General features: G+C 35.0%; 4 protein-coding genes and 1 pseudogene across 30 annotated transcripts in view; 1 reads left to right on the forward strand and 4 right to left on the reverse strand.

The window, feature by feature from the left end:
- The window catches only part of LOC147396759 (uncharacterized), a 6,419-nt gene extending 276 nt beyond the window's left edge, over positions 1 to 6,143 (forward strand). The window contains exons 1-7 of one of the 2 annotated variants that reach the window (XM_086451871.1): positions 1 to 366; positions 4,178 to 4,232; positions 4,326 to 4,598; positions 4,679 to 5,410; positions 5,557 to 5,613; positions 5,701 to 5,870; positions 5,956 to 6,143. The exon at positions 1 to 366 is cut by the window's left edge and continues 276 nt beyond it. In XM_086451871.1, the coding sequence (XP_086307997.1) occupies positions 4,216 to 4,232; positions 4,326 to 4,598; positions 4,679 to 5,402 (1,014 nt within the window). In that variant the 5' untranslated portion in view covers positions 1 to 366; positions 4,178 to 4,215 and the 3' untranslated portion in view covers positions 5,403 to 5,410; positions 5,557 to 5,613; positions 5,701 to 5,870; positions 5,956 to 6,143. Of the gene's footprint in view, positions 367 to 3,799; positions 4,233 to 4,325; positions 4,599 to 4,678; positions 5,411 to 5,556; positions 5,614 to 5,700; positions 5,871 to 5,955 lie in introns of those variants that run through there. The other variant, XM_086451870.1, reaches the window with a different exon arrangement.
- Positions 6,144 to 30,278: 24,135 nt separating this feature from the next.
- Positions 30,279 to 44,745, reverse strand: LOC147396760 (putative galactinol--sucrose galactosyltransferase 2). 13 transcript variants are annotated; one of them, XM_086451876.1, is made up of 8 exons: positions 44,344 to 44,745; positions 42,964 to 43,015; positions 42,792 to 42,824; positions 42,456 to 42,646; positions 40,017 to 40,164; positions 39,463 to 39,912; positions 39,190 to 39,312; positions 30,279 to 31,348 (listed from the first exon to the last, which is right to left on the reverse strand). In XM_086451876.1, exons 4-6 carry the CDS (start codon positions 42,575 to 42,577, stop codon positions 39,817 to 39,819), a joined length of 366 nt encoding a protein of 121 aa, XP_086308002.1. In that variant the 5' UTR covers positions 42,578 to 42,646; positions 42,792 to 42,824; positions 42,964 to 43,015; positions 44,344 to 44,745; the 3' UTR covers positions 30,279 to 31,348; positions 39,190 to 39,312; positions 39,463 to 39,816. The 13 variants fall into 13 exon arrangements, 8 of the variants coding, with proteins under 8 accessions (XP_086308002.1, XP_086308007.1, XP_086308004.1 ...); XR_015180964.1 differs by lacking the exons at positions 42,792 to 42,824; positions 42,964 to 43,015 and adding an exon at positions 40,612 to 40,676 and having other exon boundaries at positions 40,017 to 40,065; positions 42,465 to 42,646; XR_015180962.1 differs by lacking the exons at positions 42,792 to 42,824; positions 42,964 to 43,015 and adding an exon at positions 40,612 to 41,399 and having other exon boundaries at positions 40,017 to 40,065; positions 42,465 to 42,646.
- Positions 44,746 to 46,366: 1,621 nt separating this feature from the next.
- LOC147396761 (uncharacterized) lies at positions 46,367 to 52,799 on the reverse strand. Of its 13 annotated transcripts, none has more exons than XM_086451893.1 (8): positions 52,107 to 52,799; positions 48,904 to 48,986; positions 48,737 to 48,767; positions 47,970 to 48,121; positions 47,789 to 47,852; positions 47,312 to 47,586; positions 47,122 to 47,237; positions 46,372 to 46,749 (listed from the first exon to the last, which is right to left on the reverse strand). In XM_086451893.1, exons 4-8 carry the CDS (start codon positions 48,026 to 48,028, stop codon positions 46,730 to 46,732), a joined length of 534 nt encoding a protein of 177 aa, XP_086308019.1. In that variant the 5' UTR covers positions 48,029 to 48,121; positions 48,737 to 48,767; positions 48,904 to 48,986; positions 52,107 to 52,799; the 3' UTR covers positions 46,372 to 46,729. The 13 variants fall into 13 exon arrangements, with proteins under 13 accessions (XP_086308020.1, XP_086308019.1, XP_086308017.1 ...); XM_086451891.1 differs by having other exon boundaries at positions 47,970 to 48,173; XM_086451890.1 differs by lacking the exon at positions 52,107 to 52,799 and adding an exon at positions 50,980 to 51,651.
- A 2,074-nt stretch (positions 52,800 to 54,873) lies between these two features.
- On the reverse strand, positions 54,874 to 57,012 carry LOC147396762 (putative serine/threonine-protein kinase PIX13; annotated as a pseudogene). Its single transcript, XR_015180337.1, has 4 exons — positions 56,343 to 57,012; positions 55,983 to 56,122; positions 55,767 to 55,890; positions 54,874 to 55,308 (listed from the first exon to the last, which is right to left on the reverse strand). The product of XR_015180337.1 is annotated as a putative serine/threonine-protein kinase PIX13 (transcript).
- Positions 57,013 to 62,568: 5,556 nt separating this feature from the next.
- LOC147396763 (uncharacterized) lies at positions 62,569 to 64,142 on the reverse strand. The gene has a single exon (XM_086449471.1). The coding sequence runs from the start codon at positions 64,070 to 64,072 to the stop codon at positions 62,840 to 62,842; it is 1,233 nt and encodes a 410-aa protein (XP_086305597.1). The 5' UTR covers positions 64,073 to 64,142; the 3' UTR covers positions 62,569 to 62,839.
- Positions 64,143 to 72,089: the final 7,947 nt, after the last annotated feature.

Genomic DNA, 72,089 nt, shown 5'->3' on the forward strand with positions numbered 1-72,089 from the left:
TCGATCGAATCTCTCTGTGTCTCAGTCACCGGTTTTTCTTCGATCGAATCTCTCTGTCTCTCACTCACCGGTTTTGTTCGATCGAATCTCTCTCTTCCACTCACTTGTTTTCGTTCGATCGATTCTCTCTCGTTCACTCACAATAGATTTCGTTCGATCGACTCTCTTTCACTCACAGAATCGATCTGATTTTGAACATTAATTCTTCGCTCGATCTCTCACTCACAGGATCTCGGCTTTTGAAGAAAAATAGCTAGGGTTTCCAGACGCAATCAGATTTCAAAATCATTGATCTAGGGCTTCGATCTCTCACTCGATTCTCACAAATTACCAGCGTCATCTTTAGCAGATTTGAAGAAGAAAGAGGTACGGATTCGCCATCTCAAATTATTTCTTACGTTTGAATGCATTTAGGTTTTTAATTGATATTATGTTGGAAAATAACCTTATTTGAATCGCCTATTCTTGATTTATAATTGTAGCAATTCATATCATGTTCACAGAACTAAGATCCACCAACAAATCCCTAGCCACGATTGAGTTTTTTTAACACTATTGTGACTAAACAACTAGAAGTTAATTTAAAACTAATATTTGAAAGAATTTAGTAGTTCTAATGTGTTCATTTCTGGGGGAATGTTTTGGAAAGCTTGTAAAATGAGACTAGCTGGGGAAGTATCCAATTTAAGCAGTAGGTAGATGATCTACTCTTGTTGAAATTATTTGTTTAGTCTAGTATGTCCACATTGCCAAATTATTTGTTGAAATTGGGAAATCTACTCTTGTTAAGATTGGTGTTTCACATCTTAATAAAATTATAATATACGAACTCCTTCCATTTTAACAATCAAACTCTGGTTCTATGGGCAACATCTTCCCCAATCTCTAAATCCTTTTTGTGTAATAGTCTTACAGCTAATAGTAAAGTTATAAGAAAACAAAAAATGAGACTTGCACGGAGTGTTAGGGTATAGAGTAAGAGTACCCCATAAGGGATGTCATAATGGATCACCAGACTTAAAGAAATAGAAAAATGAGGTATATATTGTGAAGAGCGTGACGGAGGGTCCAAACTTCAAACAGGTCTGCCTTTACATTGTTACATTACGTGAAGAATGCGAAGAGTTAAGATGAACTAAAATCCCATAAGAATACTCTTCCTAGCTATCTATCCTTTCATATTGTGGATATGTTCCACTAATTCCTTCTTATAACATTACTTGGCTATCATCAATCTGGACCGTCAGCAAGTGAGTGAATGATATGGTTAAAGTCTTCATAGGTCATGGTGGTGCCTAATCAGTGATAGAATCAAAGGTTTATATAGCATTCTTGAAAATGTAGGAATAGCCTCAATATTTGTGAAACTAGGGTAATGGTGATTGAGATGGTTAGTTCATGTGCAATGAAGACTGATGACAACACCAAGGAGAAGGATTATGCAGATTAAAAGTTCTAAATGAGAGAAAAGATTACCAAAATGACATGCGTTGAGGTAGTGAGAGCATATATAAAGGCATCTGCATTAACCTAAGGCGTTTCTCTAGATATAATTGAATGGAAGAACATGATTTTGTTAGTTGATTAACCTTTATAGTATACTATTCAATCCCATTTTCTTTCCTGACGGAGTGTAGCATGAAGTGTCTGCCCGTAGTTATTGCTCAATCAACTAGTCTTCTCTCTTCACCTCATTAATGGTCCAAATGCATTTCTTCCTTAGGTGCTGCTGCTACCTTGCATTTGTGAGATGAGAACTGCAATTCCTAGACACACATGTTATTGGCATGAGAATATGTAAAGCATGATCCATACATTTATGGATTTATCTTGTGGAGGTTCTAGTATTGAATGATGTTAATTGTTTGGGTTTGAACTGGATTAGATTGGGTCAGTCCTTAATTGATTTGAAGACAGTTGGATTGGATATGAATCTGATTCGGTTGTCAAAACTTTGATCCAAATCTGATCCCATAATAATTTGACTATAAACTACATAATCAGTCTATAGATTTTGTACTTTGATTCCTAACCATTGTTCAAACTTTCATGCTGTTTCTGTATGTTGTGGCGGAATTGAAATAAACCATTCATTCATTCTGAAACATTGAATGTTTCAATGTTTCTTTTGGAACAAGACTTGTGAAAATTTTGGTAGTAGAAAATTGCCAATATCCAATTTAGAAAAAATTAATTATTTTACAATTTATTTTCAAAATTTTACTGGTATTGTAATTAAATTATCTTTCTATACCTTTTTGGTAAGATTCTCCATACAGAAATAGTGTTGGATCATTGTCACCCTGACAAAAACCGAGATCAACAATAATTTTTCGGAATTTTATAACGTTAAGCTTTGTCAGTTTGTTTGAGATGACACATTTGAGGGAAAATATTAGGGAGAAGAAGGCTTCATTTTAAACTGTAGTAGAAGCAAAGACAACCTAGGACCGGTTGATTGTTAGTTGATCAAAACAGGGAATACTCGACATTTTTTTTTCTTGCAGTCAATGAATGTTTTTTTTTAATTTTTATTTTCCTTTTATATAAATGTTGGTTAATGAGACTAGATCATGAATGCTTTACTGGACATTCCTTCTCCTAGGGATTGTTCAGCTGTCTCTAAATATTTGGGGAGAAGATTTTGATGATGATGGCAGTGTCTTACTAGAAATTTGAGACCATGTCTAGGTCAGATGGCACTGCATCAGCCTTGACGTCACCAAAATATACCAATTATTTTTTTTTTGCCTACAATACCTTTATAAAAAAGTAATGGAGCATTTGTTTCATCATTACCTAAATATCTATTTCTGCTCGAATATGTATCACTTTCTGGTTCATATATTTCCAATTTAGTTAGTTCACATGTGTTAGCTGTTAGATCACATGAGGTATATTTCAAATGGATCCAGACCTTAATAATGAACCTTATTCGGTCCACTTTGATTTCAATCTAAGCCACATCTACGACTGTAACTGGATTGGATCAAACATCGGCGTAAGCCACTCCATTTTAGTCAACTTTTCTTTTGGAATTTTCTCACTCACCGATCACTTTTGCTCATTTAATACACATGGCTTTCAAAACAGCAAATCTCTGTTCAAAATAGTAGGTTCGTCACCCAGCATCACATATCATACTTTGGCCCACCATCATACCCATCCTAACCATTGAAATAGTGGACCCTACCCAGAAAATCATATATATGAAAATGAGCCCATTCTTACTGTCCATGTTTCCCACACCAAAGAAAAAAGATAGTGCCCATGTTAAGCTCATCTGCTGATCCAAGATTCAAGATTTGGATGTCACATGTAAACAGTGGTGTCTAAAGGGTTGAAAATGAAGATCCTTGTTCATTGCAGACTCAATTATTTTCCCTTCCTCTATATATAATTCACTAAATTATAAATATTCTTAGAATAATTTCATACATAGTTAGCTAACTCCTTAAAATCCCACGAATTACGGACAAATCTAGCCTTAGTTTCAAGGAAAAAAAAGGTGACAAATTGTGGACAATACATGTGAAATCACATCAATGACTTGAGAATTGCAGATTTGAAACAAAATGTGGGATCAAATCTGGTTCATGGCCATGGAATTAATGGAAGTTGGTTCAATCTCACCCACTTATGAACCTAGTTAAATGCTATACCAACTTGATCAAATTTTACAAGTGGGCTGAATCTGTCATGGTAGTCCATACTGGGAACTTGGTTGAATCCTTTTATAATAAGGCTGGTTTTGTATTTTAATTTAATGGCAAGTTGATACATCCGGAAGCTCCTTACGTACTATCTCGACGGGAAAAAGAGTTAATTTGTAAGACTTTGTATAATTTGAAGGTTCCTATGGGGTATAGTGCAAACTGGAAACATAACGTGAGCTTAGAGGATAACGAGTTAAAAAATTTGAAGTCTCATGATTATCACATTCTTATGCAACAATTATTACCAGTGTTGCTGATGCATGCATTCAAGACACATAAAGCTTTGCGTGTTGCTATTCGGCAGTTATCGGTATTCTTTAATGTCTTGTGTTCGAAAGAGATCATCCGTGAAGAACTTTCGAATATGAAAGAACACATTGTGGAAACATTATGTGTATTCGAAAAGTATTTTCCGCCATCATTTTTTGTTTCTATGACACACCTTGTTGTGCATTTGGCAGAAGAAGCCCAAGTTTGTGGACCTGTTAGATATCGATGGATGTATCCCTTTGAAAGGTAAATAAAAAGTTTTATATTATGTACTTGTTTCTATATTGTATTAATAAGTTTAATATCAAGATCTAATATTCAATGACACACGCATCTCAGGATGATGAAAACATACAAACGATATGTACTAAATCATACATATCCAGAGGGATCTATTACTGAGTGTTTTCTCATGGACGAGGCAATGATGTACGCCATGAATTATATGTCCAATGATAGAAAAGGATGCCCAATGATAGTAATGGATGCTGGTAGCGAAGGACCCTATCCTATTGATAAAAAAGGAAAGGTTTGCATTCTTGAAAATGTTCAATACCAACAAACACGTAAATGGGTACTCCGCCAGTCACCTGAAAATGCTGAGTGGGAAAGGTATGTAAATTTGATTTTCCTATACACTTGAGCATTATGTTAAAGATTATATAACACATTCACGTTACTTTCGTGTATAGGAAATATACTACTTATATTCAGAGCCACACATTCGACAGTCAAATTCGGAGAGGAAATTTACGACAAGAAAAGGCAATGGATTACATTCCTTGGCTTAGACAACAATTACAAAATGAACCAAGTTGTCCCTTAAAAAGACTTGTTGATGGGCCGAAGTTTGAAGCTATTTCATATAGTGCATATTCAGTAAATGGATATATTTTTTGTACAGCAGATTCAGAAATGAATAAAACAACACAAAACAGTGGGGTCTCTATGAAAGCCATAACTAGTTTTAGGTCAAGTGTTAGGGATACTAATATGGTGAATGAAGAAGTCACTTACTATGGCATTGTGAAACAGATTCTAGATCTTGATTATCATGACTTTAGAGTTACAGTATTCTATTGTGACTGGGTGCGCATAGAAGATGCAAATGGATATACAGTTGATCCAGAAACAAATTTGATTTATGTTAATTTGAAAAGATTGATGAAAAATACAAGAGAAACTGATGAGCCATTTATTCTTGCTTCTCAAGCAACTCAAATATTCTATTGCAAAGATCATAGTAGACCTATGGATGATTGGCATGTTGTCTTGGAAGTTCCGAAGAGATTGAATAGAGACGTGGACTCTTATGAAGATCCCTTTGTATTTGAGAAAAGAATGAATGAAGATGTTTTAACTACAACATTACGAGATGATATCATAGAAGACGATAATATGGAAAATGATGATTGACAACGCTTGTAAGTCATTTTGTTTCCTGGTTAGACATTTTGTTTCCTGGTTAGTCATTTTGTTTATTTTTAATTCTAAAAAATCAATTTTATAGGCATGTTAATCTTAATTATAAGTGTATATAATTTCTTATAATTGTTGTATTTGTTGACAGGTACTATGTCAAGCGATAGATCATCTGCATCCACTTCTTATGGGTTTACTTCTCAGAGTATGTTATTATTGATTTATGATATTAACATATTTTGTATTTCTTATTAGATGTCTGATTTTGTAAATTATCGACTATTTGTAACAGGTGCAGGTATTCCTGTGAGATTTAGTATAGATGGGCAACCTATTGGGGAGAACTCAAACAAATTGTGTACATCCATTGGACGTGCTGTGAAGACTTATGTATCGCCGATTTATATCAAGTGGAGCAATGTGCCCAATGATCTTAAAAATCAAATATGGGAAATTATAAAAGTGAGTTCTTTTGTCTATTTATTATGTTATTTATTTGTTATGTATATTTTAACTGTTAATTTAAAATAATTTGTCTTCCTTGCAGAATATATATACTGTTTCAGATGAGAATAGAGAATGGGTCCTTAAAAAGGCCAATCTCTTATGGAAAGATTGGAAAAGTAACCTTCGTTGTGAGGTATATGATAAATATAATACGGATGCAGAAAGAAAAGTTCATATACCTCCATACGTGAAGAAAGAAGATTGGGAAATATTCGTTGATGAGTGTTCGAGGCCTGACGTGCAAAATGGCGATTGGGGAGACGTTGAAAGGTTGAAGAAGATGATGAAGAGGAGCTTGAGAAGAAATAATGGGTGCAGTTGCATAGAGATTAGATAACAAGTGCAGAGAGCATTATCTCCCTAATTTCTTCCATAGGAATCTGAACTCAACCTATTATGGAACCATTTTCATTAAGTGATAGCCAAACTATTACAATCGAGGGGAAGTCATTGTTGTATCCCCTTAATTTGTTGTGACATTGTAGGGTCTTCTATTGGATCTCGCATTCTTTTTAATAAAAAAATTATTACATTGAAATGAATAATAGAAATGATGATGCAGCCTCAATTTGCACTATTTAGATATTGAATAATTTTTTATTTAAAAAAAAAAAAAAAAAAATCGTATTGCAAAAAAAGCAACGGTTAAAGACCGTCGTTTTAGCCGACTGTCAAAGACAGTCGTTATTTTCGTCGTTTTTACCGACTGTCAACGACAGTCGTTTGTACCGTCGTTTTTCCCGACTGTCAAAGACAGTCGTTTTTACCGTCGCTTTTTCCGACTGTCAAGGACAGTCGTTTTTTTCCGACTGTCAAGGACAGTCGTTTTTCAAAAACCACTCCTTTTTAAACGACTTTTTTTCCGACTGCAGGGGCAGTCGTTTTTTTCAAAAACGACTGTCTTGGACAGTCGGTTTTGACGCATTATGACGTAGTGTATATATATAGGAGGGCTGTCATCAATTTTTTTCAGGAGGGCGTCATTCCAAAATCTGTCAATGCCACGTCTATTGCCTTGATTCCTAAGGTTAAGGTACCTTTGTCTTTTTCAGATTTTAGGCCTATTAGCTTATGCAATTTTTTATATAAAATTTTATCTAAAATCTTGGCCACCGAATTAGGAGAGATCCTTCCTTCCTTAATATCTCCTGAACAAGGTGCTTTTGTAAAAGGTAGGAATATTTATGATAACATTGTACTGGCTCATGAAGTGATGATATTAATCTGAAAGCTAGAGGGAATAATCTCGCGATGAAGATCGATATGAAGAAAACTTATGACAGGCTTGAATGACCGTTCTTAAGGGCAGTTCTTTCCAAGATGGGGTTTTCGGGAGAATTTCTAAAGTTGATCAATGGGTGCTGCAGAGTGTTTCTTATTTAGTGCTAGTCCATGGGAGGTCATATGGATTTTTTGGAGGTAGTCGTGGTCTAAGACAAGGAGACCCATTATCTCCTAGCCTCTTCATTCTTGCGGAGGAGGCACTAAGTGTGGGGTTGAATCAATTAGCACAATCATGAAAAATGGAGAGATTTGCAGTTTCAAAAAAATGAGTAGCTCCAAGTCATCTCTTATTTGCAGACGATTTGATTATATTCTCTAAAGCTACTACAAAGTCTCTTAAAGCTATAAAAGATTTTCTGGAATCTTATGAAAAGGCTTCGTGTCAGCAAGTCAGCTTAGAAAAGAGCTGTTTATTTGTGGCTAATCATGTAGAAGGAAGGAGAATAGATCTTGTTAAGACAATCTTGGGCTTTCCTCAGGGCTCTTTACCAACCAATTACTTGGGTGTTCCGTTATTTACTGGAAGAGTTACTAGAGAAATGTGTAGGGGCTTGGTCTCCAAGATTTCGAGGAAGATGATGGGTTGGAAGTCCAATCTTCTAACTGCGGGTGGTCGTTTAACCTTGCTCTCACATGTTCTCACATCCATTCCAGTATACCATATCTCAATTCTACCCATTCCAAAGTATATTTCAGATTCTTTGGAGTCGTGCTTTGCTAAATTCTTTTGGGGTAGTATTGAGGGGAGGAGGAAAAACCATCTTGTGGCCTGGCATAAAGTGTGCAAACCTAAGCTAGAAGGTGGGCTAGGTATTAAAACTCTTGCTGAGGTTCATAAAACGGGTTTAATGAAAATATGCTGGAGACTGACAAACAAGAAAGGGTTGTGGATAGACTACCTCAAGCAGAAGTACGTCAAGGATGGAAATTGGTGGAATCCGTAAAAAACAAGGGGTTCGAAGATTTGGAGAACTATTCAAAATCTTTTTCAACCAACAATAAGCCTTTCAAAAAGGTTGATTGAAGACGGTGCAATGACTTCCCTTTTTCTTCATAACTGGAGAGGATCGGTTCCGTTGATAGACCAATACCCGGATGAAAATAAAAATATTACGGTGAAGGAGGTATGGAGCCAAGAGGGCTGAAATGTAACTAAACTTAGAGATCTAATTCAGGACGGCAATGCCGTGGAAGAGATTCTTGCTTCAAACATTCATCAAAGTAGTTATGATAGAACAGTCTGGATGGCGACAAAATCTGGCTTGTTTTCATCACGCTCGGCATGGGAATCATTGAGAGAAAGGGGTAATGCATCCCAAATCTGCAAGGCAATCTGGAAGGCTCAATTACCTACCAAGATGAAGACTTTGTCGTGGAAGATCTATCATAAAGCGTGCCCGGTGGATTGAAATCGAAAAAAATGGGATTTTTCCCTGGCTTCAAGATGTCCATGCTGTGAAGATGAGGAGGAATCTATTGAACACCTATTCTTTCAATGTTCTCTTTCAATTAAGGTGTGGAATTTTTTTAGTTGCCATTTCCTAGAAGAGCAATTCAACATGATGTCGCCTAGATTACTTCTTAAATGGGGTCTATCGAGAAAATCGCAATTTGGAAGTGTCAAAGGAATGATTCCATGGGTAGTTTGCTGGAACATTGGATAGCAAGAAATAGTTACATCTTTGAAAAAAATAAGCTCTCTGTCAAGGGAGTTATAAATAGATGTCTGAAATGGTTAAAGGAACTCGAGGAGCATCTAGTTATTAACCTTCCTTCTCAGATGATGAACTCAGAAAGCTTCAAGGCATTGGTATACATAGGAGATCGAATCCTTGTAGGCGTATAGTCAAAGTTTGCTGGAAAAAACCACCTCCAGGATGGTTTAAATTAAATACAGATGGTGCGGCTAAGGGTAATCCAGGTCTTTCAGGAGGAGGCACTATTCTTCGTGATGAACATGGAGAACTTGTGGCAGCAAGGCATTGGTTTTTTGGAGAAGCGACAAATAATATAGCTGAAATCCATGCGTTGGTGGCTGCATTGGAGAGCTTTGATTTAATTGATAAAAAAATCGTTATTGAAATGGACTCAGCTATTATAGTGACGGGTCTTGCAAATCAGGTCGTCTCTTGGAATCTAGATCAATGGGTGAATAAAGCTCGGACAATGCTATCGAAAATTGAAGTTATAGTAACTCATGTTTGGAGAGAGGCAATGATGTTGCAGACGCCCTTGCAGCTATAGCAGTTCATAGTCAACAATCATTGTTGTTCATACGAGAAATAGATTTACCTCTAATTATAAAAAAGGCTTATATAGGAGATAAGCTCGATCTGCCTCAATTCCGACTTGTAAATCGTTAAGGTCTGCCCTCTGTACAAACTTTTACTTATATAATATAATTCACCTTGCTTGCTTAGCAAATATATATATGGATTAGGATCCGTGTACGCACTTATCTACTCATATATCTACAACGTGTTTTGTCCTATGCAAGCTAAAAGTTTCTGATTGAGCTGATTTTTGGTGAAGATGATCTCTATGACGAGGAGATCATCCCCACCAAAAATCAGCTAATTCTAAAACTTCTAACCCCGTATTTATGAGTTGAAGAATCATGGACAGTCCATTTTTTGTAAATCACTTTTGACAAGGTTAAAAATTTCGGATTGAGCTGATTTTTGGTGAGGATGATCTCCTCATCATAGAAATTATCCTCACCAAAAATCAGCTCAATCCGAAACTTTTAGCCACTAGGAAAAAACACGTTGTAGATATATGAGTTGATATGTGTGTATACGGAACCCAACCCTATATCTATATGTATGTTACAATGCCGACCGTGTATGAGCTAGGAGTCAGTGTTCAGCAGAGAAGAAGCTGGGTTCAATGGGATTTGAAGTTAGCTCATCTAACCTTAATAAGTACTTTGGTATGTTTGGCACCTTGCATTGTTTTAGTTAAGATTACAGCAGAGAAATTAATTAATACTGGGAAACGAAGTTTTTCAGGATTTGAATGTGTGAGAGTGTCATTAACAAAAAATTTAACTGTAATTTCTTGCTCAGAATTAGTGTATCATTCTCATCCCATTGTGAATGAGGCATTGCGATCAAGCCATACTAAAAATCTTTTATTTTATTTTTATTGTCTTCCTAGTTAGATTAAGAATTTCACAACCTTTTTCGAGGGCAAATGCTGAACTGGCTTCCTTTAACATTGTGCTGATGTGGTAGTGCTAAGAGAACCATAGATTTTTCTCATTTTTTTAATTGAATAATGATTTTCTGACTCCCCCACGTGGTATACTCAAAATACTCTCTTAATGTGGCATGTGCTAGCTAGAACAATAGATTTTTTTGCCTTGGGATACGCAATTCCACATATTTATGCAGATGTGTATCTAATCAAGGTCTAGAAAGTTGTTTCTAAGACCCTATTTATAGAGACTTTAAGGTTGAAGAATACATAAAATCCCTAATTATTACTGTTTTTGAATAAATTATGAATTTTCAAACTTAATTATGGTTATTTACATGTAATAGGTCAAAGTCGTGAAATGCAAAAAGATAAACCAAGATAATTAAAGATGCACATTACAATTCACGATTTAAGATAAGACCACTGATCGAAAACCAAAGTTAACGGGCCCATAGGCACCACAGCGTAGTGAACATCTTGGGTGTGTGGTGACATCAATGAGCTCCATCTCGAGATTCGTGTAATGTTGAGATGATGTGATTTGTAATGTAATACATTAGGTTTTAGAGTCCTTGTAAAACACGAAATTGTTCTGAATTCTAACGGAACCCTAATCTGGCCTTTATCAATAAGAGACCAGAAAAAACATATAGATCTCTTCTCTTATTATCTCTTATATTTTTTCTAGGTTTTTAGATTTACTTTCTATTCAAGCTTTGTAAACAGAAGGAGTATTCTGCCAGATTCAAACTAAGATTAATAAAAGGATCGATCATCACTTTTCTTCCTTATTCTCTTCTCTTCTTATCTTTATTTTACTTTTATTATTCTTGATATGATCTGTGACTAGACTTACATTAATGTATCCCTTCCTTCTTTCTTTCATTTCAAACATTTTGTAACCAATTTTGTTGTGAGTTGTAGTTCTAATTAACGACTTGGGGTCTTTTGAATACACTAACAATGTCATGGAAATTTATCAAAATCTTATCATGATTTTAGGTTTGTCAAACTAATCAAAAACTTATTAGCTTATTTTTAATTTTCCATGGGAACTGATATTTTATTTTTCCAACTTCACTAGATTCTTCTTACTTCTTGTATAGGGTTAAATCAGTATGATATTTGGACCCTACACGTGTTTCGAACTTAATTATGGTTATTTACATGTAATAGGTCAAAGTCGTGAGATTCAAAAAGATAAACCAAGATAATTAAAGATGCGCATTACAATTCATGATTTAAGATAAGACCACTGACCGAAAACCAAACTTAACAGGCCCATAGGCACCGTAGCGTAGTGAGCATCTTGGGTGGCACAGTGACATCAATGAGCTCCATCTCGAGATTCGTGTAATGTTGAGATGATGTGATTTGTAATGTAATACATTAGGTTTTAGAGTCCTTGTAAAACACGAAATTGTTCTGAATTCTAACGGAACCCTAATCTGGCCTTTATAAATAAGAGACTAGAAAAAACATATATATCTCTTCTCTTATTATCTCTTATATTTTTTCTAGGTTTTTAGATTTACTTTCTATTCAAGCTTTGTAAACAGAAGGAGTATTTTGCCAAGTTCAAACTAAGATTAATAAAAGGATCGATCATCACTTTTCTTCCTTATTCTCTTCTCTTCTTATCTTTATTTTACTTTTATTATTCTTGATATGATTTGTGACTAGACTTCCATTAGAGAGGTTCATGAAGCCTAAGCAAGAACATCTTAGATAATTATTTGTTTCAATTATGCTTCAATGTTATATTGTAATACCAATTTCTTAAGTAGTGATCATTTGATAGAATGTTTATTCTCATGATTTTGATAGTTTAATCTTACATAAGTTCAAGTTAAAGTATATTTTGTTAGAGATTTGATATTTAACATTTGATTTCGTCTTATTAAATATCATCACAGAATTTAGATTAATAGATATCATCTCCTGATCCAATACATTAGCTTTGTTAATTGGATTGAGATAATAAGTAAATAAATAAATGGATGAGGTGACTTGTTTTGGTGGATTTTACTAATTTAATTATTTACTTTATGATTTTCATTCCTATTTACCTTAGATTAGTTTTATTTCAGTTTTCTTTAATACTTCAAACCGCAATTGTTTTTAAGTCGAAAAATTGCTAAATAAACGTTATCTTTGTGGATCGACCCCTTACTTGCCAAGGTTTTTTTTTTTTTTTTGCTTTTATATTTTTATTAATAATCTCCACTGAACAAATTGGCGCCGTTTCCAAGGAGAACGGTTTGATTCAATTTCTTTTTAACAAATTTTACTAGGTTTTCTATCGAATCCTAATTTTATTTTTAATATTTTTATTCTAATTCTCAGTCTGTTAGAAGAATACAAAACAAATTTTTTTTTCAAAAATAATGAAATTTTATCGCAGCGCCTATAGTGCTTTGGATGGCTCGATGAATCTTTGAGATATGTGAATATTCTTTTTTGCAGAAAATTCCTACACTGATTTTGAATCAAATGAAATATTTGAATTGCAAATTTTTTATTTTGGATTTGTCTAGTATTTTAGGAGGAGGAATTAATACGAAACTTTGATTGAAGCTTTATTTAGTTATCCAGATCAAATTCTTCAATAAGAAGGAGCATTACTTTTTATTTATTTCTCTTTCCAAAATCAGACTTATAGTAGGTTTTTACTTTAGTTTCAAATTTTTTTAAATATATCCGAGAAGGCTCGGAGTGTAATAATTTTAGGGAAAGACAACAGTGGGACGCAACTGTCTCAGCCCCTCTGGTTTGTATATTGTTTGATGTTGGTGGCCTGAGTCGACTCAACTACTTCATCTCTCATTTAAAATGGGAGGTAAAACTCAACCCCCATGAACTAGGCCGGTCGATTATCTGTATCGAATAATCAAATATTCTTCAAAATTTTCGGATGTTGGATTCGAATCCTTAATAGATACGGATTTGGGTATCAAAATATCCACTCCCATAATAGCATATCCGAATCCATTTAGATATAATTATTATATAATATTATATTAAATCCATCGGATTTGAAGACATATATCATAAAATAATAATAATAATTCGGATTCGGATTTGGATGTTCTTGCATTCAATCTGATTTATATCCATTGACAGCGCTAATAGAAGGCCAACTTTTTCATTTTGGTATTTTCCTCTGTGCAATCAAATGGAGGAAAATTCATTTTCTCAAGGAATTCGTTTGCCCTTCAATCATGTACTGATCATAGGAGTTCTCATGACAAAGTAGCTTAAGAGAAGTTCTGGCGGGAGTGGATCCTCTGTACTAATTTGTACTTGTAGGCGCGTGTAGTGGATTTAGACAGTCGAAATAGTGCCACATCAAGATAAAAAACGAATCTGTGCTTAAAAAAATTGAAGTTCTGGACCGTCCATTTTCGAAGCATATGATTAGACTCGAGAATTATTTTTTTTTTCAATTTTTCTTTTTTGAATCTGGTCTACAACATGATCCTTTCACGTTGGAGTGTTGGATTTTCTATTCAACTTGTCAACGACTACCATTTAAAGTTCACTACAGGAAACTACAGGAAAGAAGTACTACAGAGGATCTCCTCCCAGTTATGGACTTGGTACCATTTTTAATTTTTATAACCTAAGCACGTTCAGTTTGATGGGTTAAAATGAGTCGGTGATGTAGTTGCTTATTAGCTACAGCTTAAATGTGGGGTAGGATTCATTGGGGTTGAAAGATCTCACGTTTAACATATAAATATTATTGTGCAAATTTATAATATAGTTAAATAGTTGGGCATCGTGGTGGTTGTTTTTTCTTGTTTTTCTTTAAATGTTGAAGGCTTACAATTACATGCTTGCTTGCATGTTTTTAAATCTTACATGTTTTCCAACTTTCTAGACATTGGTTTAGAAATTTCCACCTTCTAAGTTCAAATTTAAAATACAATTTTTTCTTTTGCAAAAGTCAAAAAAATAAAAAATAAAAGGGACAGTCTGAGTTGACCATTTTGTTAAAACATTATACTTAAGAGTTGTGTTGGGGTGACACAAAGGGGGACACTGATGACACAATGACGTGGTGAGTCACACATAAACGTAAATGTTTTTCCGTGAGATACGAGTAAAAAGCATATATAGTTATGTGCGCCCCACCACGTCATTTGTGTCACCCCTGGCATTCTGTTTGTGTCACTCCAGCATTAGTGTTACATGAGCATACCCCTGACATTACATGCAGGGATGGAAGACCCAGAAAGTCCTCCCAAGGAGGCGGATCTAACAAAGCTTGGGAATCTCTTCTACAGGTACAGATTTTAGAAATCTTATATTCTAAAGCATAAGCAGCCAAATTAACCAAAAACAGTGGACTTTTCTTCTTTCCACACTTTCTTTTTGATGATAATATTTTAGAAGCCCTCTAGTTAAAATGAAGGTGTCAAACTAAATAAAGACTTTCTTATTTCCCCCAACAGCGCCCAAAAACTTAACCCTAATAGAGATAAGTTGTATGCATTATAATAATGTGCATGAAATACACCATATCAATGCTATGGTGTATCTCATCACATATATGAGATTTGCATCTATTAGGTTCAATTAGGTATATTAGAATATTGGAATGATCGATTGTCTTTCTGTATTGGTGGATGCTTCAATCTATATAAATCCAATGACCAAATATAATCATCATCCAAGAATTCTCAATAAAAATCAGATTTTTTCATGGTATCGAAGCTCAAGCTCCACTGAATACATCGATCTTGGTGTGTCATTTTTTCATGATGGCGGTGGCGCCATCACCTAACTTAAATCATTTTGTTCTCTTTATAGTATTTACTTTTCTTTTTCAATAAAAATCTCACATTCTTTATGTTTCTACAAATCTCTCTACTTCACAAGTTAATGCCTCACAATCTCAATTTTTATTTTTTTTAAGATCTCTTCAATGAGTTCTTATATTTAAATCACACAATCCATATTTTTACGCTTTTGGGAGAGATCATGACAAACCTGATCTGGTGGGCCACGAGCTCTGATAGACTCAAAAATGAGAGGAATGCGATAGTAATGGATTTCACAGACAAGAAATGATCATCATCAAGCATGATTGGACCTTGCGACGATTCATCTTCAACTTCGTCATGAGATCAACGGCTAATATTTTATGCAATCGATTGCATAGTCTTTATCTAAAGGACCATGCGATTGCGAGAGAGTAATAGAGATAAGATGTATGTATGCATTATTATATTGTGCATGAGATATACCTTACCAATGCTATGGTGTATTTCATCACATATCTTGAAGATATTAGATTTGCATCAATTAAGTATATTAGAATATTGGAATGATTCATTGCCTTTCTGTATTGGTGGATGTTTCAATCTATACAAACCCAATGACCAAATGTAATCATCATCCAAGAATTCTCAGCAAAAATCAAACTTCTTCAAACCCTTGTAGCAATGTCTTGCAATCAACCTGAGCCAAAGAATCAGCAATGTGTATATGAGATTGAATTTCATTGACTCAAGGACCACCTATTTATACGGAACACAAGTAACAAATTTTAAAAATTCTTTGGGGCAATAGTAGCGATTTTTTTTTCTGCCTTTGTTTTTAGTCATAGTAGATTATAGATCCTTACAATATTTAAAAAATCTTGTGGGGGCAATATTTGCAATAACTATAAACATAGTAGACATGGATCTAGGATTTGATCTTGAACAAACAATATAGTAATCGAATCGAACAAACAATAATTGTAAAATACTTGGATTCGCTTTTCGATTATCCGTGGAGAATACGTTAATCTTGATCTGCAAAGAACATGTGCACTACCCCAACTCTGCCTACACTTTGGTGATGGGAACCTCTATCTTAATAATAGAATAATCTGTGTGTAGAGAGGGGGGGAACGGCCACCTATTTATAATAGAGGATACTAGATTTTCTATTCATCGTAGAATTCTAGTATTAGGTGAATACCACTTAAGTTTTGATAGGATGTTCACTTACCCATCATATTTGATGCTGGTAACCAATGCCAGACCACTAACATGGTTTCCAATTTTATCCTTAATGTTTTGAACAAATTACAATCTAGTATTTATATAAAATTTGTATATGTGAAAAGGCCACAAAATAATTTTAATTACGAAAATAATAATAATAATAATAATAATAATTCCAACAGGCAAGTCCCCCATTGCCCCCACTGTAAATCCAGCCTTGGATGTGGATGTATAGAACAAAATTTTAAGAATCCTGAAAAAAAAAACAAATTAAAAGAATATATGTTTATCTCAGTTGATCAACACAGCTTAAATTTGGAGTTCAATGACTGTCCATTTTTGAAGCCTCAGTTTGGACTCTAAATGATCCTTCCCGTAACCATATTGTGTTACCATCGCGATGTTAATACTATGAAATTACGACTCATTTTTCTACGATGGACCACTGCAAAAAATTGGTTACTAGTATTAGCCTAGACAAGTTCATACGCTTGTGAAAGTGATTACCCAAGAAGCTGGTTCTACATGTATGAGCACAAATCTTGTTTTATAGAACTTCAATGAACAAATAAACCAAATAAACAAACATCAGCATAAGAGTCTTGTAGTAAGAAATCTTTTTATTAAGAAACAAGTAGGCAACATAAATATGATGGCCGATCCCTTTATTTCACTTTTTAATCAATTTTATCAATAACCAAATTGTACAAATACACTACATGATCACAAATTGCGAGGCATCCCTTGCTGAACTCCTTTATTTCCAAATCCATTCTTTATTTCAGAATCGAGTGAGTAGAACAATGCGGTTGACTGACAGGTTGACTGACAACATCCAATTTTTCTGTTCTGCGAACTGCAAGGGACAAAATGTAAAAGACAACAATAAAGAAAGGAGACAATCATAATCACATTTCATCCAAGGGAGATACTTAGATGAAATAAATAATAGTTATGTCTAGTATCCCTTAGGAGGTGGAGGAGGAGATGTATAGTAATATGGTGGAGGAGGTGATGGGGATGGAGGAGGAGGTGATTTGTAATAGTAAGGAGGAGGGGGTGATTTTGTTGGAGGAGGAGGAGATTTGTACTGGTAAGGAGGTGGCGGTGATGGAGATGGAGGAGGAGGTGATTTGTAATAATATGGAGGAGGTGGTGATGGTGATGGAGGTGGAGGAGACTTGTAGTAATATGGTGGAGGAGGTGATGATGAGGGGGGTGGAGGTGATTTATAGTAATATGGAGGAGGAGGTGATGGAGACGGAGGAGGTGGTGACTTGTAGTAGTAAGGAGGTGGTGGTGAGGGTGATGGTGGAGGTGGGGACTTGTAGTAATATGGAGGAGGAGGTGACAGTGATGGTGGAGGTGGGGATTTGTAGTAGTAAGGAGGTGGTGGCGATGATGATGGTGGGGGCGGGGACTTGTAAAAGTATGGAGGAGGTGGCGATGGTGATGGAGGAGGTGGAGATTTGTAGTAGTAGGGAGGAGGTGGAGATGGTGAAGGTGGAGGTGGAGACTTGTAATAATAGGGAGGAGGTGGCGAGGGTGACGGTGGTGGTGGTGACTTGTAAATGTAAGGAGGTGGTGGTGATGGTGATGGTGGGGGCGGGGACTTGTAATAGTATGGAGGAGGTGGCAATGGTGATGGTGGAGGTGGAGATTTATAATAGTAGGGAAGAGGTGGAGCTGGCGAAGGTGGGGGTGGGGACTTGTAATAATAGGGAGGAGGTGGCGATAGTGATGGTGGTGGTGGTGAGTTGTAAATGTAAGGAGGTGGCGGCGATGGAGAAGGTGGTGGGGGAGACTTATAATAATAGGGAGGAGGTGGCGACGGTGACGGTGGTGGTGGTGACTTGTAAATGTAAGGAGGTGGCGGCGATGGAGAAGGTGGTGGTGGAGATTTATAATAATAGGGAGGAGGTGGCGACGGTGACGGTGGTGGTGGTGACTTGTAAATGTAAGGAGGTGGCGGCGATGGAGAAGGTGGAGGCGGAGACTTGTAATAATAGGGAGGAGTTGGTGACGGTGATGGTGGTGGTGGTGACTTGTAAATGTAAGGAGGTGGTGGCGATGGAGAAGGTGGTGGTGGAGACTTATAGTAGTAAGGAGGAGGTGGGGATGGAGATGGTGGGGGTGGAGACTTGTAATGATACGGTGGAGGTGGTGATGGAGATGGAGGGGGTGGAGATTTGTAGTAATATGGTGGAGGTGGTGATTTGTAGTAATAGGTAGGAGGCGGCGGCGACTTTTGGTGATAATGATGGTCGTATGTCGGGGGTGGTGGCAGTGGAGACTTGTAATAATACTTATGAGGAGGCGGTGACGATGGTAGTGGTGGTGATTTGTAATAATAAGGCTTATTATCTGCCACTACAGTGGTGGCTAACAGGCAAAATGCCAAAGCGAAAACAAGAGAAAGCCCTAGCCAAGCCATGTCAGGCCACTTCCAATGGTTGCCCGGTCTATCACGACCACAACTCTCTCAGATCAAAGAGACAACTATATAGACTTAGTTGCTTGTGAATTGAATTTGAGAGGGTTCTAAACCCTTTATATAGTGAACCCTTCAATTTCCACTCTTTAAACTATTGGATGTTGCCTTCCAATAACTCTCCCACCGCATTGATTTTTTCCATATTAATTAGACAAAGAACAAGTCAATGGATTTGATATTAGGGGGAGTAGGTTGGGATATGGCTGGCCGATCACGTTTTTTATTAAAATTAATGTGGTTTACTGCGATCAGTTCCAGCATCATGAGGCTTCTCAAGTTTCTATTCCTTGATGAAGTCCATGGTCCATTGATGTTACAGCTGCAATCATAATTGTATTCTATTATTTGTTTCTAGCATGGACCCTCTAATACCAACATTATAAGATAAACCTATTTTAGCACTTAATTATATATTTTTCAGCATTTGAACTTTGCTTTGGTAGATATCTTGAATCCAGTTGGGGATCGATCATAGGCGTGAACTTAACAGTTTTCACAAAATTGGAGAGTAACGAATGGCAGAACCCTAGACCCATAATTTCAAATTGTATCAACCATGGCTATTTTGTATATCAGGAGCACGCGCCACACATACACACCGAAATGAACTCATGTTCACTCACAATGCCGATTATGTAAATCCAAAATCCAATGATTGAGATTTATCATAGAGATATGTCATATATTCTCAAAATACATCTTTTATCTCAACCATTGTATTTTATATTTACACAGTTGGAATTGTGAGTAAGCATATGAATTCCTTTTTAATGAGCCTATTGATTCTAGCCCATTACGTGAAAATTGGAAAATTCGACTGGCCAGGGCCTAATAATTTTAGAAATCAAATTTCGACAGCCCATGGCCGTTGAAAATTTTATCTTTCCCAGATTCGACGGCTATGAGCCGTCGAATTTCTCTCATCCTTCATTAATTTGACGGTCTCAATCTGTCAACATCTTGGTCCGTCAACTTTTTTGAAATTTGACATCCTTGGACGGTCAAATATGGGCTTTTTTCAAGTTGTGACCCTATATACATAATAGGCTTACTAGGCAAATAAGGAATTAGCTTGTGGTTGGAAGAGATGAAAATGGGTTCGAAGTGATTTGAATCTAAGTCGTGGGATCAACATTCTTCAAGCCTTAATAACTTGACAACTTTCATTTGAGTATAGACATGTAATTGTAGGTTGTTTTAAAGTTGCCAAAGAGAAATTATTACGGGGAAACTAGTGTTTTAAGATTTAAATGTCTCAACGAGGTAATAAGAAAAATTCAAATTATAATTTCTTTCTTAAAGTTAGTGAACAATTCTCATCTCATTAGTGAGCGGAGGAACTGAGACCAAGCCACATTAAAAATCTTCTAGTGTTCATTCATCTTTCTTTTATTTTAATTGTGTTTTTGATTATATATTGAATTTCAGAAATTTTTTTTTTCAATATTGAACCATATCTTTAGTTGAACACGTCAAATTGTGTGTACATGAAATCGCCTTGACCTTTTTTTCATTAAAAAGTGTAGGGGTCCGATTGGTAAATTGGGGATTTTTTCAGAATCGAGAGTCGTCACTTAGTTTAGGTCTAGGAAACAAGAATAACTCTAAATGGATTTGGATTGGTCCACCAATAAGATAAATGAGTAAAGGATTAGATTATGGATTTTCGAAAGGTGTTAGGCACCGAACCCGCTTGATCAAGATGATCGATCTCTACTACAATAAAAAACTATCCTATGGTCAACATACAAAGACTAAAGTCAAACTAGGGTCCCATCATCATCAATCTATATCGGAGTTGCTAAACAAATCTTACGGCTAAGATTCTCCAATTATATAAATTATTCATCAAATTTTACACAAAAGGGTAGATTTATTAAAAAGCCTTAATTATCCCATGATCTAAAGTCAATTAACAATCCACACATACAAATATTTTCTAAATCAACAACAATGAGAATTTGTAAATATTTACTAAATTAGAAAATTAGGATGTGAAATTTCCCAAATGGTAGCTTGTGAAGTTCCTAAATTAGAAATTTACAAACTTATGAATTTTCTAAAATAGAAAATTTCAAAAATACAGAATTTCTGAATTATAAAATCTTAAATTTTCATGAACAATAAATTTCTAAATAGGAAAATGCAAACTTCTAAATTGGAAAATCACAAAAATAAAACTTCTAAATTAGATATTTATGAATATGAACTTTTCCAAGATAGAAAATCATGGATCTCTTGAAATATAAATTTCCAAAAGAGCAATGATGAATATGAAATATATTAAATTAAGAAATTATGAGCACATGGCAACTCAACAGGTCGCAAAATTCAATATCGCACAAAATGATAAATATGAAATTATGAATATACATGAACCTCGAAATCAGCAAAAATCAAAATCAAATAAAATCATCAAATTATGAACATGACAACAAATTTACTAATTAGAGACTCGAACATGTTAAATTTCTAAGTTGGGAATCTCATAAATATATAGCAAATTAGTGAATCGATAACTCATACACAGAATTCTTGAATCAAAACACTATAAATACGTGGCAAATCAGCGAATCACAAATGTACATGAATGTAAAATTTAAAATCAAAGAATTAGGAACAATGGCTAATCCACAAATCATTAACTTATACATATATGCAAAATATGTGAGTCCAAAAGAATTGAGGAACACGTGGCAAATCAGCGGATAAAAAATTTATGCATATATATATATATATGGGTCAGGTTCAAGGGACATATGAGAAAACATATGTAAAAACAATGTAACATTAATAAATTTTCAAAATATGGGTTAGAAATTTCGGATTGAGCTGATTTTTTGTGAGGATGATCTCTATGATGAGAAGATCATTCAAAAAAAAAAAAAAAAATCAGTCCAATCTGAAACTTCTAACCCCATTAAAAGTGATTTAGAATGTGGACCATCGATTTTTTGCCAATTTTTTATAATAATGTGTAAATCACTTTTGATGGATTTAGAAGTTTCTAAGTGAGCTAATTTTTTGTGAGGATGATCTTTTCATCATTGTGACCATCATTGCAAAAATCAGCTCAATCCAAAACCTCTAACCCATATTTTGAAAAACCATTGTTTTTTCATATGTTTTTACATATGGCCCTTGAACCACCCCCTATATATATATATATATATATATATATATATATATATATATATATATATATATATATGGGTCAAGTTCAAGAGACATAGGAGAAAACATATGTAAAAACAATGTAACTTTAATAAATTTTCAAAATATGGGTTAGAAGTTTCGGATTGAGCTGATTTTTTGTGAGGATGATCTCTATGATGGGAAGATCATTCGAAAAAAAAGAAATCAGTCCAATCTGAAACTTCTAACCCCATTAAAAGTGATTTAGAATGTGGACCGTTGATTTTTTGTCAATTTTTGTCAATAACTTGTAAATCACTTTTGAGGGGATTTAGAAGTTTCTGATTGAGCTGATTTTTTGTAAGGATGATCTTCTCATCATAGTGACCATCCTCGCAAAAAATCAACTCAATCCAAAACCTCTAACCCATATTTTGAAAAACCATTGTTTTTTCATATGTTTTTACATATGGCCCTTGAACCACCCCCTATATATATATATATGGGAAATGTTCAGCAACAAACATTTTGACAAACATTTTGACAAAACATTTTTCAAAACATGGGTTAGAGGTTTTGGAATGGGCTGATTTTTGGTGAGGATGATCTCTAGGGTGAGGAGATCATCATCACCAAAAATCAGCCCATTCCAAAACTTCTAACCCCATCAAAAATGGTTTACAAAAAATGGACGGTCCACGATTTTTCAACTTGTAAACTGGGGCTAGAAGTTTTTGAATGGGCTGATTTTTCGTGAGGATGATCTCCTCACCGTAGAGATCATCCTCACCAAAACTCAGCCCATTCCAAAACCTCTAACTCATGTTTTGAAAAATGTTTTGCCAAAATGATTGTTGCTGAACGGGACCCTATATATATATGTCACTCTTGAATCTAATAATTTAGAACATGTGATAACCCTTAAGAACACGTTACTGAATGTTGGACAATCGACACAAAATACACAACAAGAAGAGGAGGAAAAAAATAAAAAGAAAGAAAAAAAAAATACGAATAAAAATAAATAACGTTAAAAAATCAGACTTACCTCTGAATCGAATGATAACTACTTTTTCTTCCTTCAGATGCAACTCAAATCGATGAAGAAAAAACCGTTGAACGAAGACTTGACTACTGTTGTGTTCAAGAGAATAGGAACATAGGTCGATGGTTGCGGATGTGCTCAAGAGAAGAGGAAAGTAGACTAACGATGGCTGGTGGCCGTGCTGTTGGGTAGTTTAAGAGAAAAAGTTCATAATGAAGGAATGACAACTGGTCTGGGAGCTGATTAGAGAAGAAGAAAACAAAGCAATAGCTATGGCGTGGGTTGAAGGAGAAGAGAAAGAATTGCAGAACCGGGGGTACTGTTATGAGATGAGATGGAAGAGAGAAACGAGATGACTGGGGCTGTTATGGGCGTTGAAAAGAGAGAGGAAGGCCGAAAGACGCTACTGGTTTGGGGAATGCTGCTCAGAGAAGATGAATTAGGTTAGTCTTTCCTTCCCTCTTTTCTTCTTGTTCTTCTTATTTTTCTTTTTTGCTTGTTGCTGTCTAGAAAATAGAGAGGGACGGTGAAGGAGTTGGCTGTTGTGTGGCAATCAAAAGCAGATAAAAAATGATGGAGACCTAGCTACTGCTATGTGGGGCGTTGAGAAGGAGAATAAATATGCTATGGTTGTTGTGGCTAGGGTGTTCAAGAAAAAGGGTGGTTGGGTCGGTTTGGGACTCGGTGAAAATGGAATGAAGCAGAGAGGGGCTGCTGTGAAAAAGACACGGCAACTATGCTGTTGTTAAAAGGTTTGTAGAGAGAGAGCAGCCAAAAAAAACCCAGCAGAGTGAGACATAGGGAGTTGCCTGTGCAGAGAGAGACATGAAGAAACTGAGATAGAAAAGTGGGGGGAGAAGATCCTCTGTTACAGAGAGACGTTCTCTCCTTTCTAAAACGCGGCAGAGCCCTTCCACTCTTTCTAAAGAGGTCTAGAGGAACCTTTATAAAGAAAAGCGTTTCTATCTTTATTTTTCTTCTTTCCTATTCTTTTTTTTATTCAAGTTTTTTTCCTTTGTTTTCCTTCTAAGAGAATGGGAGTACCGATCCCATCCTACTTGTACCTTGATAGTCCTCTATCGATTAAATCGTGATCGATCGATTTTATTTTTATTTTTTTGATTTTGAATTTGTTTTGATTTGAATCTTATAAATCCATTTTGGTTTGGAATTTGTATTAGTAAATTAATTTTTAGTTTTAATTTGATTGGTTGATTGGATTTAATTTTAAATTTGATTTAGTTTATTGGATTTTAATTTTAACATCCATTGGTTGATTGAATTTTAATTTTAAAATTGATTTATTGATTAACTTTAATTTGAATTTGAATTTGGTTTTGATTTTAATTTGAATTTTTAATTGGTTGATTAATTTTTAATTTTAATTTAAATTGTTTAATTTTTAATTTGATTTTGATTTGAATTTTAATTGTTTGATTTTTAATTTGAGTTTGATTTTAAATTTAAATTTTATTTTCATTAGATTGGATTTCTAATTTTATTTCGAATTTCAATTTTTATATTTTTTTAACATGTTTTCCTAAGAATCATGGTCTCTAGGTCAAAGTCGGGCATTGATTGGCATTTCGATCATTTTTGTGATTTATTATAAATTTCTCTAGTTTTTTTTATTTGGGTCTCATTAGACTTGAAATCATATTCTGAGTGCAATGGCGATACTTTCGAGATTTTTTGGAGGTCCGAAATTAATAAAGGGTATTTTTGTCATTTTATTGATTATTACAGATTTTTACTAATTTTAAAGTGAGGTTTCTTTCAGTCCCAACGTGATTATTTCTAAGTTTTCAGGTCATATTTTCCTAGGATAACGAGGTTTCTAAGTTATCGAACTATGTAGCGAACATAAGCATACGTACTTCCTTACTAAATCGGGTGTAAGGTGCAGCAATCCTAACCGTGCGTAAATTTTTATGTCGAGTCGCAATGAGTAGGGGAGATGAAAGGATTAAAAATGAAAAAATTGATAATAGTAATCACAAGCCATCGAGTTCTTTACACTTATCATTAGGAATTCATTGCAACCGAGTGACGAATTGTCAAATTAAGCAAATGAAAAAATGAAGTGTCTATAGTATGATATATGGGGGTATGTTCACAAGATGATACAGCTAAGATGTATCATGTATTATTTCACAAATAGAATTCTTCAACATTAATATGGGGAGGCTATACCCATATATTCAAACTAGTGTTCAAGATTTTGATTTCCCACGTCAATGCTTTGGATTTAAATTCGAACAAATTAGGGGGTATTCCTAAATTCGAAGAAATTCCATTGTAATTTGAAGGGCTAAGCCCATCCACTAATTGTTTTTAGAAGCATATCAAAAGTCCTGGGTTAGGGATGTATAATAATGTTAATTAAATTGAAGATAGCTTTGTCCTTATAACTACTAGAAGGTGGCATGTGCAAATGCACATGTATCAAAAGGGTTAACTTGTAATTAAACCTTTGATAAAAAGAAGGATATTTTTGTAATTTTGAAAACTAACCAATGTTATTTTTTGGGGTCATTAGCTGCAATATATATATATAACCAAAATGACCTTTGATTATATTAAGTTTAGAAGTAAATGTGAGGGTTTTTGTGGGATCCAAAATTTGGAGTCGGACCACTTCTACTCCGCCTTCTCTTATTATAATAGTAAAAATAAGCTGATTATTTCACTTGACCTAGAAATTTATAAATCATTGTTAATTTTTTATTTTTAAATTTGCCCATTATATTTTCTATTTGATCGGCACCTTTGTGTCCTACAAATTATTAGGTAATCCAAAATTTGGAGAAATTCAATAGTAATTTGAAGGGCTAAACAAATCCACTGACTGGTCTGATAATCTTGAGTTAGTTTGCCTTGTAATGATAAATTCCAAATTTGTTTATTTATTTATGATGGGGTATGCCTCTAATGTTGTGTAGATTTTGGAAAATGAACTTGGATTAAATATTTTATTAACCACTTTTGATGGGGTTAGAAGTTTTGGAATGTGTTGATTTTGATTTTTTTTTTTTTTTTTTTTGAGGATGTTTTCCTCACCGTAGAGATCCTCTTCACAAAAAATCAGGCCATTATGAAACTTTTAACCCTTACAAGACAAAATTTTGGTTGTTGAACCAACCCATTAAATAAAGTGCTAAATAACAAAATTAAAGACTCTTAAATTATTAGAATTGCTAAAGACTCTTAAGTAACAAAACTACTAAAAATGTCCTAACTTGTAGGGAATCCTAACATCATGTTACAACTGTAATCATAATTGTCTTCTTTTATTTGTTTGCATTTTGAATTCTTAAGTTCACCATCATGATCAGGGTGGGCTTAGAAAGTTGAATCTAGGGCCCTATTTGTAGAGACTTTACGGGTGAAAAATACATAAAATCCCTTAAATTGACAAAATATGTTGATAGACCATAATTATTATTGTTCTTTTAATAAATTTTGTATTTTCGAATTAATTATGGTTATTTATATGTAATAAGTCAAATCGTGAGAGCCAAAAAGATAAACCAGGATGAATGAAGATGTGCAATGCAATCCAGGACCCAAGACAAAGTTACAGACCAAAATGCAGGTCCATTGGGTCCATAAGCTCTGCGACACATTAAACCCCTAGGGTGACGTGGTGACATCAGCAAGATGTACCTCGAGATTTGTACACTAGTAAATAGGTGTGATTTGTAATCTAACAAGTTAGGGTTTAGAATCCTTGTAAAATACGAAAGTGTTTCGAATTCTAACGGAACTCTAATTTGGTCTTTATGAATAAGAGACTAGACCAAAGTTAAATCTCATCTCATCTCATCTTCTCTAGTTCTCTTTTATTTTTAGGTTTTTGGTTTTTAGGTTTACTTTCTTTGAAAAGCTTTGTAAATAAAAGAAGTACTTTGTTAGATTCAATTCAAGATTAATAAAAAGATATTCATTCTCTTCCCTAATCTCCTATTCTTTTATTTCTATTTTGTTTTTATCATGATTGATATGGTTTGTGGCTAGATCTACGTTAGAGAGGTCGATGAAGCCTAAACAAGATTATCTTACATAGTTATTTGTTTTGATTGTGCTTGAATGTTTTATTATGATACAAATTTCTTAAGTAGTAATCATTGAATAAAATAATTAGTCTCATGATTTTTATAGTTTAACTTAGATATATTCAAGTTAAACTATGCTTGGTTAAAGATTCAATATTTTGTCTTTGATTTCGTCTTATTAAATATTATTATAGAATTTTGGGATTAATATTTGGATTAATATATTTCATCTTCCAATCCAATAGCAATAGCTTTGTTAATTGGATCAAAATAATAAGAAACAAATAAATTGATAAGGTGAATTGTTTTGGTGGATTTGACTGATCTAATTCTTATATTGTGAATCACATTCTTGTTTATTTTAGATTAGTTTTAATTTAGTTTTCTTAAATACTTTGAATCTGATTGATTAAGTCAAAAGAAATTGCTGGATCAACGTTGTTTATGTGGATCGATCCTTGTTTGCCAAGGTTTTATATATTTTTGTTATATTATTTTTATTGACAATCTACACAACGAACACATCACAAACATGAGTTGCATTTCATTTAATTATATTTTAAAGCTTTTATTCTTGGTTTTTTTTTTTTTTTTTGATTGATAAGCTGGGGTTAAAGGGACCCCACCCTGAAAACACTACTGTCGAGTGTAAATACAAGTTGAATCTTCCTCAATAATTCTCAAAAAATTTTGAGGAACATTAGACATTTCTTCATCAACGAAAAAATCATTTGAAAAAGTGCCCTGTTTCTCTAAAAAATCCGCTGCTTGATTTGTTTCTCACCAAACAAATTCAAAAAACACAATCCGTAAAAAAGAAAATCTCCATTCTGCAATTTCCAGCAACTTTTCATCATATTTCCATGATGGAATGATTTCTTTTTTTATGCATTTGATTGAATATAATGAATCTGAAGAAATCAAAAGTCGGTTCAATCCCCATGATCTAGCAAACGTCATCACCTCTAATATTGCTTGAAGTTCATTTGAATAATATCATCTGTTGCAATATTACTCCAGCCTGCAAAAAGCATTGACCCAATGCTATTTCTTCCAATAAATCCAAATCCTGACCCCTGCAAAGATCGAGCTTCATCTGTGTTTATCTGCACAACATTCTCCTCTGGTTTTGACCAACATATCTTTTTTGTAACTGATTTAACAATGGAATAACAACAACTCCAATTGTTTAAAATCTGCATATAAGTATGCATGAATCTGTCCTCAATTAATAAACCATCAAATTGAATTTTTATCGCCTCGCCAACCTGTGTCAATACAGCTTCTTTTGATTTCTTAATGTCTTCAAAAATTCTTTGATTTCTTTCCTTCCAACAAAAGTAAACCATGGCACAAAAGGATGCATGAAGCATTTGCATAATTTGTTTACTCTGAATTCGCACACTCTTGATCACCTGTACTTCATCCTCTATTGATCCTATTCCTATACTCTTAAAATTCCAAACTTCTTCAAACATTTAGTCCAAATCCATCGTGTATATGGACAACGAAAAAACAAGTGGTCATTTGTCTCTTGATGGTTATAACACAAGGCACATCGAGACACCCATTTGAAGCCTCTCTTGTTCAGATTTTCCACTGTAGATAGCTTCTTCTGAACCGCTAACCACACAATAAAGGAAAATCTTGGAATATAATTATTCCAAATAATTTTCTTCCAACCCACTGACTCTTGCCTTTCACATAGCGCTTCATGAGCCGATTTCGAAGTAAATTGGCCGTTTGATGTTAGGTTCCAAACTATTCTATCCCTCATCAACATTTTAGGAATTGATTTTGCTGAAATAATATCAATAATTGTTTACATACGATCATTGTATGGCCTTGGAAACACCCACCTTCTTTCCACAATAAAGTCTCGAATAACTGCACTTGAATGACTATCAAATTGATTTATTACTCTATTTCCAAATTTAGAAATAATGCTCCCTTCTTGTATCTAAGGATCTTTCCAAATGTATGTGTATTTCCCATCTCCAATTAGAAATCGAACATGCTTTCTAAAAAATTCTCTCTCATTTAAGATGCCTCTCCATGCCTAAGAAGCATTGTTTGGAGGTTGGCATCCCCAAATATCGGCATCCCCCACATATCTCTTCCTCATCCACTCCACCCAAAAGGAATTGTTTTTCACCATTCTCCAATACAATTTTGTCATACCAATTTTATTTATATCCCTTAGACGTCGAATGCCAAGTCCTCCTTTCCCATAAGCTTTGCAAACTCTAGCCCAACTAATCGGATGAATAGAACGCACAAGGATTCAACCATTGGCGCAATTTTGGTATTTCGGGTGTGTATACATGTACATGTCATTGTAATTATGTCTTGAGTTACAAGGAAGCAATATTATAACAGCGAAAATAATGTTTCAGGCTTTTCAATGCAAGAGAGGTGCATGTAAAAAAAAATTTGAACTGCAATTTCTTTCTCATAATTAGCGAATTACTCTCATCTAAATCGTTGAGGGGGGCATTATTGAACAACACAAAAAAAATCTTGTGTTCTATGTCATCTTTCTTTAATTAATTAAATATGTTATCGAATATAGGATGTCAAGATTTTCTATCTGGAATCATATCTTCAATCAAACAGGTCAAATGCGTATAATCGACCAACTAATCAATGTTGACCTTTTATCGGGCATTGAAAATCTAAATGTTTCACAAATAATACTTCTTCAACAATTGTAAGATTCTGAGTTTCCATGTCAGAGCATTGGTTTTTAGCCACTCATAAAATGGCTTAAAAATCTTCTAGCGCTACGATTTACACTCAAAAATAGATTTTCTTTATTTTATAGTACATGGTTTAATAAATTATTGTAATAGTTGGTGTTTTACGATTAATCCCTAGTTATCAGTACCTAAAAAAAAAAAATAGGTAAATTCGACGTAACCCTTTTAAACATTACATGAAAAAAGGGGTAAATTCGATGGACATGTGAGATTTAATCTCTAGAAATCACTAAGTCATAATGCGTCAAAAACGACTACCCCTACAGTCGCAAAAAGAGTCGTTTTAAAAGGAGTGGTTTTTTAAAAACAATTGTCCAAGACAGTCGAAAAAAACGACAGTAAAATAGGGATATAGTGACGGTCGGTGACTGTCGCTATAGGGTACTTTTAAAAAAAAAAAAATTTTTACACCTGCCCCCCTTCACATGTTGCTGAATATTGAAGATACCCCTATGTTTTGACATTGATGATCTAGACCCCAACTAATAATATAAAAAGACCCAAATGCCCCTCGTCTTCAACTTTCATAAATCTAACTAAAAATCATTAATGATCTCCCAATCCTGTTGCAACTGCACACAAGATGTTTGCGACAGCACCCATAAAGAGGGACTTGGCCCCTTCATTCTTGAGAATATGAGAGAATGCATCCAATGAACTCTTCTACTTGACCGCCTCTGCAAATGTTATCATCATCCTTCGACGCACTGTATCAATTGGGTATGAGGCCAGCCCAGCCCCAATTGTGATCCCCATCCCAATAGAAAGCTTGCTTGGAAGCTATCTTGCAATCACCAAACACAATATCACACATTGTCCAAACTGTAAACATATACAGCCACTAATTACAAAAATCAAAATACTAATATTTCTTCTCTGTTTCTACAAACTTGCATATCACCAGCCAACAAAACTGGTTTTAGAGAATCATACATTCCAAAGTAGAGCCCACGGTACACCATAATCCCAACACATGAGATGTTAAATCCACGATAAAGCCTAGCAATGCCATCGGATTTTATTGTCTTCCTATAGACATCAATCAGACCATTGAATTGCCTTTCACCACCTTTCTTTGCAGCCTTAGCATCATTAACCAGACGTGTTCGGGCATAATCCAGCACAGCATTAGCCCCATCAGTTGCCTCAGCACGAGTTGGTCGCAAATTATCAGTCATACTGTCCACAACATGAGTAACCACTGTAGCAAATTATCAGTCATAGCTAGTGTATTTAACCAATTAGCTATGAGAGTAATAACCTTGCCTTCAACAGTTCATAGATGTACTATCTGGTATCATAGTCCGTAAGAGTTGGATAAAGCACTTTGAAATTAGTGTTGTTCACATATTCAAATATTAGGCTGGGGGTCTTTGATAGTTGATCCCTGACAATATCCAACAATTTCACAATATTCGGGCCACCACAAAGGTTCTGCAATATTTTTATCTCCCTCTTGATCTGCATTTTTATGAATAATGAAAATTAGAATCAGCTGTCCAAAGATGCTTTAGAAGACATTATTAGCCAAGAAAAGAAAAAAAAAAAACCCCATAAAAATAATATAAGAAAAAAAAAAAATTTGTCAAAGCAAAAGCCAAATGGGCAGAAAGAGTAAAAGTGAATAATTTGAAGGAAAAAAAAAGACACAAACATGCATCCCTAGAATAAGAAAAAATAATATAAAAAAAGGATGAGGAAACAGCTCGGAATCCAGCTGAAAGCGCCCTCGATCCGCGGGGTGCGCGGATCCGCTTTTGACCCTTGAGGTTTGGGAGTCGCCACCTAGTTATTGTGGTCTAGGAACCAAACTGACTCTAACATGGATAAAAGGAACTAATCTACCATAAAAAATCTGAATTCGGGGATCAAGTTACGGGGTTGGAAGGTGTTAGGCACCAACCCCGCCCGGCCAAAGCCGGTCTCTACTAAATTCCCAAGTAAATTACATTGCTAAAACCTAGATAAAAAAAATAAATAAAAATAAAAATTTACCTTTCCGATGGCAAGGACTTGGTTCCCTCAGATCTGACAAAAAGAACTCCTTGTACCGTGCTCCCTTGCTTCGTTCTGTTTCCGGATTTGACTTCGGATCTCCGAGGCAAGGTATCTCCTTGTTTTTGAACTCTTCAAGTTCGTTGAGGATTTGGGGGTGTTTTTAGAAGGCTTTTGGGTGTTTTCTAGACTAAAATTGCAGGAGGGATGTTAGCTAAGGAGTTGGGGCTCCAAAACTAGGGTTTATGGGGGGCTAGGGGAGCTTCTAGACCTACTTCTCCTAGGGTTTATTATTTGATACGAAAATAGGGTGTGAGCACCTCTATTTATAGATATTTTTAGGGGTTGATTTGGATAGAGTTAGTGTTTAATTAGAGATCTTTTAATTAGAGTTGTGTTTTAGTTTGACTTGTTTTAGGTAGAATTGTGTTTTAATTAGAATTGTTTTAGGTAGAATTGTGTTTTAATTCAAATTGTTTTAAGTAGAATTATTTTTAAGTTAGAACTCTATTTGATAGAGTTATTATTTAATTAGAATTCTATTATGACTTTGGTCTTATTTGATTGACTTTTAATGTTTTGACTTTAGTCTTAATTGATTGACTTTTAATATCTTGACTTCAGTCTTGCTTAATTGACTTTAATTTTGACTTCAGTCTCACTTAATTGACTTTAATACCTTGACTTCAGTCTTGCTTGATTTACTTTTAATTTTTGGAGAACCCCCTTCCATTATTTCTTTAATTCTTTGGACCCCCAAATGGAGGGGTCCTTAAAGAAATATCTCACGAACCCTCAATAATTTTGCCTGAAAGTCCGATTGATCGATTTTTTAGGTTCAAAATTTTAAATTAATTTCGTCAATGTTTCACTTTAATTATTTAATATTTTATTTATTAATTTCGAATTTTTTAATTATGAAAATTGTGAAATTACCGTTTTACCCCCGAAGAGGACTTTTCACGTTTTAAGTCGGTTTTTAATGTTTTAGGATGTTTTAGAATCGATTTTTCGTAAGAAATTCAATGGAAATATTAGTTTGTGTCATTTATAAAAATTTTTGTGTGAAATGGTTGTGAACTTTATGAGGGGCATTTTCGTAATTTTGTCGAATTCTGTGAAAATTGGCTAAACGATTTATTTGGTTTCGATTTATTATTTTATGTGTTTGAATGAGTTTTCCTAAGCGTAATGTAGGCTCTAGGATTGTTTTGATGTTAGGGGTATTTTGGTAATTTGATAGTTTTTTAGTGATTTTTATCGTGAAGCTTCTTTTTGTCTGAAAAATGATGATTTCTATGTTTCTGGAGTCGTATTTTCCTAGCGTAGCGTGGTTTCTAAGGTTTTGTTAGTTTGAGATACCTCATCCGGATTTCTGAAACATATCTGGTAACAAAATAAAGCAATGGAATACACATCCATCATTGGGAATCATTGCGATCGGGTTGACGAGTTGATTAATCAGGCGGATGTAAAAATGGGGTGTCTACACCAGCATGTAGAAAAATCCATTGTCATGCTTGTTTTGTTGAGAATTAAAGAGAAAATTGGAGAGAGTAATTTTGGATGGAAGAGGTTTTTTATTATTGAACTCAGCTTGATCTTTTTTGGTTGATACAAAATGGTGGGAGAACATCTCTATTTATAGGACTCTATGGACAATTCTAGATACACCATTAAATGACTTAGATTATTCTAGATACTTCCTATATACCAATTAATAAATGAGTGTTTCTAGAAAATACAAGAGTATTTCTAGTGACTCTAGTAAATAAAAGAAAATTCTAGAAACTCTAGCAATTACAAGAAAATTCTAGAAACTCTAACAATTACAAGAAAATTCTAGAAACTCTAGAGACAAACTATAATAAATCAAGTTTATTATTTCAACACCCCCCCTTAAACTTGATTTGTGACTCCAAGAATACCTTGTAACTTGGTAAAAGCTTCTCTCTTGAGTGACTTGGTAAATATGTCTGCTACTTGATCTTGAGATTTCACGAATTCCAACCTTACTTCCTTTCTTCCAATGCATTCTCGTATATAATGATAACGAGTGTCGATATGCTTACTTCTTTCATGAAAGACGGGATTCTTTGTTAGTGCGAGTGCTGACTTGTTGTCAACACGAATCTCGACAGGCTTTTCTTGTGGTAAATTCAATTCTTTCAACAAGTTTCTTAGCCAGATAGCATGACAAACACATGATGTTGCAGCAACATATTCGGCTTCACAAGTTGATAGTGTGACGATTGGTTGCTTCTTTGACATCCAAGTGAAAGCAGTGTTTCCCATAAAGAACACAAATCCGGTGGTGCTCTTTCTATCATCCAAGTCTCCTCCCCAATCGCTATCACTATATCCAACTATCTCATAATTGTTAGAAGATGAATAAAACAAGCCATAGTTGGTTGTACCTTTGATGTATCGAAGTATTCTCTTTGCAGTCTTGAAGTGGGTTGTTGTTGGAGCTTCCAGGTAGCGACTAACGATTCCAACAGCATAGAGAATATCCGGCCTAGTACAAGTTAGGTAGCGCAAACTTCCAATAAGACTTTTATAGAGAGTTGGGTCCACCTTTTCCCCTTCATCATGCTTTGACAACTTGATTCCACATTCCATCGGCGTGCCAATTGGATTTGAGTCATTCATCTTGAACTTCTTAAGCACTTCTTTAGCATAGCCTTCTTGAGTAATGAAGATGCCTTTGTCCTTTTGCTTTACTTCAATGCCGAGGTAGTAAGACATGAGCCCAAGGTCTGTCATCTCGAACTCTTTCGCCATTTCTTTCTTGAACTCCTCAAACATATTCGGGTTGCTACCTGTGAAGATCAAGTCATCTATATACAAGCATACAATCAAAATATCTCCATTTTTAACTTTGATATAGAGTGCATGCTCATATGGACACTTGGTGAAATTCTTATTTTGAAAGGACTTGTCAATTCGAGTATTCCAAGCTCTTGGCACTTGCTTTAGGCCATATAAAGCCTTCTTCAACCTCAAAACTTTATCTTCATGTCTTTTACTTCATAGCCCAATGGTTGCTCGATGTAGACTTCTTCTTCAAGGAAACAATTTAAGAAGGCGGACTTTACATCCATTTGGTAGATCTTCCATCTATTTTGGGCTGCCAAAGAAATTATTAATCTAACGGTTTCAAGACAAGCAACAGGAGCAAATACCTCATCATAGTCAATGCCTTCTCTTTGACTATAGCCTTTAGCCACCAATCTTGATTAATCTCTCCACGTCTCCTTTAGCATTCTTCTTCGTCTTGTACACCCATTTTACTCTGATCGCTTTGTGTCCTTGTGGAAGTGTAGCTAGCTCCCATGTGTTGCTCTTTGTGATTGAATTGATTTCTTCATCCATAGCATCTCTCTATTTCTTGTTTTCTACCGCTTCTTGGTAGCTTAGAGGTTCACAATCACCAAAGAGACACAAAAGAGTGATGTCATTTTGATTTTCGGTTACCTCATAAAGTTTTTGTAAGCTTCTTAAGCGTGGCGTCTTCTCATTAGAACTTTCACTTGATGAAGAATCTTCATGCAGGTTTCCGGTTGGTGAGATCAGTGGAGTAGTAGGCTCTCGAAGTTCTTGTCTTGTCTCTTCCATCCTTGGTTGCTCCATTTCTTCTTCTTCTTCAAAGTAAGGAAGAAAATCATACTCGTCTTCTTGTGTGTTCCAATCCCAAGAATCTTCTTCATTGAACTCTACATCACGACTAATGAGAATTTTGCCGGTAATTGGGTTGTACAACTTGTAACCTTTGGATCTTGAGTCATAGCCAATGAATACGTACTTCTCACTTTTGTCGTCGAGCTTGGTTCTCTTTTCATCAGGCACATGAACATAAGCAACACTTCCAAAAACTTTGAGGTGAGAAATGTCGAGCTTTCTTCCACTCCATGCTTCTTGTGGTGTTTTCTCATACACACTTCTTGTTGGAGAGCGATTTGCCAAGTAAACTGCACAAGCCACCCCTTCGGCCCAAAACTCCTTGGGCATTCTTTTGCTTTTGAGTATGCTACGAGCCATGTTGAGTATGATTCGATTCTTCCTCTCTGCCACTCTATTTTGTTGGGGGGATCTCGACACCGTTAAGGGACAACGAATTCCATGATCTTCGTAGTACTTTTGGAACTCGTTTGATGTGAATTCTCCTCCTCGGTCAGATCTCATAGCCTTAATAGCAAGACTGTTTTCTTTCTCAACAAGGGCTTTGAACTTCTTGAAATTCTCGAACACCTTCGATTTCTCCTTTAGGAAATAAGCCCACGTTTTCCTTGAAAAATCATCAATGAAAAGGAGAAAGTATTTGCTCTTACCAAAAGAGTTTGGTTTAATTGGTCCACAAACATCGGTGTGTACGAGCTCGAGCGGCTTTGTAGCTCTTGATGATAACTCCTTCGGAAAGCTTCTCCGGGATTGCTTCCCAAGCAAACATCCTTCGCAAAGTTGATCGGGTTGGTTGATGCATGGTAGACCTCTCACCATCTCCTTCTTTTCCAAAAGTTTGAGCCCGCCAAAATTGAGGTGTCCAAAGCGTAAATGCCATAGCCATGATGAGTCATTATAGCAAGTCTTTAGACACATTGGAACATCGTATTGAATGTTCAAGAGGAACATTCTATTTTTTGACATGGGCACCTTGGCAATCAAATTACTTTTATTGTCTCTTAACAAAAGGTTATTTTCTTTTAAGAGAATATCATACCCTTTCTCTAGCAATTGACCCAAACTCAAAATATTATTCTTCATGTTGGGCACAAAATAGACATTTGAGATGAATTGATGGCCTCCATTTTTAAAGCGTATGAGAATTTTACCTTTGCCTTCCACGGGTATTTTTGATTCATCTCCAAATGAGACATTCCCTCTTACTGCTTCATTGAGCTCCACGAACATATTTCTTTGTCCACACATGTGATTGCTAGCGCCGGTGTCAAGATACCATCTATTTTCTTGGCCTTCATCTTTGTCTTTGCAAGCTAGCAGCAACGTACCTTCTTCTCTACCTTTATCTTCGATGAAATTGGCCTTTTCGTCGACCTTGCTTGGCGATCTACACTCGGAGGCATAGTGACCGAACTTATTGCAATTATAGCATTTGATGTGAGATTTGTCGTTCCTTGACCATGAGTTGCTTCTTCCGTATCCTCTTGTTGCTTGTGGATTTCGACTTCTTTCTCCGTTGTTGAAGTTATTAGAGTTGTTGGAATTGTTGAAGTTGTTGTTGAAGCCGCCCCTTCCTTCTCTTCCTCGTCCACGTCCACGTCCTTGGCCACATCCTCTTCCTCTTTGATTTCTATTATTTCCAAAATTTTCTTCCTTCAAGTTGAGTTGTAGTAGTTGCTCTATAGTCTCTTTTTGCTTCTTTTTCCTCTTTTGCTTTTCCTCATAGGCTTGTAAAGAACCCATGAGTTGCTTAACAGTCATGGTTTCTAAATTTTTATTTTCTTCAATGTTCGTAGCAATGAACTCAAAATTTAGATTCAAAGTACGAAGAATTTTCTCCATAACTTTCACTTCACTAATATCTTCACCATTTCTTCTTAATTGATTAACAATGGCCAATACTCTAGCAAAATAATCAGAAATTAATTCAGATTCCTCCATGAATAAAAGTTCAAACTCACCTCTAAGAGTTTGAAGACGAATCTTTTTAACTTGCTCGACTCCTTTGTTGCAAGTTTGAAGCTTCTCCCACGCTTCTTTGGCCGTAGTTGTATTTGAGATCTTCTCGAATGCATCTTCATCTACTGCTTGATAGATGAGATAGAGAGCTTTCTTGCTCCTTATGGCCTTTCTCGACAACTTCCCACACATCTTGAGCTCCTAGTAACGCCTTCATCTTGATACTCCAATTGTCATAGTTGCTTTTGGTGAGCATTGGAACTTGGAAGGGGACCATTCCTCCACTTGCCATTTTTCTTCCCGAACCTGGCTGCTCTGATACCACTTTGTTGAGAATTAAAGAGAAAATTGGAGAGAGTAATTTTGGATGGAAGAGGTTTTTTATTATTGAACTCAACTTGATCTTTTTTGGTTGATACAAAATGGTGGGAGAACATCTCTATTTATAGGACTCTATGGACAATTTTAGATACACCATTAAATGACTTAGATTATTCTAGATACTTCCTATATACCAATTAATAAATGAGTGTTTCTAGAAAATACAAGAGTATTTCTAGTGACTCTAGTAAATAAAAGAAAATTCTAGAAACTCTAGCAATTACAAGAAAATTCTAAAAACTCTAGCAATTACAAGAAAATTCTAGAAATTCTAGAGACAAACTATAATAAATCAAGTTTATTATTTCAACATGTTTAACCTTCAAAAGGAATGCAGCAGCTCATCTCATGAATCACTCAGGTTATGTTTCTGTCTCACTTTTATTATTTTTCCTCAAATGTGCAGCTGACAAATAATTGAAAAAACGAGGAAAGCTATAAGGTACATCCTTATCAAAGCAGAAGCAAATAGAATCAGTAAGACAACAAATTATACAAAGGTTGTTTTTCTGATAAGCATTTCCATTTTCACTAAAGATTATATCCTTTTCAAAAAAGCACGAACCTTGCATTGCCGGGTCTTCTTTTGCTTACTGATTTTTATTTTTATTTTTTTTATGGGTTAGTTGGACTTGAACCATGACCTCCAAGTTAATTTGCAATGAGTCAAACCAACTAAGCTATGGGTCTAAGCCCAAAATAGGAAATGGAAGTTACTGAAAGTGATGATAAAAAGCATATGAAAAAGATAAAGATAAAAATTGTTGCACAAAGTGGCACAACATGCTTGGATTTGGTAAGCCAAGCAAAATAGATAATGCTAAGCAAGAAAACGGGCATCCAAATACAAACAATGGATGCATATCAACCATAATGCATCACTAGTTGACACCACTACCAGCCCACTGAGTGACATTAAACAATATCCCACATCAATGAAGAAGTTTCCTCTTCCTCACACCTTATCATCAAGTCCCAATCATTAGAGCTTGCATGATAAGAGGAATACATGAATATCTGAAAGGCAACTCAGTTATTTGCTACTCAAGCCCAAATGTTGTTTTTTTTTAATAAGTAAAGGATTATATTAATAAAAGTGGTCGAGATGACTAGTGTATTTAACCCACATTCACTAGGCCAATAGCTAAAATCACAAAAGCTTCAAACCATAGCTAATTGGTTATTACTCTCATCCATTCACTAAAAAATAAGTTTCATCAAGCAAGAATAGCAAATTTGAAGAACGGAAGAGTATGTTGGATTTGGAGGGAATCGCTGATACTTACTTGACGTTGTGATGTTGCTTGGCTTCATCCACGACGTGCTTAAGACCTCATTCCTGGTCATTGTTCTTGTCATTCTTTTGGAACTTTTCATTTTCTTTTATTCCTACAAGTCTGCTGGCAAATCTGTATAAGACCAACAAAAGAATAAACCACATAATTTAGGATCAAATTAAACAGAAAGAAAAGAAAAAGAAATTGAATGCCGCCACAGTTCAATCTAAAGCATTAATTATTGCTAGCATTTCTCTGCCATTCGTAAGAGAAAGATCATACTATGCTCCTTCTTGAACGACACAGTCCTTGGAATCTTTGACTTCATTACCAATTTGTTGCCACCCATCATCAATGATCAAGAAACGTGGAGGAGTCCCTCCCTCCAATAAACTGTCCAACAATCCAATCAAAAACTCTAGCTTAGTAAAATTTACTTTCTCATATTCACAATGTGTGAAAAAACTTTGGTTGCGATCTATTGTTCTATCATAACAATTTACTTTGGTCTGAAGTATAAAAAAGAAAAAAAGTTCAAACCCTGGAAAATTTTCACCCACTTGTGTTTCGAGCCATGACCCCTAAAAGGAACTTCTAACTACCCACCATACAGGGACAGAGAGAGTCCTTATTTTCTTACCTCTTGAGGCCTTGTTGGACACCCTCAGCTGTGACATCAGTATAGAAAGCATCCCAAGTGCACCAACCAAACCAATCAATAAATGAAGGCAACTGCAATTACATATAAATTATAGGATTCACCAAATGTGGATTCAAAAAGAGAAGGAATGGTTTTTTCTTTTTTTTTTTTAAATCGTGAGAGACTTCTAACTAACCTTTTTCTTCTCTCGGTGGAGAAAAGTTTGCATGTGCTTTTCTACAGCCCTGTTTGACAGAGAGAAACCCATATGATATCTCTTCTGGATTACATATTTCAGGATTTTCTTTTGGAGATTACCAAAATTCCATGTGTTAAGTACTCCACTGAAGATAGAAACGAATATCATTGTAGCAAGCCAATAAAAATGAATATCAGGAAATGATTCTAAGTAGGCGAAACATTTTAATCAGTAAAGCTAGGAACAAAATCATTCTATGTAACAAGAACATGGACACGGAGTGAGCGTCTGACACCAGTACTGGGTGTGCAACACACTAGCTTTGAAAAATCAGAGACGCGAAAAGTCCCTAGAGTTTAATTAAAATTCAAAAAGTCAAAGAAATTCATTAATGGAGAATAATGTCATGTCTAAGATGCCATTGAAAAAGATTTTTTATCTTTTGCTCGATTGTAATGCCTTGCCAAGTGATTATGTTAGAATATTACATGATGATGTATCTTGCAATTTAAGAATTTTAATTAAGGGGAAAAGGACAATTCAAGAATTTTATCACACAAGATACTAGTTGAAGAATATACTAGGCAGTAACCTGCTCCAAGAGATGGAGAGTCTGTACACATCCACTCCCATTTGCTTCAACAACTTCACATCTTCCTGCAATTACAATAAAGTGATAGAGTCAGTATTGGGTACAATCATCGCTGCCACATATTTCAGAAAAAATATCCCTACAACAGTGGTGTCAACGATTAATTAATGTCCATTTTCCATTTGGGAAAATTCCACAACATCACATACAAATATCCAAAGCATCAGTAACAGACACTAGAAACAAACAGAGCAAAATAGAATGACATCAAAGGTGGTTATGATCTTTGCTCATAAAGACAAATGGTGATGGAAGACAACTGATCCAAAGGTTCCAACAACACTTCTTCAATAAATATTTTTTTTATAAATATTATTAACTGCATTTAATCTCTCTTTTGTTCTTCTAGACTAGATAGACAACACAAATAAAAGAATGAAAACCACTTCAATATAAATAAAAGATTTTTGTTCTATTTGTCAAACATGAATCATCAAAAATATCTAGAACACTGTCATTAACAAAAAAGAACAACATGTGATGTAAATCTAAGGCTAAGACTTTAATCCAACAGCAAAATTCTTTATACAACAATCTCTTTAAAACTTCCACCAATTATAAAAAGAGAGAAAAAAACATTAAATTTATCATAAAAATAAAAGAAATCACAGTAGTTGTGTCAGTGATCAAAATGCTGGAATCTGGATTGCCACCCTTGGGTGGCTCTGCTGCACCACCAAACACACTTGTCAATATCCTCATGAAAGTGCTCTTCCCACACCCAGAATCTGCTGCAAGACCAATTACAAGTGTCTTTTCTTCAGCTGAGCATGAGATATCTTAATAGTTGGTGTTGGTTCTGCCTCTCACTAGATTTCTTGCTAGTTGTGTAGGTGAACACTAGACAACACAAATACATAATACTATGTAAGGGAATCCAAATACGAGCAATATCAATAGTTAACAACAGAATACTATGTATCAAATACAAAGTTATAGTTACCTCTCCAACACTTTGATCAGTGATCGGGGGTCATTCAAAATCAATTGATACAAAGTGGTGTGGTCCAAGAGATACATGAAGCCATGGCAACCAACCCACAAATCTTATTTGCTTTAAATTGCGATTTCGAAGAGAGATTCAGCAATATATATATATATATGGGAAATGTTCAACACCTTAAGCTTTACCCTACACTTTAACAAACGTGTTTTGTCCTACATGGGTTAGAAGTTTTGGAATGGACTGATTTTTGGTGAGGATGATCTCTATGATTAGAAGATCATCCTCACCAAAAATCAGCTCATTCCAAAAATTTTAGCCCCATGTTTACAAGTTGAAAAATCGTGGACCGTCCATTTTTTGTAAACCATTTTTGATGGGGTTAGAAGTTTTGGAATGAGCTGATTTTTTGTGAGGATGATCTCCTCACCATAGAGATCATCCTCACAAAAAATCAGCCCATTCCAGAACTTCTAACTCATGTAAGACAAAACACGTTTGTTAAAGTGTAGGGTAAAGCTTAGGGTGGGGAACAGGACCCAATCTGAAACTTCTAACCCCATTAAAAGTGATTTAGAATGTGGACCGTCGATTTTTTACCAATTTTTATCACTAATTTGTAAATCACTTTTGATGGATTTAGAAGTTTCTGATTGAGCTGATTTTTTGTGAGGATGATCTTCTCATCATAGTGACCATCCTTGCAAAAAATCAGCTCAATCCAAAACCTCTAACCCTTATTTTGAAAAACGAAAGTTTTCTCATATGTTTTCTCATATGGCCCTTGAACCTGACCCTATATATATATATATATATATTTTCTTTATTTAAAGTTTCCTACTCATTGAACCTCGATGGATTTGAATCCGTAGATGATGTAGCATCTTCTTGAGCTTGCGAATTGAGGGATAAGGATTGAACCATTTCTTGAGGGAGGACTTGCTTTGATGATTCTTCAGCCATTAAATCTCTTGAAGGATGTCAAAAAACTCTCTTTAAAACACCGACTCCTAATTTGCCCACCAACATAGACTGAAAAACAAAAACAAAAAGACAAAATTCTTAGATATATTTATATAATTTAAAACCTATTCTAATTATTAGGAAATGGTTCAATTTGATATTAAATTATAACATTTGTGAAATATGTTACATACTAAGTTTATAGATACTCTACCCATTATATAATAATCCTTAGCTCTGTCCATGACTGTCATTGCGAAGAAGACAATAGCAAAAAATTAAAGAGAGCACGTGGAACATCGTTATATGTCACTTGGACACAAGTTCATATTTCAGTGCCAGACATGAATGAGGTGTGTTTTGATTGAAAGATACAAGACACATACAGAGCAGAGGGAGTATCAAATGTGGTGGGCCCCTTTAGTTTCCAGTCCAAGCCTGTCACCAGTTTAGCCCAAACATGAGGAACTTGGGTCTAGGGTTCAACTCTCAACCATAATTACCAAAACAAGTAAATAAGTGGATACATTCATGCTTAAGATATGACTTTTGGATAAAATTGAATATGGATGAAACAAGAACTATTAGCCCAACTCCAAATCTATGGAATATGGTTTCAATGGAACTATTAACAGGTTGAACATGCCCATAGTACTTTTTCTTATTTATTTCTTTACTTCTGCAGTTGTTCATATATTTAATTTTTAATGTCTTTCATAAATGTTTTGATCTTTTACCCCTTATGTTTTCAGCATTTCCCACTCCATTTGTGTTTCTATCACGAAAGGCAAAAAAGGCCTGGATAATACGCAGCTTTGGAGTCTGTTCTAATTGGAATTGGGCCTGTATTCTGTTTTGGTTGCTTGAAAATCACTATTATAGTTGTTAAATTAAGAATAGCTTAATTACAGATGATGGAGTTGATTTGATGCAAGTAGGTTGGGACCACCTTAGACTGTTTATTGGGTTCAACAGAAAAAAACTAACTAATTATTTATCAATAAGGATAGTTTTTTTTTTTTTTTTTTTTTTTTTTTTTTTTTTCAGATTTTGGTTTACTGTAGTTGGGTTCCACTCTTGATTCATGTGTCTTAGTCTCTCTTGAATTCGAAGGTTCTGCTTTTTGAGTCGCACTTGTTGGTGTAACATACCCATAGGCTGCAATTTTCCTTGTGCATTTTATTGGTTCCTTAAAATAAACTTAATTAGAAAGAAATCATGAATATTTTAAAATTTTAAACAGAATAAAAAGGATATTACATGATCCTACAGGAGTGCAGGTCCCAACACTGCAGATCCTGCAATATATAACTTTGAGTTATAATGACCGTAGCATTTTTTGATTGCTCAAGATTAATTGTTGGAACAAAAAAACCTGAGGTACTTAATAAGAAATCGTTGTCGAGTCAGGATCTCCATCAATGAAAATTATATACATATTTAAAGTTTTGATGATGTCTTAGTCTGAGTAACATAAATATAACTTGGTTCATAAACAAGAAATATCACCAGAAGAAAAGTAAATAGTTAATTATGGAGATGTTCTACTATGAAATTTCAAAGCATAGCATACGTGTAATGGATTTGATTCTCTTAGGAATTTTTACAAACAGTTGGTGCACATTAATTTGAAGGAAAGACAATATGAAGGAAAACCTTCAAAATCAGACAAGAATCATCTAAAATGTTAAATGCAAACTTCAAAGCATTTGAAACCCTAAATTAATTAAGAAAAATCTTAGATTCAATCAAAAACTTTAACATACCTGAAGATTCGACCACAAACCAAGCAAAGGGAGGGAGATCGAACAAAGCCCTAAAACTTTCGATCAAACGCCGATCGATTATGCCCTAAAACTTGTAAATCAAAATCTGATTGCATCTTCAAAATCACAGATTCTGTGAGTGAGAGATCGAGCGAAAATCTTTCGATCAATTTATTTCCAAAAACAAATCCGATCGATTTACTTTCCAAAATGAAAAAAATTGATCGATTCTGAGGGAGTGAGATAGAGAAACACTTGATCAAGACTTAGAGAGTTGATTCGAGAAGAGAGATCCAAGAGAGAGAGAGAGAGAGAGAAGAGAGATCCGAGAAAGAGATTCAAGAAGTAAGATCCGAGAAAAGAGATTCGAGAAGAGCGACGGATTTGAGAGAGAACGAAAGAGAAGATGATGTAGGAGTAAGAGTCATTTGCTGTTATTAAGGGTAGTTTAGAGTCATTTGCTGTTATTAAGGGTAGTTTGCTACTGATTTGTTAGTTGTTGTTTTGAGCACTTTCAAGTTGTTACTGATTTGTTAGTTGTTATTCTGTTTTGGATATTTTGTTGGTTGCATAACAGATTTGGGAGGATTGTAATGGCTATAAATATAGCTGGAAAGAATGAGAATGCGACGAAGATTATTCCCCATTTCCTTTTGTGAGTTTTGAGTGACATCTTCTCTGTTTTAAGGGTTGGATTCGAAGTGATCTTCCCCTTCTGGTTGTATTTGTCCAGAAATTACAGGTCATCTTCATCAGAACAGCAGTCGAGTGAGAGTGAGAGTGAAATTGAAAGGAGAGACAGAGATGAGTAGAGAGTGAGAGTGAGAGAAGAGAGTTCGTCAATGGCAGAAGTCGAGCTTCTGTCTGAAATTTTTTGTTAAAATGACTATCGGCACCCCAACTTTTACTTATTACATGAAACGACGTTTAAACGACAGCCAAAAACTGTCGTAATTAACAACAGCCTTTAGCAGTCATTTTTAGCGCATTTCTACAGTCGCAATAACCGCAATATGACGTAGTGAATATATCAGAAGGCTTAGGTTAGAGATGTATAATAATATAAAATTGAAGATGGACATTTCTGGTAGTAAAAATCCTTATAGCAACATAATATCCCATCAACTCTTAGTCATTCATCCGTTGAATTTCTTATGTTCTTCATAGAATTCCATGCACTCCTCACTTTTGCCGTCATATATATGGAAGAACTTGGTATTTGTGTCTCCTTTCAACCATTTGATTCTAGATTTTTACTTTTGCAATAATAGCTCCTCTCCCCTCCTAAAGACTAAGATCTTGAACTTAATTACCTTGTTGACATTTGAAGAAGATGTCATTATAACAGATGTTAATGGTAATTGACATTCAAGTCCTCAATTCGACCTATTTCATTCTTCTATCTATATCTCCCACCAATTTTTTATGGAAAATACTAGAATGAAAAATAGAATTTACTGTGATTCTCACAAGTCTGACGCAGGATGTGCACATAACCATAGATGTGTTTCCTCGTGATACAAGTAAAAAACATCTACGGTTATGTATGCATGTCCACTTCAGAATTGTGAGAATCACAGTAAATCCTGTGTCACACCAGCACGACTCATTTTTTATTCCATTACTTGAGGGAAGCTTTAACCCTTTTCAATATAACAAAACTTCTATAGCAAGGATAACCTTCTGCTCATCCCTTCCAATGTCTTCTTCACCACATATAGATAGTCTCGTCTCCCCGTCCATAAATTTAAGAATCTAAGGCTTCTACAATTTCTTTTCCAAAGATATGGCACACTACAGTAAAATAGGGCTATAGCGACGGTCGAGACCGTCGCTATAGGTACAAAATACCGTCGCAAAAGCATCTAACGACAGCCAGGGAGGCCGTCGGTTGATGTCGCTGAATGTATATGAGTTATAGCGACAGCCGCGCTGGCCGTCGCTATAGAGTATTATTTAAAAAAAAAAAAATTTGTTATTTAGCTACGGTTTTGGCCGTCCCTATAAAAGCTTTTGAAAAAAAAAAAAAAAAATTAATTTTACACCAGCCCCCTCATGTATTGTTAAATATTGAAAATACCCCTATGTTTTGAAATTAATGACCTTGACCCCTATTACCAGTATGAAAAGACCCAAATGCCCCTCCTATCTTCAACTTTAAAAAATCTATCTGCCAATCCAAATTCTAATCTACAATTTGAAACTCCTGCAATAAGCAATCCAGATGCATACAAGACAACCTCCACTTGCCTGATTCCATTGTGGATTAATTCGGTAGCGTGCCTCCCTCAAATCTACAATACTTCGCCTTACTTGTCGTGATAACAACACTATTTTGTGGCAATGTTTCCCAAATACATATATACTTGTCTGATTCCATTGTGGATTAATTCCAACACTCGGTAACTGCAACCACGAAAAATAAAAAAAAATAAAAGATCATAAGTAGAATTTTAAAAAATCAAAACTTTAAAAGCACAATTGAAGATGAATCTATTGTGCATGAATCGGATCAAGAATTATCCCTATAGATCTGAACAAATCCAATTTCTGAGGTAGCTTTATTGCAACAAAATCGTTGCAAATATCTTATAGATGAAAAATGATAATCTAGGACTAGTTTAGAAACAAATTGCAGTCTAGAATCATACAAATGAAGATGAAATTGAACTATAAAAACCAATCCAAAGACATGATTTTTAGCACTAATTCAACTAAATATAAAGAACAAACATGAAATCCATAACTTTTAGAAAGAACAGATGAAATAGAACTCACCATCCACTACGTCATAATGCACGAAAAACGACTGTCCATGAATACCTACGTCGTCCATGAATCCCTCACTATCATTCCTACTCTCTCGATCCATGAATACCACGTCGTCCATGAATCTACACATATGCACATACATATGTGTGTGACAATTTAAAAAAAATTCATGTATTTATTGTATTTTTTTAAGTACCTTTCCCTTAAGTAGCCAGCATTAGTGAAGTAAATAGGAGCATCAATGTGAAGTATGAGAACTCCAGGAACGGTATCGGCCACTGGATACTGATCTACACTTCTGTAGATCATGGTGTGAGGGATGTTGCCCATGACATAGGTTCTTGGCCTTGCAGTAGCAAGTGTATTTAGAGCAGCTTTCCTAATTTCACCATCTCGTTCCAATGTCAAACCAGATACAAGTTGTAAGGACTTCAAATAATTATAGTACCCGTCGACATTTAGAAGACCAATCTGTACCACATACACATAAAGTTAGAACACCAAGTCAGGTTCATGAAGTCATAAAATTCCCTCAAAACAGAGGTATCAATCAAGATAATAAAAAGGCACGGTAAAACTTTCATTTTGATAGGTGGTTGGTTAAGTGTAAGATGAGGTTTTGATCCCAGGTCTGGAATTGCTGCACACAGTTTCAGATCAATATGACCCATACCTGTAGCTGGAAAGCTAGCTCTAGCCCTTTCTCCTGCGAGGACTCCCCTTGTTGAATGCAATTCCTATTTTACATATATTCAATAGAACCAGTTCAATACGAATCAAAACTAAAACAATATGAGCTACTAATTCAAACCTAGTTACAAGAAGGGTAGATAAGAATGTGAACAGTGGCACACCTTTTGAGTATCATCCATAACTGCCTTGAGGAAAGCCACATCATGTTCAAGTAGTACATTGTCAGAGTGAACGATATTTGATGGGCTGTTGGCCTCTTCTTGTGCAAGCTCTACGCTTGCCATCTTCTCTTTCAGCAACTCCATTTCCTTCACTGGTCATACTTCCAGCAATATCAGTATGAATTCATCTAGTGATTTCGTTCTCTGTTCCATTGCTTGAAAATATCAAAATTGGTTTTACTAGCAAAGACGATATAACCCATGTCATTATACATTGGTATATCCCGAGGTAATTCAACAATGGTTTCACACATGCTCAATATATATATTTTTTGTTAAATTTTCTAAACAATCACTGATTTAACTTATGACAGCAGAAATACTCAGCTCGCACATAGTTTTAGAATCAGGGTCAAGTAAGGTGTGTCCTGTTCCTATAGAATAGGAACAGTGTCTATGTGGCACATCTTGGTTGGAGTTTAAAGCACATCGGCTCCTAACCAAACCATTTTCTACTTTGCACGCAGCCCTATGTGTTTTATCTCCAACCAAGAGGTGCCAAGTAGACACTGTATGTGGCTAATAGCCTACTATAGGAACGGTACACCGCTCTGGATCACGACTCGTAATTTTCATAAAATTATTGAAATTCGATGGATTAGAATCAAGTTTTATAATAAGAACGTTAAGGCGAGATGGTTTATCAGATATCTATAAAAAGCTCTATTGAATCAAAATTCAAGAACATTTTGTAGTTTAAAACAGACCTCAATAGGTACAAGAGCTGTTCGAATGACCCTGCATATAAGAGATTAACCAGAACCAGAAATTAACAAAAAAAAAAAAGCATTTTAATAAGAGCCAGAAGTTCATAGCTTGGTTTCATTATTAAATTTATATGAAAAATACAACCATCATGATATTTCTTAGTTACCCAAGAACATGGCAGCCACCATCATAAACTGTCTGAGATATCAAACCCATCAATCCATAAACCAAATCAATTCTCCTTTTCACCTGTAATAATCAATACTCATTAAACTTAAAAGAAAAACCCATAAAAGATTTCACAAAAGCAATCAAAAGAAATACACAAAAACTACCAATCAATTAACTAATATATGACTTACAACCCAAAATATGAAAAACGAAGAGGAACTCAATTCAAAACAGCAAATACCCATTAATCAGAACCCTTAAAATCATTTAAAATAACTTTTCTGGGATGGCCTAGAATCATCTGCTGCCCATTCTGCAATTTAGATGGATATAAGTGTGGTCACTTTCAGAATTTAAGGGACATTTCAACCTTAACTCGACACACATTTCAGTTGTTGGAAACACCAGCCTCAACAAACGTGCTGCACAGACAAGTCATCCAATAAATTCTTTTTTTATGGGTAAAGTATGTCATATATAATGAGATGTTTCGATAATAAGGTCTCAGCATATCAGTGACGTGTGGTGCATACTAGGTGAGTGTCTCCAACCAACGCTAAATTTTATAAAATGGAATGGGTTTCTAAGTTAATGACAAGCACAACCCCTGGTAAAGAACATCAAATAGGTAGGGTCATCGTCATCTATGCCTTTTCTTTGATTCTGAAATCATTTTGTTATATTGTTTGTCTTCTTTTGGATTAGTGTTTGATCTTGCCTAACCAAATACATGTATGTATCTATACATATATAAAGAGTTCCTCGAGTAGGTGAAAGAATTTAAAGACTGCTTTGGAAATAAATAGGGTATGGACTTGAATCAAGAAGTGAAATGGAAGCTATGATCCTTGAATTTGCAATAGTAAATGATCTTTCAATAGCAATTTTGTTTTCGAAAAGAGAAATAAAAATTGGAGGAATAGAATTACCCAAGGAGGGAGGCATTTAATGAGATAGATATATGAGAATTCATCAAAAAGAAAGAAAGAAAAAATTCTCCTTGCTATGTAATGAGAGACACACTATCAATGTCGCAAATTGAGATACAAAATGTCAAATACACAGCCCACAAACCAATTCACCAACATGTCCATAAAGATTATTTCATATTTTGAAACATATCATCATCGATGCCGTTATCTATGCCTTATCCAACTAATGTCATTCGACTCTCCCGGAGAAATCTTCATTCATGGCATGTGTCTTCATATATTTTCTAGAATACTTAGTTCAGGTCATGTGTATAATATAGAAAGAATATACTTATATAAGCTAATATACATTAAAATCATGTACACAATACGCAAAAATAGGTAAAAGAAAATATTTGAATAAATAGAGCTCCAAACACGCGCAAGCAAACAGAAAAACAGATTTATAAGCATTTTTTTTAGCATGGGAACACTCCAAACTGTTACATAAAACACAAAGACGGGCAGAAGAACTCAAAGGATGCATCATGACTACCCATGCCCTTTGAAAAATATTCCTTATAAACAAGGAAACAATTTACACACTTTACACGGATTTTTTCACGAAATAGAAGTTCACAAAATCAACCATAAATAAAAAATTTGATCTCAAAGTTCACAAAATCTAGAGTGTTTTGGGGCATCAATCATGCATCCATTGAAATTGATGCAGCTTCCCATTCAATAGAAAATTTTATAATCAGATTAGGCACTTAAGAAGTGAATTGAGTTTACTAAAGGATATCAAACTTGCAAGAATAAGTTGTATTCCAATATTCCCAGGTTTACAATAACAGCTGTTGCTTCTGTCCAATTGAGAAGGACAGCATATGTTTATGGAAGGCACATTATTTTTGCACCTAAATTACGTTCAAGTATCAGTAAGTGAAAGTAGATATGGACACTTGATTTAATAGGAGCCATGACTTCAAGTAGAATTTGAATGAAGGGACCCAAATTTTTGGGGGATGATGGTGGTGATGATTTAAGCATGTGTTGCTTCACAAATCTCCAAGCCCATTTGACAGGCATGGCCTGGTTGGGGTAATGGAATTTTGCATCCCAACCAAAGAAGAGTTGATTGGAAAATTGGTACTCACCAAATTAAATACATGCAAGATCCATCCAGCCGTCTATAATTCCCAAGTTTGACCTCAGCCATTACTTCACCCACACCACCGAACACTGAAAAATCACGAGCTTTAACGACACCAACATACAAATACTGCATTTGTTCAACCAAATCATAAGTCGAACTGGTTTTATCTTTGTTCATCGGTCCACCGCCAAGGTGAGGATTAGTTTCTTTAAGTAAAAACTCATTAGAACCACCAAACCCATTAAACCCAGCACCATTAACACCAGAAACAGAAACAGAACCAGAACCAGTCAAGGATCATATCTATGAATTGTTAAACAGAAATTTGTCCTGCTAGCTTGTTAAAGCTGAGATCTTCGTGGAAAACATATCATCACAAAACATTTAAGGAAAAGTTTGCAGCCCAAAAGAACATGTTCAACAACAATGTTTGGTAGTACTCTATATAAGCATTCAATTCACAGGCTAGTCATGTTTAACAAGTTACTTAGTGGTGGTAAAGCATTTCTTGTGCCATTTATGTCACTAATCCTCCTACATAAAGAAATTCAACCAAGCATTAACTATTACAATGAATTGCTTAGTCAAAGATCACCAAAAAACATTTACAAAATAATTAAGAGAACATGATACACGGAAGGATTACTCACAGCTTATATAATTTGGTCAAAAGAGAAATGTAGATGGGATAATTTAGTTTACAAATGTTATGAGTTCTAGTAGTACCTCTAGCTTACCTCCCAAAGCCCCAAGGATTATCCATTTCAACCATGGAATTGAATTTTTAAATATTTCTATAAAACATATAAGAAAAATATTTTTCATTAGAGCTCGATTAGGGTGTAAGATATGCTATATGAAATCTTAATTGACTGTAAATTTACATTGATTTACTGTTGTAAGCTAAACTCCAATCCATAACATATCTAGGGCTCAAGCTTAATAATCCATCAAAAATAAATTGAGAAAAAGAAATGAACAGTTTGAATTGGAAAAAATTACAGATTCTAGGGTTTCAAATCAAACAAAAACCACAAATTAAATTACTTGAATCAATAAAAAAACTAAAGAACTAGGGTTTATCATGATGGGATTGAAGAAAACTAATGTTTCTTCTTAAGGACTTACAAATTTGAAATTCTTTTATAGATCTTCTATCATTATCTTCCATTTGACTTCAATCGTTCTCGAAATCAACCATAGAGAATGAAATCCCTCTACCGCCCCTTTTTCTTCTTCTTCTGGTGAAACAAAGATCAGAAGCCAGCTTTCAAATCAAATGTGAGAGACAAATAGGGTTTTGTGAGAATAGGAGAAGCACAACCTTGAAATCGACTATGGTGAGTAACCGAGGATGGGAGACATTGTTTTAAAATTGAAGATTTGAAAAAATCGAAGATCAGAAATTGATTTACAGTAGGATATTTAGGGAAATCAGAGATGAGAGATCAATTTACAATCGAAGGTTAAGAGAAATAGATGACGAGAGATCAATTTTCAATTGAAGATTTAAACAAATCGAAGGAGAGAGATCGATTTACAATATAAAAAAATTTAGAAAAATCAAAGGTTTCTTAGAGGAGGACGAGTTTTGATTTCGTAAAAAATTGATATTAGAGAAAGAGACAATTTACAAAGTAAGCAACCACGATCAAAGAGTGAGAGCCGGGAGAGAGTGAGAGCCGAGGGAGAGAGAGGAAGAGCCCTTCTTCCTTACTTCCATATATAAGGTCACATTTTTCTGTTACTACAGATGGGTATAACGAGGGTTTAAATGTGACCGTCGGTGCAAGTCGTTGTGATAGAACTAATTTCCTGTAGTGGCAGGCACCGGATATTGATCATTGGCTAGTCCCGGCAAAATTTTCATCTCTGGGCACCCAAAAGAAGAAATCCAATCTATTGGAAAAAAAAAATTCCTTATCCAAGCAAGGCCAAATTCTCCCTTAGATCCCCAAATCAGTTATTGCACCATGTGAATTTATTTCCACTGAAACCCATAATCACTAAGCCCACTAAGTATAAATTTTCTGTAGTTGTCAATCGATTGAGGATTTGGTTAATGAACCCCTCCCCCTCTTTCTTTTCCCTTCAAATATTATCACATTGAAATCCCCTACCAAGATAAATGAAGAACATACAATCACCAACATTTCATTCCACATCCTTCTTCTTGACTAGACTGAATAGGCTCCATTTGCCACTTCTAATTTGGAAATGAAGTTATTGATTTTCCCCTCAAGGATCATAAATTGAGTAAATTGATCTTTTGAGGAGTGATATATGAGACACATGCATCCCCAAACCAAAAACACCAAATTGTGCCCCAATTAATGTCCCTTGCATACATTATTAAAGGCACAAGAAAAAACATATTTCCTACAAATTTAAGAGAAACCATTTTTTTTTTTTGTGAAAAAAGTTAAAGAAATTAAATTAGTAATGGATTATACTCACATTTTATCTTCTTAGTCTTCGTTGGGATGAATGATTAAAAATAGATAAATTTACCAACTCATGAATGAAAGATCTTGAAATTACATTAACAATACCATTTCAAAAGTAATCACTAAATGGTGCTTTTACTGATTTGGCAACTAAGTAGCAATTTTTTACAAAAGATAAAAATGAATAACGTAGAATAGCGAAATATCAAATTTTCCCCTACTTCACCAAAAGCACATAAATGGCAGAAATTGAATATGTGATCTTCATTAATTAGAAAAATTGATCAGTTATAACCATCATTTAAAAACAAATATATAGTAAATTAAAGTTAGGCATATGACCCTCATTTAAAACTATTGTGCAATCAGATTAAATTATCATTATACCCATATTTTTTAATGGTGATTTATACACATCCCTCCACGATTTTTGAAAATTTGAAGTCCCCCTATGATTTGAAAACAATCAATGACATGCCCCCTTCACCTCGGTCTACTACAACCCCAACATGATAATCATCATCGCCATCGTGATCACAGACATGTTCATAATCATAATCATCACCATCATTATCATGATTAACATCATAGAATGTTCATTGTCATCATAATGATCATCATACCCATCTTCATCATCAGTTTTAATAGTGCTTGGGACAATTTCAATTTCAGTTAATTTATATTTCACAATTATCCTGTTTTAGACACAAGTCCATGATTTTTGAGTTATTTTGTAATGACCTCCAAAATTTGTAGCATGAGGATACGCCCCTGATCCTCTGTAAATAATGCTTATATATTTTTTACTACTTGAATGAACAAACAAACATAATTGCAAGAATCTTGTGGCAAGAAATCTTTTTATTTCGAAACTGTCTCATAAATTAAAATGGCCATCATAAATCTGATGGCTTTAACTTTTATTCAATTTTTCGATAAACAAATACACCGCATGATCACAAACTGTGAGGACCCCTTGCTGAACTCCTTCATTTCCAAATCCATTATTCATATCAGATTTGAGTGAGTAGAAAAATGCGCTTGAATGGAGACATTCAACTTCTATTTGTTCTATATACGTACTGCAAGAGAAATGTAAAAAGTAAGAAAACAAGAAAGAATAAAAACAATAATATTTCATCCAAGGGTGATACACTATGTGAAAAAAGCCCATATTTGACGGTCTTAGCCCGTCAAATTTTGAGAAATTTGACGGACCCTCCTGTCAAATATTTTCTTGTAGAATTTTTTTTTTTGACGCCCCTGGACTATCAAATTATTGGAGTTTAAAAAAACAAAAAAAATTCCATAGAGTATGACCGTCGAATTTGGAGATTTAACAAACAATAGCACGGTCCTCTAATTCACCAATCACAATAAACAAAATAATAAAAAAAAATCAGAAAAAAAAAAAAAAACAAAAGAAAAATCATAAAACAAATTCCAAATTAAGCTAAACAACTCAAAATTCATATTATATATTGAAATTCCATTATTAAACAAGCTCTAATAGAAGCAATTGGGCACCAATAAGCTTCTTATTACAATTCAAAGCAATTGGGCACCAATAAGCAACCGTTTTGGGATTCCTTGGACTTTTCCTTGATGGCTTGCAACCGTTCCAAAGCTTCCACAACTTCTTTCATCGATGGACGGTTTCTTGGATCCGTCCCTAGGCATTTGAGAGTGAGTTGAGCTGCTTGTATTGCTCCTTTGACAGGATACTGACCATCGAGCCGTGGATCTATTATATTAGAAAGCTTTCTTCGCTCCGATAGAGATGGCTTTAACCACTCCACCAAATTATGGTGCCCACTTGGGCGGTTTGTGTCAATTGCTCGTTGGCCTCCAAAACCATACATCACTCTTCACATATAAATGACCTGTTCAGTTTGGGCACATTTGTTATTCATTCATTATCAAGTATTTTTAACTCTTCTTTTGTGGGCATGTACACCAATTCAGATGACTCAAACGCATTAAATCAAAAATTAAATCCGATCAGCTTAACTGTGGCCCATTGGGACTGGATCTGAGCTCGGTGGACCTATGTTTAGTAGGTAACTACCTCTTTAGGTTTGGGTTAGGACTCAACCAAGTCCTAACCCACCCATTGACAGCCCTAACTGATTTTGTTGTGTAGATCCACACATTCACATGTCAAGGGCCTGGAAACTGTGTCATGGTTATTCCAATGAGCATGACCGTGACATGTGGGCAACTTTACTTGTTGATTTGAAAAACACGATTCGGGCCCTTGTACATCAAACCGCTAGGCGGGGGTGACTGTCGAATGGCTATGTAGTATGGGATCAGAAGAGGAGCCAGGATATTTTTTTACCTGTAGCAATATATTCAGGAGCTGCATACCCATATGTGCCCTTTACACGTGTTGTCACATGTGTGTCACCAGGCAATGGGCCATCTTTTGCCAAACCAAAATCCGATAGTTTTGCATGAAAATACTACAAAAGAAAGAAAATACAAGCACATTTAATTGCATTAAACACACTTTTTTCTTTTAATATCAAATTCTGTGATGATTTAGTAAATTTACCTCATCGAGTAAGATATTGGACGACTTGAAGTCCCTATAGATAATTTTCTTTTCGGATGCGTGCAAGAATGCTAGGCCTCGAGCTGCACCTATGGTTATCTTGAGTCGTGTGCTCCATGAAAGAGGTTGGACTGAACCCTCTGCACAATAAATAATGTTGGATAACTAACAATATGGTTTGTGCGTGCATGTGTATGTGTGTGTGTGTGTGTGTCTACACACGTGTCAACGTGAAAAAAAGTATAAGAGAAAAAGAAAAAAGGATACTTGATAATAAAAAAAACCATACCTCCTTTAAAACAACACTCTGCAAAAACTGCACAGATCAAAAGTTGAGACTAAAAAGTTGAGCAAACATACCTCCTTTATTTACTTGGATCATTAGCAAATGTCTGGATAGTGGACAATCCATCCTAAGTCAATATGAAAATTTGAAATGCTAATCAACATTTGAAACACACATTGAAGTACATCAATTCTATTGTGAACTAAAACTTATAAGGCTATGAACTAGAAACAGAGAAGTGGAGACTTAAATTGTTTTTTTAATTATTGCCTTGGTGTCCCAAGCTCAGATGTCTCATATGCATTATCACTACCATAGTCAAGTGTTTCGGAAGATTTGCCACCAACCACAGAAACACTTGAACTTTGTTGAAAAGAAACTGCACTGTTTCCAGAATGCTTTGCCTCTAAAGTTTGCTGATCTATATCATGAAATGCTGGAAAGAAAAATACGTGGAACCAACATGTTAATAGGAAGTCAATACTTATTAATATATATGTGTGTGTGTGTATGTGCGTGTGAAACCACGCCGGCAAACGTTTTTAGTCTCCAACCAAAAATGTAGAAACCACATGTTGCTAATAGGAACAGAACACCATTCTGGATTGTGACTCTAAGTCCGATTTTTTTATTTTTGTTTTATAGTTTTCGAAAAGCGTTTCTTTGTTTTCTTTTTTGATTTAAGCATTTAAATTACCCTCTTTCAAGCACCGAATATAGGGTCAAGTTTTTTATTAATAAAAGAAGGGTTAGTGTTTGAAGAGGAAATTCCCATTGAGTGAGACTCTAGTCATTTGAGAAGAGTGATTTTCTTGATAGGGAAATGTAGGACATTTTCCTTTTCGGTTTATCCAATTCTACCACATTTATTTGATGAAATGTAACTATTACCACTGTAAATTATAACAGAAATTTGCGGTAACAAATGTTTTGTGCTAAGTTGATATTACTAAAGTATTGAAAATAAAAAAGAATGATTGGTTAGGTGGGGAAAATTTATGAGCGGTTTAAGTGTTTGGACTTGACTTTATTTTCAATACACAAGACATTATGCCATCTGTTTGTGCTTAGCAAAGAATTTTAGTAACTTCAATTTATTTTCAATACACAAGACATTATGCCATCTGTTTGTGCTTAGCAAAGAATTTTAGTAACTGCAAATTATCCAAGTCCATATGCTGGTTTTATAACTGGGTCACCATTTGATTCACTTACTCATAGTTTAAGGTCGCTGCATTTTTCACTTAGATCAACGAGTTTGTGGTGCCAAAACTTTAGTACTAATTTGTTCTCTTCATTAGGCACAATTGTTAATCTGCAGTGCATCTCATGCCTCCAAAATGGATGTCCAAAATCAAGTTTGCTAATGTGCAATGGACCCGTATCTGTTACATTAGGACCGTACATGCAGATGGGTGCAAAAACTATTAGTTGTGTCATAAATGTCATTTCAGACTTCTCAATGGTGATGTATTTATGTTTTTAAATGCTGAGGGGTGTGTGCTAAGGAACTTCACAAGCCAAGCAAGAGTAGCAGGAATCTTATATCCGCCATGCCACTCCCACTCTGGCTTCAAGGTCATAAAATAATTCAGTTTCTAGTTTTCAGGTAATGCTCCTGCTTCGAACATGGTACGACTTGTTAGGGCTTCCATTAACTAAAGCCAAAGCCTTGAGAAGTAAGGCATAAGCCTCACGAACATGAACTTTTAAAACTGGAAACTCATCAAAATCAAATTAAAACTGAATTCACATCCATGGTATTAATACAATGCAAGTTCTTTCTTTTCTCTCCAATATTTCTCTCTGCTTTCCTGCACTCTTTCCTTCTTACTTTGATATGGTATCAGAGCAATAAACTCTGATTTTGTTCTGATTTTTTTTTTCTCTCTAATATGAGTTCTTCAAACACTTCTCTGTCCAACAATTTTATGCTTGAGGATTTTTCCAATCCTTATTTTCTTCATCATGGAGAGATCTCTCAGCCTTTGAATGGTGAGAACTATTATACGTAGAGCAGATCCTATTTGTTTATGTTTCTTCTATATTTATTATGATATCTCCCAATTTCTAAAATGTTTTGAACAAGTGGCCTACACTGTTGTTGAAGTCTCTTATGTGTATCTCAGGTATGTGGCACCTGAATATGCAAATTCTGGACTGTTAAATGAGAAGAAATACAAGATTGACGTGGTTTGACAAAGCCAAGGTCCATGGAGGAGAGAAGTAGAGTTTCAATACTACTGAGAATGATCACATTCCTAACTTATGTAAGATAACAAGTATAAGTTTCCTAATCCAAATCTGACTTTCCTGACACGCAAAATTTCATGCTTTCCTTTATGCCAAATTAGAGTTTCGATGGGTTGGCAGCTTTGCCCCTCATTCATCCCCACGATAGGGGACAGCTCCCCACCCCACTATGACCCCAAGTTGGGTATCAAAGTCAGTGAATCACTCTCATGTCATCTGTGAGTATAGACACACAGCCGAGCCATGTAAATCTTGATGTATCTTATCATTCTTTAGAAGTTATTGGTTTTAAAAGATGTGCATTCACTAGGAACTTACTTCCCATGTAAAATTCACTGACTTGAATGTGTCCCAGTTACATTTTTCTTTAATTTCTCCATTTCCAGTGTGGAGATTTTCACGCCAGTAGGTTAAATTCTAAAGGAGAGGGAACCCCTTTTTTAAACTTACAAATCCAGAAAAAACAACAGCCATAGACTGTCATGGCTTTAAAAACGACTGTCGATGACAATCATTTTGTCCGACGTTTTTTCCGACTGTTGATGACAGTTGTTTTTTCCGACGTTTTTAGTCAGTCACAAATAAAATGCGACTCCTTTTGAAACGATGACTCCAACGACTGTTATGGCAGTCGTTTTGTTCGAAAACGATGGTCTTGAGCCGTCGTTTTGAGCTTATTATGACGTAGTGGACTAGTCCTTGGACAAGACCCTGGTCTATGGACTAGGCAAAGCCCAAATAGGAGCCCAATCCACTGTCTACAGGGATACTCGGTTATTGACAAAAAAAATAATAATAACCTAGCTCTAGATTTGAAGTTATCAGAACAGATGGGATTTTATATTCCATATGTTCATTGACAACCCTAATTAAGTTGATGAATGGTTTAGATTTATAACTAAAACTTCAATTATTTTTATTTATTTTTTTAAATATAAAAAGCAAATCTGAAAGAGATTGTAATTATTTGATGTAGGGGTCTTCAAGATGATGGTAAAAATGTACAAAATTACAAGGCAGATCAAAGGAAAAAACTGATGGACGGTGGACATCGCATTTGGGGAATTGTTGGAGACCAAAGGGTAGCTTAAGAGAAGTTTTGGCAGGAGCGGATCCTCCGTAGTAATTTGTCCTTATAGTTGTGTGCAGTGGATTTTGACAGTTGAAATAGTGCCACATCAAGATAAAAAAATTCTGTGCGTTCAAAAATTGAAGTTCTGGCACCGTCCATTTTCGAAGCTTATGATTAGACTAAAAAATTATTTTTTTTTCAAATTTTCTTCTTTGAATCTGATCTACAACATGATCCTTACATGTTGGAGTGTTGGATTTTCTATTCAACTTGTCAATGTCTTCCATTTAAAGTTCACTACTGGAAACTACATGGAAGAAGTACTACAGAGGATCCCCCCCTCCCCAGTTATGGACTTGGTACCATTTTTAATTTTTATAACCTAAGCGCGTTCAGTTTGATGGGTCAAAATGAGTCGGTGACGTAGTTGTTTATTACCTACAGCTTAAATGTGGGGTAGGATTCATTCAGTATGAAAGATCTCACGTTTAACATATAAATATTATTGTGCAAATTTATAATATTGTAAAATAATTGGGTATCGTGGTGGTTGTTTTTTCTTGTTTTTCTTCTAATGTTGAAGGCTTATAATTACATGCTTGCTTGCATAATTTGAAAGTTTTTTAAATCCTACATGTTTCCCAATTTCCACCTTCTAAGTTCAAACTTAAAATACAATTTTTTCTTTTACAAAAGTAAAAAAAATAAAAAATAAAAGGGACAGTTTGAGTTGACCATTTTGTTAGAACATTATATTTAGAGTCGAGAGCTGGGGTGACACAAAAGGGGACACGGGTGATACAATGACGTGGTGGCACACACGTAACCATAGATGCTTTTCCGTGAGAAACGAGTAAAAAGCATCTCTGGTTATGTGCACTCCACCGCGTCATTTGTGTCACCCCTATGTCCCCGTTTGTGCCACTCCAGCATTAGTGTTATATTTATGCTAAGCAAGCAAGTGATTTGATTAAAGAAAAAAATATGTTACAGGTATTAATTACAGGAGTATACCCCTTACATCACATGAAGGGATGGAAGACCCAGAAAGTCCTCCCAAGGAGGCGGATCTAACAAAGCTTGGGAATCTCTTCTACTGTTACAGATTTTAGAAATCTTATATTCTAAAGCATAAGCAGCCAAATTAACCAAAAACAATGGAGTTTCTTCTTTCCACACTTTCTAATATTTTAGAAGCCCTCTAGTTAAAATGAAGGTGTCAAACTCAATAAAGACTTTCTTACTTCCCCAACAGTGCGCAAAATCTTAACCCTAATAGAGATAAGTTGTATGCATTATGATAATGTGAATGAGATACACTATATCAATGCTATGGTGTATCTCATCACATATCTTGAAGTTACGAGATTTGCATCAATTAGGTTCAATTAGGTGTATTAGAATATTGGAATGATTGATTGTCTTTCTGTATTGGTGAATGTTTCAATCAATATGAAACCAATAATCAAATATAATCATCATCCAAGAATTCTCAATAAAAATCAGATTTCTTCATGGTATCAAAGCTCAAGCTCCACTGAGCATATCGATCTTGGTGTATCATTTTTCAACGATGGCAGTGGCACCATTGCCGAACTTAAATCATTTAATTTTGTTCTCTTTAATAGTTTTTAATTTTTTTTTTTTTGTTCAATAAAAGTCTCATATTTCTTTTTATGTTTCTACAGATCTCTCAACTTCACAAGTTAATACCTCACAATCTCAATTTTTATTTTATCTAAAATCTCTTCAATGAGATCTTGTATTTTAATCGGACGATCCATATTTCTACTCTTTTGGGAGAGATCATGACAAAACTGATCAAGTGAGTCATCGGCTCCGATAGACTCAAAAATGAGTGGGATGTGATAGTGATAGATTTCACAGACAGGAGATGACCACCATCAAGCATGATTGGACCTTGCGACAATCCATCTTCAACTTCGTCATGAAATTAAAGGCTAACATTTTATGTGATCAATTGCATAGTCTTTATCTAAAGGACCATGCGATTGCGGGAGAGTAATACAGATAAGATGTATGCATTATAATATTGTGCATGAGATATACTATATCAATGCTATAGTGTATCTCATCACATATCTCGAAGATATTAGATTTGCATCAATTAAATATATTAGAATATTGGATTGATTGATTGCCTTTTTGTATTGGTTGATGTTTCAATCTATATAAACCCAATAACCAAATTTAATCATCATCCAAGAATTCTCAATAAAAATCAGATTTCTTCAAACCCTTGTAGCAATGTCTTGCAATCAACCTGAGCCGAAGAACCAGCAAATGTGTATATGAGATTGGATTTCATTGACTCAAGGACCATCTATCTGTATGGAACACACGTAACAAATTTTAAAAATACTGTAGGGGCAATAGCAGTGAATTTTTTTTCCACCTTTTTTATTAATCGTAGTAGATTATAGATCTTTAAAATAATTAAAAATTATTGCCGGGGCAAGTCCCCCATTGCCCCCAATGTAAATCCAGCCTTGCATGTGGATGTATAGAACAAAATTTCAAGAATCCTGAAAGAAAAAACAAATTAAAGGAATATATGTTTTTCTCAGTTGATCAATACAGTTTAAATTTGGAGTTCAATGACTGTCCATTTTTGAAGCCTCGGTTTGGACTCTAAATGATCCTTCCCTTAACCATATTGTGTTACCATCGCGATGTTAATACTATGAAATTATCACTCATTTTTCTAGGATGGACCACCGGTAAAAATTGGTTACTAGTATTAGCCTAGACCAGTTCATACGCTTGTGAAAGTGATTACCCAAGAAGCTGGTTCTACATGTATGCTCTTGTTTTATAGTACTTGAATCAACAAATAAACCAAATAAACAAACATCAGCGCAAGAATCTTGTAGTAAGAAATCTTTTTATTTCGTAACAGTATCATAAATTCAAGTAGGCAACATATATATGATGGCCGATCCCTTCATTTCACTTTTTAATCGACTTTATCAATAACCAAATTGTACAAATACACTACATGATCACAAATTGCTAGGCATCCCTTGCTGAACTCCTTTATTTCCAAATCCGTTCTTTTTTTTAGAATCGAGTGCATAGAACAATGCGGTTGACAGACAATATCCAATTATTCCGTTCTACCAACTGCAAGAAAACAAATGTAAAAGAAAACAATAAAGAAAGGAGACAATCATAATTATATTTCATCCTAGGGAGATACTTAGATGAAATAAATAATAGTTATGTCTAGTATCCCTTAGGAGGTGGAGGGGGAGATGTATAGTAATATGGTGGAGGAGGTGATGGGGATGGAGGAGGAGGTGATTTGTAGTGGTAAGGAGGTGGCGGTGATGGCGATGGAGGAGGAGGTGATTTGTAATAATATGGAGGAGGTGGTGATGGTGATGGAGGTGGTGGTGATTTGTAGAGATATGGAGGAGGAGGAGGAGATGATGATGGGGGTGGTGGTGATTTGTAGAGATATGGAGGAGGAGGAGATGGTGATGGAGGTGGAGGAGACTTGTAGAGGTATGGGGGAGGAGGAGAGGGTGATGGAGGTGGTGGAGACTTGTAGTAATATGGTGGAGGAGGTGATGGTGATGGGGGTGGAGGTGATTTATAGTAATATGGAGGAGGAGGTGATGGAGACGGAGGAGGTGGTGACTTGTAGTAGTAAGGAGGTGGTGGTGAGGGTGATGGTGGAGGTGGGGACTTGTAGTAATATGGAGGGGGAGGTGACGGTGATGGTGGAGGTGGGGATTTGTAGTAATAAGGAGGTGGCGGTGATGGTGATGGTGGGGGTGGGGACTTGTAATAGTATGGAGGAGGTGGCGATGGTGATGGTGGAGGTGGAGATTTATAATAGTAGGGAGGAGGTGGAGATGGTGAAGGTGGAGGTTGAGACTTGTAATAATAGGGAGGAGGTGGCGATGGTGAAGGTGGTGGTGGTGACTTGTAAATGTAAGGAGGTGGTGGCGATGGAGAAGGTGGTGGTGGAGACTTATAATAATAGGGAGGAGGCGGCGACGGTGATGGTGGTGGTGGTGACTTGTAAATGTAAGGAGGTGGCGGCGATGGAGACGGTGGTGGTGGAGATTTATAGTAGTAAGGAGGAGGTGGGGATGGAGATGGTGGGGGTGGAGACTTGTAATAATACGGCGGAGGTGGGGATGGTGATGGAGGGCGTGGAGATTTGTAGTAATATGGTGGCGGTGGTGACTTATGGTGATGGTGATGCCTTGGCCGTGGTGGAGGTGGGGATTTGTAGTAATACTTAGGAGGCGGCGGTGACTTATGGTGATATTGATGGTGGTGTGTCGGCGGTGGCGGTGGTGGAGACTTGTAAGAATACTTATGAGGAGGTGGTGACGATGGTGGTGGTGGTGATTTGTAATAATAAGGTTTATTATCTGCCACTACATTGGTGGCTAACAGGCAAAATGCCAAAGCCAAAGCAAGAGAAAGCCCTAGCCAAGCCATGTCGGGCTACTTCCAATGGTTGCCCGGCCTATCAACACCACAACTCTCTCAGATCAAAGAGACAACTATAGGGACTTAGCTGCTTGTGAATTGAATTTGAGAGGGTTCTAAGCCCTTTATATAGTGAGCCCTTCAATTTTCCAAACTCTTTGTAAACTAATATCCTTTATTTTTATTCTTAAACTATTGGATGTTGGCTTCCAATAACTCTCCCACTCCATTGATTTTTTCCATATTAATTAGACAAAGAACAAGTCAATGGATTTGATGTTAGGAGTAGGTTGGCATAAGGCTGGCCGATCATGTTTTTTATTCAAATTAATGTGGTTTAGTGCGACCAGTTCCAGCTTCATCAGGCTTCTCAAGTTTCTATTCCTTGATGAAGTCTATGATCCATTGATGTTACAGCTGCAATCATAATTGTATTCTATTATTTGTTTCTTGCATGGACCCTCTAATATCAACATTATAAATAAACCTATTTTAACACTTAATTATATATTTTTCAGCATTTGAACTTTGCTTCGATTGATATGTTGAATCCAATTGGGGATCGATCATAGGCATGAACTTAACAGCTTGCACAAAATTTGAGAGTGACAAATGGGAGAACCCTGGACCCATAATCTCAAATTGTATCAACCATGGCAATTTTTGTATATCAGGAGCACGCGCCACACGTACAATGCCGACTATGTAAATGCGAAATCCAATTATTAAGATTTATCTTAGAGATACATAATGTATTCTCAAAATACATCTTTTATCTCAACCATTGAATTTCATATTTACACGGTTGGAATTGTGAGTAAGCATATGAGTTCCTTTTTCATGAGCCTACGGATTCTGGTCCATTATGTGAAAATTGGAAAATTCGACAAGAAAATTCGACCGGCCAAGGCCCACTAATTTTTTAAATCAAATTTCGACAGCCCATGGCCGTTGAAAATTTTATATTTTCCCAGATTCGACGGTTTAGAGTCGTCGAATTTCTCTTGTCCTTCATTAATTTGACGGTTTCAATCTGTCGAAAACAAAATTTTGACGTCTTGATCTATAAATTTTTTTTTTAAATTCAACAGTCTTGGCCTGTCAAATACGGATTTTTTTCACATTGTGGACCTATATACATAATAGGCTTACTAGACAAATAAGGGATTAGCTAGTGGTCAGAAGAGATGAAGATGGGTTCAACAGGATTTGAATCTAAGTCGTGGGATCAACACTCTTCAAGCCTTAATAACTTGACAACTTTCATTTGGGTATGAACATGTAACTGTTGATTGTTTTAAAGTTGCGAAAGAGAAATTCTTAGGGGGAAACTAGTGTTTCAAGATTTAAATGTCACAAAGAGGTAATAAGAAAATTTTGAATTATAATTTCTACCTCAAAGTTAGTGAATAATTCTCATCTCATCTCATCTCATTAGTAAGCGTAGGCATTGTGACCAAGCCACATTAAAAATCTTCTAGCGTTCATTCATCTTTCTTTTCTTTTTATTGTGTTTGTGATTAGATATTGAATTTCACAATGTGATCATAACCAACTGATTAATGTAGATCTTGTATCGAGTGGGTACCCCTTGAATCTTGCAAAGTTGGAAATCATTGATGACAAGAATCAACATGTTAAGATTAAGCTTCTTTTGGCAATCGAATTATTAATCAATTCGATAGTCATTTAAATGCAAAGATCAAGGATTTTATTGTTGACAAGAAGTGGATTTTCCCAAGACCTTACAATGACCAAATGAAATTAGTCATTGATCATATTTCATCCAATCCAATTCCGAAATGTTGATGAGGGACAGAGTTGTTTGGAGCTTGACAGCAAATGGCCAGTTCACATCGAAATCAGCACATAAGATGTTAGATGAAGGGCAAGGTTCAGTTGGTTGGGAAAAAATTATATGGAATAAGAACCATATTCCAAGATTTTCCTTTATTGCATGGTTAGCTGTACAAAAGAAGCTTTCAACTGTTGAAAATCTGAATAAGAAGGGGTTCAAATGGGTGTCACGGTGCTCCTTGTGTGGTAACCATCAAGAGATGAATGACTATCTATTTTTTCGATGTCCATATACACAATGGATTTGGATCCAATGTTGAAAGAAATTTGGAATAAATAGAGTTGGAACAGGATCAATAGAAGATGAATTGCAAGTGATAAACAGTGTGCGGTTCAAATGTAATCAGATTACACATATGTTATACTTAGTGTTTTGTGCAATTATTTATTATTACTGGACGGAACGAAATCAACGTATATTTGCGGAAGTTCAGTCTGCAAAGGAAATAGTGCTGAATCAGGTGGGAGAGGCGGTGAAGAAATGTTTTGATGGAGCAGAAATTGAAGCTAATTCGAGAAACATAACAGTGCAAATCATGAAAAAATGGAGATGCAGCTACTCAATCATCAAACCAGTGCTCAAACATTTTTTTTTGGGGTACTTCGGAGGAGAATGAAATGAAGATAAACACAAATGGAGCAATTTCTCAGCATGGGTTGGGATTTGGATTCATAGGTAGAAATAACGTGAGAAAATTTCTTTTCATAGGGTGGAGTAACACGGATTCTGCAGATATAGTTCAGATTGAGCTTCAAGCTATTTTAGAGGCTATGAGATATATAAGGATGAAGGGAATTCAACGAATTATAGTCTCCTCTGATTCTTTATACTCAATCAAAAGTATTAAGCATGAAATCGAGCCTTCATGGAAGCATAGTGAAATTCTGCTAGAAATTTCAGAACAGATCGAATTTTTTGTAAAGTGTGCTTTTGAATTTTATTGGAGAGAAACAAATAAGGCGGCGTATTACTTAGCAAAATTGGGGTGTTATTCTAATAATTATTTTGTTATGGAAGAGAGGAGTAAGGTTCCTCAAGATCTAGTGAGAATTATTGATGAAGATTTAATATGTATGTGCACTCGTTAGTAATGTTTTCAGGGTGGGGCCCCTTTAACCCCAGCTTATCAATAAATAAAAAAATAATCAACATGTTAAGGGGATCATGTGTGTATGATATATGGGGGTATGTTCACAGGCTGATACACCTAAGATGTATCATGTATTATTTCACAAATATAATTCTTCAACATTAATTTGGGGAGGCTATACTCATATATGCAAACTAGTGTGCAAGATCTGATTTCCCACGTCAATGCTTTAATATTTACAGTTGAAGATAGTTTTTTTTTTACTGTTCTATATAAATAGTCAGATAAATTTGTGTAACAGTTGGAGTTGACATTGTTCCCCAGTTGTTAGGTTTCTAAAAATATATCAGAAGTTTCGGATTAGAAAATATATAATAATATTAAATTGAAGAATTTTTTTTCCTTATTATAAGATGATTATTGCACTTAACCTCTGAAATTTTCATTGACAAGATTTTTTTATTATTATATTTTATTTTTTCAATTTGATTAGCACATTTGGACCCTATGAATTAGGGGGTGTAAACACCCCATTTTTGCATACACTTGATTAATCAACTCGTCAACCCGATTGCGACGGTTCCCAATGATGGATGAATATTTCAATATTTTTTATTTGTTACAAAATATGTTTCAGAAATTCGGAAACATAAGATCCCCTCATGAAAAATAATATTCCATGTGTATGCAAAAAAGGATTAGTAGTTACTTAGCTACCCAACTCCTTATAGTACAAGATCAACTAAAAATAATAATTGTCCTTCCTGGCTCCATTATTTAACATTGTGTGATATACCCTACAACCCATGTGGGGTGTGCCTCATTTTCAAAGCCTTAATACAAAACAAAATAAAACAAACTAATCCCAAGACCATCTCATATTCTTTTCTTCTTTTTGAGGAAAAAAAATGGCAAGAAGCATATTGTTCTTGCTAGGGTTCTAGAGTTTGTTCATTGGGTCAGCATTTGGAGATTAGAATATTTTGAATCAAAACAGGAAGAAAGGTTTTGGGATCAGCTTGAAGAATTATTGTGAAAGTTGGATGATTAATGTTGAGCTTAACTACATCCATGGATTCAATGTTGTACCCGAAGAATGTGCCGAGTTCATCGAAAAGTACATGACTTCAACTCAGTACAAGGTCGACATGGAACGAGCTCGCGATGAATGCAAAGTGTATCTTAGTAGTAGCTTTGCTTTGAAAGGAGATAGTAAAGACGCATGGATCTTCAACATCGACGAGAGACACTCCTTTTGAGTATTCCTTACTACAAAAAAAATCATTTTGGGTAACTTATCCTCCTCTAACTCCATTTAATTTTTTTTTTTTCATTTTTGGACTAATGTTTAATTCTATTGTTTTAAAACTCATTAAGTCACCTCAGATAAGTCGTTTCAATTGATTTGTTTTTTGTGTTGATCCAGTAGTAAGGTTAACTCACTAAATTAATTCGCAATATCAAGTTGGAAGATCCTCCGAGTCAAATTGAAAATGCTCTAAGTCGGATGGAAACTAGACCAAGCTGTGAACTCATTTTTAATCTTATTGGGAAATAGAAATAAATATGATTCTTAATTTTAAAATATTAAGAAACAGTTTAAAAGTCTAATACGCTTAATATATATATGTTTATTTTAGAGATATTCTATTACCACACCAACTTTTTCTAGCACCACCCCCAATGTACTAATTCTTTGGTGATTTACATATGAATTGGGTGGCATTAGCAAAAGTTGGTGTGGCAATAGAACCTCTCTTATTTTACTAAGTGAACTTTAGTTGAGATTCAACTCTATGAATGTGGTGCCCCCGAAATACTAACATAAATCCCCATGTCAAATCTCAAAGTACTAGGTGGCGCCTTAAGCTTCGGCAAGGTTTTCTCTATTTATGTTAATATTCCAAGGCACTCAAAAACCTGATAAACCAAATACAATACATAATGTATATATATGTATATATGTCAAAAATGTACAAGTAGCGGAAGACTATACACATCGAACAATGTAAAGATAGATTAGAGTACAAAAGGATAAAAAATATACAAGATTTCAAAAATTTCCTCTCGCTAACAAAGTCCTAACTCTCAACCCAAAATCTATATACAACCTACACGGAATGACATGGCTTAGTATAATCTCAGTACTTACCATGTAGCGGACTGTGGTCATCTATATAACCAATTAGATGCTCCTTACTCGTCGGCCCCACACCCGTCTCGACAACTACAAGTTCTGAAACTAAAAAAACGGGAAAGAAATGATGAGTTACAATGATTATTTAGTAGGTGAACAAATAATTCCTATTAATAACCTCTTCTAACATGAACAAGTAAACATTCTCAATCATTTCAATACAGATATTATTTTATAAGATAAACTACGATTAATTGGTACATATAGCCAGGGATGAGCAATTAAATAGTTAAAGTTCACATTACAACGAACAATAATACTTATAGTATAACATTTTCTTTTTATAAAATTCTAATTAATAACATTGAAACAATAAATATATTTTTCATTTTATAATTCAAACTAAAGCAACATATACATAATACACAATAATGGAGAAGTAGAATTAGAGAGTTAGGATTCTACGACTAGATTACTACCAGTCGAGACTCATGATGTTTCAATCCTTTACCAGTTTTAGTTCTTGATTTTGTAGCTAGTCGTTGCATTACTACACTTGATTGAGCATTTATACGATTTAGGTTAGTCGCTTGACATAACCATAAGCAATGAGTCTCTTTTCGACGTGTCAAGACATTTAACTACTATAAACTATTAATGATTACTGACTAATCAACTTTGTCTATGCCTATCAGACATGTTCCCATTATACATCCCCATTCATGTACGAATACTTTTACATTACAAGTTCATTGGTAAAAATAGAAATGAATAAACCCAGATTCCAATTGTGACTCCACTCTCATATACATCACATACAACGTATGAACTTGGTTGGTCTTATCATACATCCCAAGATAATATGTCACTCTAGATGATATGACGAATTATCCCTTTAGGTATTCACAAGTTCTTTAACAATTCATAAAATAGCTATATATATATATCTCTTTAATAGTTCACAAAATAGAGCAATGAGTCTCTTTTCTTTCAAAACAAATGAGATTAACATTACAGAGTTGAGAATGGATATCTAGTATCCTACCATATAATTGTGTCCTCCCAGCCTAAATTAAATAACAGTATGAAAATTAAACTATCGTCTTACATTAACAGAAAGTAAATAAATATGCAACCAATAGTAAATTATCATAGATATCCGTTCATCAACCCACACATAGCACAACACTATAAAATACCGACATCACCCCTCGGTATGATTTTGACATTTTACAATTTCATCATTTTTCCTATTTTTTCATTATTTTCAATTTCCAATTCGTCGAATATCATTTTATTTTCTAAAATTTATCAAACAACCTAAATTCCTTTAATACCAATCAATTTCAAATTTTAAAAATTCATTTTTAATATTTTAACTATAAATTATACCAAATTTAGTCAAAATGGGATCTTAGAAATGCACGAAAATCGAATCGTCAAAATGAGTTATGGTAGCAGCTGGTGGTGGTAGAACTATATTTCTAGTGGTGGCACCGCCAGAATGGCCTGCGACAAGTGGCGGTGGCACCGCCAGTTCTACCACCAAAATTGAAAGTATGTTCGAAATTTGGATTTTCATCAAATTTTTCATCAGTTCTTCGATCTATTATCGCACCCATATATAATTTGTTCTAAAATGTGATTAAAACATATCAACACATAGGTCTCGCATGAATTTAAAAATAAATGCACATAATTCTATGATTTAAAGCACATCATAAGTTTGTTAAAAGTTCTAGATACAATTTTCGCAATTCTACAATTACCAATAAGAATTGAGAGTCCCCTACCAAAGATCATGGTTGTCGGAAATGATGAGCTAGCATTGAAGTCGAAGTTGGATGTACAAAAATTGAGGTCAGACAGACTTGGATGCGAAGCAATCAGGTGGCTACGAGGATCTTGATGACGGCACCCCTTTTTCCTTTTACAATGGAGGATGAATATTCCTCTAAATTGGTGAAACCCCAAGTGGTATGTGTCAAAATCCACTCGTTAGTTTTTTACAAGAAACGGAGAAGAAGAAAGGAATTGACGATCAAAGATGGCGGAAATGTAAAGTTCGTCGACGCCGACAACTTCTTCTTCTTCATTGACGATCAACTAAGACTCATTCGCGACAAATTGTGATGAAAAGGGCTTGAAACCCTTGAAGGTTTGATCGGCTAACTTTTGGGTCGTTGGAGATAAAAGAATAAAATAAAATAAACTTAAGCTTCTTTTATATAAAAGTTTGAGGGAAAAATTGGTATTTCTATATGTTTCTATTATTGGCGGTAAATTGGTGAATAAATACTCCATTATTTTTTTTCGCTAACCTAATGGTGTGATCGAATTTAAAAAATTCTCACTCTAACAAAAAATTTTCTTTTTAAGTCCCGTTTGACACGAAAATAGAGGATCTTGTAATTTTTTACCACAAAATCAAATTTGAACTTGCTTACAAACTAAAGTATGTTTTTCAACTATTTTGAATCTAATGAAAAAGTTATTTTCATCAAAAATGAATAGAACAAAATGCGTAGGTTTTACCCTAAGTCCATCTTTGAGAATTTTCTTAAAATTTTGTTATTTGGTTTTCCTCAAGATACAAATAAAAAGTAGGGGTATTACATTCTCACCTCTCTTAATAAAAATTTCTTCCTCAAAATTGAAATCATACTTATTCTAGCTTCATCACCACCCCACTAACACAACATGTATAATAAACTGTAAAACCCCAAATTTTCAATTCGTATCTTGAGAAAAAAATAAATAGTGAAATTTTAAGAAAACCTTGAAAGTGGGACTTAGGGGTAAAATTTTAGGATGTTTCTGATCATTTTTAATGGAATCTGACCTCACCATTGGATTCAAAATGATCGAAAAATATATTTTAGTCTGTAAGCAAGTTTAAATGCGAGTCCGAATATAAAAGTTGTAAAATCCTCGATTACCG

The sequence above is a fragment of the Akebia trifoliata genome, chromosome 8, assembly GCF_017979445.1.
Source record: "Akebia trifoliata isolate Shusen 1 chromosome 8, ASM1797944v1, whole genome shotgun sequence".
NCBI lineage: Eukaryota > Viridiplantae > Streptophyta > Magnoliopsida > Ranunculales > Lardizabalaceae > Akebia > Akebia trifoliata.

Bases quoted from the DNA above. Each gene is read 5' to 3' on its own strand.
- LOC147396760 (XM_086451874.1), bottom strand. From the start codon at position 42,577: ATGGCTGAAGAATCATCAAAGCAAGTCCTCCCTCAAGAAATGGTTCAA. The intron at 40,165-42,455 runs GTAGGAAACTTT...TTCTATCTTCAG, and splicing joins AATCCATCGAGGTTCAATGA to TGGAGTACTTAACACATGGA. The intron at 39,913-40,016 runs GTTAGTTAGAAG...ATGTAATTGCAG, and splicing joins TCCACCGAGAGAAGAAAAAG to TTGCCTTCATTTATTGATTG.
- LOC147396761 (XM_086451892.1), bottom strand. From the start codon at position 48,028: ATGTACTACTTGAACATGATGTGGCTTTCCTCAAGGCAGTTATGGATG. The intron at 47,853-47,969 runs GTGTGCCACTGT...TATGTAAAATAG, and splicing joins TTATGGATGATACTCAAAAG to GAATTGCATTCAACAAGGGG. The intron at 47,587-47,788 runs GTATGGGTCATA...TATGTGGTACAG, and splicing joins AGCTAGCTTTCCAGCTACAG to ATTGGTCTTCTAAATGTCGA.
- LOC147396763 (XM_086449471.1), bottom strand. From the start codon at position 64,072: ATGGCTTGGCTAGGGCTTTCTCTTGCTTTGGCTTTGGCATTTTGCCTG.